This window comes from Balaenoptera borealis (assembly GCF_965194805.1).
Source record: "Balaenoptera borealis genome assembly, contig: HAP1_SCAFFOLD_297, whole genome shotgun sequence".
NCBI classification, from domain to species: Eukaryota; Metazoa; Chordata; class Mammalia; order Artiodactyla; family Balaenopteridae; genus Balaenoptera; species Balaenoptera borealis.
The window spans coordinates 90,509-162,597 of NW_028123885.1; positions in this window are offsets into that span (position 1 = coordinate 90,509).

The window sequence follows — 72,089 nt, forward strand, 5'->3', positions numbered from 1 at the left end:
TGCTACACTGATGGGCGGGATGTAAATTGTCAACAGCCACTCTGGAGAAGTGTACGGTGAGTCCTGAAACGTCTAAAAAGCAAAGCTTAGAGAGCATAGGGCACTTCCACTCATGGGGGTATAAATTGGGAAAATGAAAAATCAGCAAGACACAAGCACCCCAAAGTTTAGGGCTGCTCTGTTGACAAGGACCTCCACTTCATTCCACCTTCAATATCCCAGGAAAGAGAAAAATGGATAAAGAAGTTGTGGTCCTTATGTACAATGGAATATCACTCAGCCGTGAAATCAATGTCATAAGGCTAGTAGCAGCATGATGAGTGGATTTAGGTACGACGACTCTAAGTGAAATAAGTCACACAGAAAAGGACACTTCTCATAAGGTATCACTGATAGAGGGAATGTAAAAACCGTTACACTTGAACTGAATTACAAAACAGAACAGAGTCACACATGCAGAAAACACACTATGGCTGCTTAACGGGAAAGGTGAGGTGGGGTGATACATAAAACAAGGGTTTCAAATTAGCTCAGATACCGTTCCATAAACCCAATATGTAATAGACAAGACCTACTCCTTGCTCAGAGAACTGGACTCAACACGCCCTATTCACCGCACAAGAATATATCTGACTAGTAATAATCTTAAAACCTATGTATTGATATCTCTCTGTTACTGTGTCAAGTGGGTGTAAAGCGGCATAAACACAGCAGTGAAAAGCAGCTAAACCCCATTATAAAAATAAATTACTTTGAAAAACCCATGAAACAAAGACAGTGAAAGAGAGCGAAATTCTTACACAATGCGTTCAGGGGCTGTGATGCAACCTGGATTGACCATATCTAGACCCACAGCTGGATGAGACCTAAGGGTGGACACTGTTGCGGCTGAGAGGTTTGGTGAGGTTGGGTGAGCAAACGCAGACCCTTTAAAGTAATACTGCGTGGTACCCATCGCATGGGTCCCAAATCTCCAGGTTCAAGGGCATCTTCCTACATCGAAAACATGCATGAGATACCCAGAAGATGGTACACCGTGTGATGGGGAAAGGTTTCTAAAACGCACCTCATTTCTCATCTGCTTGTGCCCGGGTTCGCCATTCCAGCCACTTTACTAGCAATCTCCCTCCTTGGAGCATCAGCACCTTTAACCTCCTGTTCCGTACAGGTTGCAATTTGTACTGAGGATGAACGGGAAGACGTGGAACCAATGAAAGACTAGCTCTTGGTGTTGGGACAGGCACAGGTCACTCTATTTTCCCATCAGGAAGAAGAATTAACCACAGGCTCAGCCTGCCCCCCGGAACCAGAACAGGGCCTAGCCATCCTGCGCTTTTGCGGCCAGCTCCATAAAAAGCGAGTTGTAAAATGGAGGTTCAGGGCACTGCAATTCACAAACCTGCAGAGTTATAAATGATAACTCTCATCCACAAATATATTGAGGGAAGGCAAAGAAGAGGATTTGAAATCAAGGCAGAATTGCAGGAAACAGATTTCAGGAGGTAGATTCGAATCGCCTTTAAAGCACATGAAAAGCGGCAAAACGTTGACAATGATGCCCTTGGCCGAAAAGGGCGTATGCGTTTTTTCCTGAATATATTCAGGAAAAAACGCATACGCCCTTTTTGGCCAACCGAGCAACCTGGAAAGGCAAATCAGCGCTACAAAGATGTCTCGCTTCCCATCGGTCAAAAGGGCCATGCTGAAAAAAGTGTCAACACCAGAAATGCAGGACAGGCCATGGAGAAATGGGAGCCTTGCTACACTGATGGGCGGGATGTAAATTGTCAACAGCCACTCTGGAGAAGTGTACGGTGAGTCCTGAAACGTCTAAAAAGCAAAGCTTAGAGAGCATAGGGCACTTCCACTCATGGGGGTATAAATTGGGAAAATGAAAAATCAGCAAGACACAAGCACCCCAAAGTTTAGGGCTGCTCTGTTGACAAGGACCTCCACTTCATTCCACCTTCAATATCCCAGGAAAGAGAAAAATGGATAAAGAAGTTGTGGTCCTTATGTACAATGGAATATCACTCAGCCGTGAAATCAATGTCATAAGGCTAGTAGCAGCATGATGAGTGGATTTAGGTACGACGACTCTAAGTGAAATAAGTCACACAGAAAAGGACACTTCTCATAAGGTATCACTGATAGAGGGAATGTAAAAACCGTTACACTTGAACTGAATTACAAAACAGAACAGAGTCACACATGCAGAAAACACACTATGGCTGCTTAACGGGAAAGGTGAGGTGGGGTGATACATAAAACAAGGGTTTCAAATTAGCTCAGATACCGTTCCATAAACCCAATATGTAATAGACAAGACCTACTCCTTGCTCAGAGAACTGGACTCAACACGCCCTATTCACCGCACAAGAATATATCTGACTAGTAATAATCTTAAAACCTATGTATTGATATCTCTCTGTTACTGTGTCAAGTGGGTAAAAAGCGGCATAAACACAGCAGTGAAAAGCAGCTAAACCCCATTATAAAAATAAATTACTTTGAAAAACCCATGAAACAAAGACAGTGAAAGAGAGCGAAATTCTTACACAATGCGTTCAGGGGCTGTGATGCAACCTGGATTGACCATATCTAGACCCACAGCTGGATGAGACCTAAGGGTGGACACTGTTGCGGCTGAGAGGTTTGGTGAGGTTGGGTGAGCAAACGCAGACCCTTTAAAGTAATACTGCGTGGTACCCATCGCATGGGTCCCAAATCTCCAGGTTCAAGGGCATCTTCCTACATCGAAAACATGCATGAGATACCCAGAAGATGGTACACCGTGTGATGGGGAAAGGTTTCTAAAACGCACCTCATTTCTCATCTGCTTGTGCCCGGGTTCGCCATTCCAGCCACTTTACTAGCAATCTCCCTCCTTGGAGCATCAGCACCTTTAACCTCCTGTTCCGTACAGGTTGCAATTTGTACTGAGGATGAACGGGAAGACGTGGAACCAATGAAAGACTAGCTCTTGGTGTTGGGACAGGCACAGGTCACTCTATTTTCCCATCAGGAAGAAGAATTAACCACAGGCTCAGCCTGCCCCCCGGAACCAGAACAGGGCCTAGCCATCCTGCGCTTTTGCGGCCAGCTCCCTAAAAAGCGAGTTGTAAAATGGAGGTTCAGGGCACTGCAATTCACAAACCTGCAGAGTTATAAATGATAACTCTCATCCACAAATATATTGAGGGAAGGCAAAGAAGAGGATTTGAAATCAAGGCAGAATTGCAGGAAACAGATTTCAGGAGGTAGATTCGAATCGCCTTTAAAGCACATGAAAAGCGGCAAAACGTTGACAATGATGCCCTTGGCCGAAAAGGGCGTATGCGTTTTTTCCTGAATATATTCAGGAAAAAACGCATACGCCCTTTTTGGCCAACCGAGCAACCTGGAAAGGCAAATCAGCGCTACAAAGATGTCTCGCTTCCCATCGGTCAAAAGGGCCATGCTGAAAAAAGTGTCAACACCAGAAATGCAGGACAGGCCATGGAGAAATGGGAGCCTTGCTACACTGATGGGCGGGATGTAAATTGTCAACAGCCACTCTGGAGAAGTGTACGGTGAGTCCTGAAACGTCTAAAAAGCAAAGCTTAGAGAGCATAGGGCACTTCCACTCATGGGGGTATAAATTGGGAAAATGAAAAATCAGCAAGACACAAGCACCCCAAAGTTTAGGGCTGCTCTGTTGACAAGGACCTCCACTTCATTCCACCTTCAATATCCCAGGAAAGAGAAAAATGGATAAAGAAGTTGTGGTCCTTATGTACAATGGAATATCACTCAGCCGTGAAATCAATGTCATAAGGCTAGTAGCAGCATGATGAGTGGATTTAGGTACGACGACTCTAAGTGAAATAAGTCACACAGAAAAGGACACTTCTCATAAGGTATCACTGATAGAGGGAATGTAAAAACCGTTACACTTGAACTGAATTACAAAACAGAACAGAGTCACACATGCAGAAAACACACTATGGCTGCTTAACGGGAAAGGTGAGGTGGGGTGATACATAAAACAAGGGTTTCAAATTAGCTCAGATACCGTTCCATAAACCCAATATGTAATAGACAAGACCTACTCCTTGCTCAGAGAACTGGACTCAACACGCCCTATTCACCGCACAAGAATATATCTGACTAGTAATAATCTTAAAACCTATGTATTGATATCTCTCTGTTACTGTGTCAAGTGGGTGTAAAGCGGCATAAACACAGCAGTGAAAAGCAGCTAAACCCCATTATAAAAATAAATTACTTTGAAAAACCCATGAAACAAAGACAGTGAAAGAGAGCGAAATTCTTACACAATGCGTTCAGGGGCTGTGATGCAACCTGGATTGACCATATCTAGACCCACAGCTGGATGAGACCTAAGGGTGGACACTGTTGCGGCTGAGAGGTTTGGTGAGGTTGGGTGAGCAAACGCAGACCCTTTAAAGTAATACTGCGTGGTACCCATCGCATGGGTCCCAAATCTCCAGGTTCAAGGGCATCTTCCTACATCGAAAACATGCATGAGATACCCAGAAGATGGTACACCGTGTGATGGGGAAAGGTTTCTAAAACGCACCTCATTTCTCATCTGCTTGTGCCCGGGTTCGCCATTCCAGCCACTTTACTAGCAATCTCCCTCCTTGGAGCATCAGCACCTTTAACCTCCTGTTCCGTACAGGTTGCAATTTGTACTGAGGATGAACGGGAAGACGTGGAACCAATGAAAGACTAGCTCTTGGTGTTGGGACAGGCACAGGTCACTCTATTTTCCCATCAGGAAGAAGAATTAACCACAGGCTCAGCCTGCCCCCCGGAACCAGAACAGGGCCTAGCCATCCTGCGCTTTTGCGGCCAGCTCCCTAAAAAGCGAGTTGTAAAATGGAGGTTCAGGGCACTGCAATTCACAAACCTGCAGAGTTATAAATGATAACTCTCATCCACAAATATATTGAGGGAAGGCAAAGAAGAGGATTTGAAATCAAGGCAGAATTGCAGGAAACAGATTTCAGGAGGTAGATTCGAATCGCCTTTAAAGCACATGAAAAGCGGCAAAACGTTGACAATGATGCCCTTGGCCGAAAAGGGCGTATGCGTTTTTTCCTGAATATATTCAGGAAAAAACGCATACGCCCTTTTTGGCCAACCGAGCAACCTGGAAAGGCAAATCAGCGCTACAAAGATGTCTCGCTTCCCATCGGTCAAAAGGGCCATGCTGAAAAAAGTGTCAAAACCAGAAATGCAGGACAGGCCATGGAGAAATGGGAGCCTTGCTACACTGATGGGCGGGATGTAAATTGTCAACAGCCACTCTGGAGAAGTGTACGGTGAGTCCTGAAACGTCTAAAAAGCAAAGCTTAGAGAGCATAGGGCACTTCCACTCATGGGGGTATAAATTGGGAAAATGAAAAATCAGCAAGACACAAGCACCCCAAAGTTTAGGGCTGCTCTGTTGACAAGGACCTCCACTTCATTCCACCTTCAATATCCCAGGAAAGAGAAAAATGGATAAAGAAGTTGTGGTCCTTATGTACAATGGAATATCACTCAGCCGTGAAATCAATGTCATAAGGCTAGTAGCAGCATGATGAGTGGATTTAGGTACGACGACTCTAAGTGAAATAAGTCACACAGAAAAGGACACTTCTCATAAGGTATCACTGATAGAGGGAATGTAAAAACCGTTACACTTGAACTGAATTACAAAACAGAACAGAGTCACACATGCAGAAAACACACTATGGCTGCTTAACGGGAAAGGTGAGGTGGGGTGATACATAAAACAAGGGTTTCAAATTAGCTCAGATACCGTTCCATAAACCCAATATGTAATAGACAAGACCTACTCCTTGCTCAGAGAACTGGACTCAACACGCCCTATTCACCGCACAAGAATATATCTGACTAGTAATAATCTTAAAACCTATGTATTGATATCTCTCTGTTACTGTGTCAAGTGGGTGTAAAGCGGCATAAACACAGCAGTGAAAAGCAGCTAAACCCCATTATAAAAATAAATTACTTTGAAAAACCCATGAAACAAAGACAGTGAAAGAGAGCGAAATTCTTACACAATGCGTTCAGGGGCTGTGATGCAACCTGGATTGACCATATCTAGACCCACAGCTGGATGAGACCTAAGGGTGGACACTGTTGCGGCTGAGAGGTTTGGTGAGGTTGGGTGAGCAAACGCAGACCCTTTAAATAATACTGCGTGGTACCCATCGCATGGGTCCCAAATCTCCAGGTTCAAGGGCATCTTCCTACATCGAAAACATGCATGAGATACCCAGAAGATGGTACACCGTGTGATGGGGAAAGGTTTCTAAAACGCACCTCATTTCTCATCTGCTTGTGCCCGGGTTCGCCATTCCAGCCACTTTACTAGCAATCTCCCTCCTTGGAGCATCAGCACCTTTAACCTCCTGTTCCGTACAGGTTGCAATTTGTACTGAGGATGAACGGGAAGACGTGGAACCAATGAAAGACTAGCTCTTGGTGTTGGGACAGGCACAGGTCACTCTATTTTCCCATCAGGAAGAAGAATTAACCACAGGCTCAGCCTGCCCCCCGGAACCAGAACAGGGCCTAGCCATCCTGCGCTTTTGCGGCCAGCTCCCTAAAAAGCGAGTTGTAAAATGGAGGTTCAGGGCACTGCAATTCACAAACCTGCAGAGTTATAAATGATAACTCTCATCCACAAATATATTGAGGGAAGGCAAAGAAGAGGATTTGAAATCAAGGCAGAATTGCAGGAAACAGATTTCAGGAGGTAGATTCGAATCGCCTTTAAAGCACATGAAAAGCGGCAAAACGTTGACAATGATGCCCTTGGCCGAAAAGGGCGTATGCGTTTTTTCCTGAATATATTCAGGAAAAAACGCATACGCCCTTTTTGGCCAACCGAGCAACCTGGAAAGGCAAATCAGCGCTACAAAGATGTCTCGCTTTCCATCGGTCAAAAGGGCCATGCTGAAAAAAGTGTCAACACCAGAAATGCAGGACAGGCCATGGAGAAATGGGAGCCTTGCTACACTGATGGGCGGGATGTAAATTGTCAACAGCCACTCTGGAGAAGTGTACGGTGAGTCCTGAAACGTCTAAAAAGCAAAGCTTAGAGAGCATAGGGCACTTCCACTCATGGGGGTATAAATTGGGAAAATGAAAAATCAGCAAGACACAAGCACCCCAAAGTTTAGGGCTGCTCTGTTGACAAGGACCTCCACTTCATTCCACCTTCAATATCCCAGGAAAGAGAAAAATGGATAAAGAAGTTGTGGTCCTTATGTACAATGGAATATCACTCAGCCGTGAAATCAATGTCATAAGGCTAGTAGCAGCATGATGAGTGGATTTAGGTACGACGACTCTAAGTGAAATAAGTCACACAGAAAAGGACACTTCTCATAAGGTATCACTGATAGAGGGAATGTAAAAACCGTTACACTTGAACTGAATTACAAAACAGAACAGAGTCACACATGCAGAAAACACACTATGGCTGCTTAACGGGAAAGGTGAGGTGGGGTGATACATAAAACAAGGGTTTCAAATTAGCTCAGATACCGTTCCATAAACCCAATATGTAATAGACAAGACCTACTCCTTGCTCAGAGAACTGGACTCAACACGCCCTATTCACCGCACAAGAATATATCTGACTAGTAATAATCTTAAAACCTATGTATTGATATCTCTCTGTTAGTGTGTCAAGTGGGTAAAAAGCGGCATAAACACAGCAGTGAAAAGCAGCTAAACCCCATTATAAAAATAAATTACTTTGAAACACCCATGAAACAAAGACAGTGAAAGAGAGAGAAATTCTTACACAATGCGTTCAGGGGCTGTGATGCAACCTGGATTGACCATATCTAGACCCACAGCTGGATGAGACCTAAGGGTGGACACTGTTGCGGCTGAGAGGTTTGGTGAGGTTGGGTGAGCAAACGCAGACCCTTTAAAGTAAGACTGCGTGGTACCCATCGCATGGGTCCCAAATCTCCAGGTTCAAGGGCATCTTCCTACATCGAAAACATGCATGAGATACCCAGAAGATGGTACACCGTGTGATGGGGAAAGGTTTCTAAAACGCACCTCATTTCTCATCTGCTTGTGCCCGGGTTCGCCATTCCAGCCACTTTACTAGCAATCTCCCTCCTTGGAGCATCAGCACCTTTAACCTCCTGTTCCGTACAGGTTGCAATTTGTACTGAGGATGAACGGGAAGACGTGGAACCAATGAAAGACTAGCTCTTGGTGTTGGGACAGGCACAGGTCACTCTATTTTCCCATCAGGAAGAAGAATTAACCACAGGCTCAGCCTGCCCCCCGGAACCAGAACAGGGCCTGAAGCCATCCTGCGCTTTTGCGGCCAGCTCCCTAAAAAGCGAGTTGTAAAATGGAGGTTCAGGGCACTGCAATTCACAAACCTGCAGAGTTATAAATGATAACTCTCATCCACAAATATATTGAGGGAAGGCAAAGAAGAGGATTTGAAATCAAGGCAGAACTGCAGGAAACAGATTTCAGGAGGTAGATTCGAATCGCCTTTAAAGCACATGAAAAGCGGCAAAACGTTGACAATGATGCCCTTGGCCGAAAAGGGCGTATGCGTTTTTTCCTGAATATATTCAGGAAAAAACGCATACGCCCTTTTTGGCCAACCAAGCAACCTGGAAAGGCAAATCAGCGCTACAAAGATGTCTCGCTTCCCATCGGTCAAAAGGGCCATGCTGAAAAAAGTGTCAAAACCAGAAATGCAGGACAGGCCATGGAGAACTGGGAGCCTTGCTACACTGATGGGCGGGATGTAAATTGTCAACAGCCACTCTGGAGAAGTGTACGGTGAGTCCTGAAACGTCTAAAAAGCAAAGCTTAGAGAGCATAGGGCACTTCCACTCATGGGGGTATAAATTGGGAAAATTAAAAATCAGCAAGACACAAGCACCCCAAAGTTTAGGGCTGCTCTGTTGACAAGGACCTCCACTTCATTCCACCTTCAATATCCCAGGAAAGAGAAAAATGGATAAAGAAGTTGTGGTCCTTATGTACAATGGAATATCACTCAGCCGTGAAATCAATGTCATAAGGCTAGTAGCAGCATGATGAGTGGATTTAGGTACGACGACTCTAAGTGAAATAAGTCACACAGAAAAGGACACTTCTCATAAGGTATCACTGATAGAGGGAATGTAAAAACCGTTACACTTGAACTGAATTACAAAACAGAACAGAGTCACACATGCAGAAAACACACTATGGCTGCTTAACGGGAAAGGTGAGGTGGGGTGATACATAAAACAAGGGTTTCAAATTAGCTCAGATACCGTTCCATAAACCCAATATGTAATAGACAAGACCTACTCCTTGCTCAGAGAACTGGACTCAACACGCCCTATTCACCGCACAAGAATATATCTGACTAGTAATAATCTTAAAACCTATGTATTGATATCTCTCTGTTAGTGTGTCAAGTGGGTAAAAAGCGGCATAAACACAGCAGTGAAAAGCAGCTAAACCCCATTATAAAAATAAATTACTTTGAAACACCCATGAAACAAAGACAATGAAAGAGAGCGAAATTCTTACACAATGCGTTCAGGGGCTGTGATGCAACCTGGATTGACCATATCTAGACCCACAGCTGGATGAGACCTAAGGGTGGACACTGTTGCGGCTGAGAGGTTTGGTGAGGTTGGGTGAGCAAACGCAGACCCTTTAAAGTAAGACTGCGTGGTACCCATCGCATGGGTCCCAAATCTCCAGGTTCAAGGGCATCTTCCTACATCGAAAACATGCATGAGATACCCAGAAGATGGTACACCGTGTGATGGGGAAAGGTTTCTAAAACGCACCTCATTTCTCATCTGCTTGTGCCCGGGTTCGCCATTCCAGCCACTTTACTAGCAATCTCCCTCCTTGGAGCATCAGCACCTTTAACCTCCTGTTCCGTACAGGTTGCAATTTGTACTGAGGATGAACGGGAAGACGTGGAACCAATGAAAGACTAGCTCTTGGTGTTGGGACAGGCACAGGTCACTCTATTTTCCCATCAGGAAGAAGAATTAACCACAGGCTCAGCCTGCCCCCCGGAACCAGAACAGGGCCTGAAGCCATCCTGCGCTTTTGCGGCCAGCTCCCTAAAAAGCGAGTTGTAAAATGGAGGTTCAGGGCACTGCAATTCACAAACCTGCAGAGTTATAAATGATAACTCTCATCCACAAATATATTGAGGGAAGGCAAAGAAGAGGATTTGAAATCAAGGCAGAACTGCAGGAAACAGATTTCAGGAGGTAGATTCGAATCGCCTTTAAAGCACATGAAAAGCGGCAAAACGTTGACAATGATGCCCTTGGCCGAAAAGGGCGTATGCGTTTTTTCCTGAATATATTCAGGAAAAAACGCATACGCCCTTTTTGGCCAACCGAGCAACCTGGAAAGGCAAATCAGCGCTACAAAGATGTCTCGCTTCCCATCGGTCAAAAGGGCCATGCTGAAAAAAGTGTCAAAACCAGAAATGCAGGACAGGCCATGGAGAACTGGGAGCCTTGCTACACTGATGGGCGGGATGTAAATTGTCAACAGCCACTCTGGAGAAGTGTACGGTGAGTCCTGAAACGTCTAAAAAGCAAAGCTTAGAGAGCATAGGGCACTTCCACTCATGGGGGTATAAATTGGGAAAATGAAAAATCAGCAAGACACAAGCACCCCAAAGTTTAGGGCTGCTCTGTTGACAAGGACCTCCACTTCATTCCACCTTCAATATCCCAGGAAAGAGAAAAATGGATAAAGAAGTTGTGGTCCTTATGTACAATGGAATATCACTCAGCCGTGAAATCAATGTCATAAGGCTAGTAGCAGCATGATGAGTGGATTTAGGTACGACGACTCTAAGTGAAATAAGTCACACAGAAAAGGACACTTCTCATAAGGTATCACTGATAGAGGGAATGTAAAAACCGTTACACTTGAACTGAATTACAAAACAGAACAGAGTCACACATGCAGAAAACACACTATGGCTGCTTAACGGGAAAGGTGAGGTGGGGTGATACATAAAACAAGGGTTTCAAATTAGCTCAGATACCGTTCCATAAACCCAATATGTAATAGACAAGACCTACTCCTTGCTCAGAGAACTGGACTCAACACGCCCTATTCACCGCACAAGAATATATCTGACTAGTAATAATCTTAAAACCTATGTATTGATATCTCTCTGTTACTGTGTCAAGTGGGTGTAAAGCGGCATAAACACAGCAGTGAAAAGCAGCTAAACCCCATTATAAAAATAAATTACTTTGAAAAACCCATGAAACAAAGACAGTGAAAGAGAGCGAAATTCTTACACAATGCGTTCAGGGGCTGTGATGCAACCTGGATTGACCATATCTAGACCCACAGCTGGATGAGACCTAAGGGTGGACACTGTTGCGGCTGAGAGGTTTGGTGAGGTTGGGTGAGCAAACGCAGACCCTTTAAATAATACTGCGTGGTACCCATCGCATGGGTCCCAAATCTCCAGGTTCAAGGGCATCTTCCTACATCGAAAACATGCATGAGATACCCAGAAGATGGTACACCGTGTGATGGGGAAAGGTTTCTAAAACGCACCTCATTTCTCATCTGCTTGTGCCCGGGTTCGCCATTCCAGCCACTTTACTAGCAATCTCCCTCCTTGGAGCATCAGCACCTTTAACCTCCTGTTCCGTACAGGTTGCAATTTGTACTGAGGATGAACGGGAAGACGTGGAACCAATGAAAGACTAGCTCTTGGTGTTGGGACAGGCACAGGTCACTCTATTTTCCCATCAGGAAGAAGAATTAACCACAGGCTCAGCCTGCCCCCCGGAACCAGAACAGGGCCTAGCCATCCTGCGCTTTTGCGGCCAGCTCCCTAAAAAGCGAGTTGTAAAATGGAGGTTCAGGGCACTGCAATTCACAAACCTGCAGAGTTATAAATGATAACTCTCATCCACAAATATATTGAGGGAAGGCAAAGAAGAGGATTTGAAATCAAGGCAGAATTGCAGGAAACAGATTTCAGGAGGTAGATTCGAATCGCCTTTAAAGCACATGAAAAGCGGCAAAACGTTGACAATGATGCCCTTGGCCGAAAAGGGCGTATGCGTTTTTTCCTGAATATATTCAGGAAAAAACGCATACGCCCTTTTTGGCCAACCGAGCAACCTGGAAAGGCAAATCAGCGCTACAAAGATGTCTCGCTTCCCATCGGTCAAAAGGGCCATGCTGAAAAAAGTGTCAAAACCAGAAATGCAGGACAGGCCATGGAGAAATGGGAGCCTTGCTACACTGATGGGCGGGATGTAAATTGTCAACAGCCACTCTGGAGAAGTGTACGGTGAGTCCTGAAACGTCTAAAAAGCAAAGCTTAGAGAGCATAGGGCACTTCCACTCATGGGGGTATAAATTGGGAAAATGAAAAATCAGCAAGACACAAGCACCCCAAAGTTTAGGGCTGCTCTGTTGACAAGGACCTCCACTTCATTCCACCTTCAATATCCCAGGAAAGAGAAAAATGGATAAAGAAGTTGTGGTCCTTATGTACAATGGAATATCACTCAGCCGTGAAATCAATGTCATAAGGCTAGTAGCAGCATGATGAGTGGATTTAGGTACGACGACTCTAAGTGAAATAAGTCACACAGAAAAGGACACTTCTCATAAGGTATCACTGATAGAGGGAATGTAAAAACCGTTACACTTGAACTGAATTACAAAACAGAACAGAGTCACACATGCAGAAAACACACTATGGCTGCTTAACGGGAAAGGTGAGGTGGGGTGATACATAAAACAAGGGTTTCAAATTAGCTCAGATACCGTTCCATAAACCCAATATGTAATAGACAAGACCTACTCCTTGCTCAGAGAACTGGACTCAACACGCCCTATTCACCGCACAAGAATATATCTGACTAGTAATAATCTTAAAACCTATGTATTGATATCTCTCTGTTACTGTGTCAAGTGGGTGTAAAGCGGCATAAACACAGCAGTGAAAAGCAGCTAAACCCCATTATAAAAATAAATTACTTTGAAAAACCCATGAAACAAAGACAGTGAAAGAGAGCGAAATTCTTACACAATGCGTTCAGGGGCTGTGATGCAACCTGGATTGACCATATCTAGACCCACAGCTGGATGAGACCTAAGGGTGGACACTGTTGCGGCTGAGAGGTTTGGTGAGGTTGGGTGAGCAAACGCAGACCCTTTAAATAATACTGCGTGGTACCCATCGCATGGGTCCCAAATCTCCAGGTTCAAGGGCATCTTCCTACATCGAAAACATGCATGAGATACCCAGAAGATGGTACACCGTGTGATGGGGAAAGGTTTCTAAAACGCACCTCATTTCTCATCTGCTTGTGCCCGGGTTCGCCATTCCAGCCACTTTACTAGCAATCTCCCTCCTTGGAGCATCAGCACCTTTAACCTCCTGTTCCGTACAGGTTGCAATTTGTACTGAGGATGAACGGGAAGACGTGGAACCAATGAAAGACTAGCTCTTGGTGTTGGGACAGGCACAGGTCACTCTATTTTCCCATCAGGAAGAAGAATTAACCACAGGCTCAGCCTGCCCCCCGGAACCAGAACAGGGCCTAGCCATCCTGCGCTTTTGCGGCCAGCTCCCTAAAAAGCGAGTTGTAAAATGGAGGTTCAGGGCACTGCAATTCACAAACCTGCAGAGTTATAAATGATAACTCTCATCCACAAATATATTGAGGGAAGGCAAAGAAGAGGATTTGAAATCAAGGCAGAATTGCAGGAAACAGATTTCAGGAGGTAGATTCGAATCGCCTTTAAAGCACATGAAAAGCGGCAAAACGTTGACAATGATGCCCTTGGCCGAAAAGGGCGTATGCGTTTTTTCCTGAATATATTCAGGAAAAAACGCATACGCCCTTTTTGGCCAACCGAGCAACCTGGAAAGGCAAATCAGCGCTACAAAGATGTCTCGCTTCCCATCGGTCAAAAGGGCCATGCTGAAAAAAGTGTCAAAACCAGAAATGCAGGACAGGCCATGGAGAAATGGGAGCCTTGCTACACTGATGGGCGGGATGTAAATTGTCAACAGCCACTCTGGAGAAGTGTACGGTGAGTCCTGAAACGTCTAAAAAGCAAAGCTTAGAGAGCATAGGGCACTTCCACTCATGGGGGTATAAATTGGGAAAATGAAAAATCAGCAAGACACAAGCACCCCAAAGTTTAGGGCTGCTCTGTTGACAAGGACCTCCACTTCATTCCACCTTCAATATCCCAGGAAAGAGAAAAATGGATAAAGAAGTTGTGGTCCTTATGTACAATGGAATATCACTCAGCCGTGAAATCAATGTCATAAGGCTAGTAGCAGCATGATGAGTGGATTTAGGTACGACGACTCTAAGTGAAATAAGTCACACAGAAAAGGACACTTCTCATAAGGTATCACTGATAGAGGGAATGTAAAAACCGTTACACTTGAACTGAATTACAAAACAGAACAGAGTCACACATGCAGAAAACACACTATGGCTGCTTAACGGGAAAGGTGAGGTGGGGTGATACATAAAACAAGGGTTTCAAATTAGCTCAGATACCGTTCCATAAACCCAATATGTAATAGACAAGACCTACTCCTTGCTCAGAGAACTGGACTCAACACGCCCTATTCACCGCACAAGAATATATCTGACTAGTAATAATCTTAAAACCTATGTATTGATATCTCTCTGTTACTGTGTCAAGTGGGTAAAAAGCGGCATAAACACAGCAGTGAAAAGCAGCTAAACCCCATTATAAAAATAAATTACTTTGAAACACCCATGAAACAAAGACAGTGAAAGAGAGCGAAATTCTTACACAATGCGTTCAGGGGCTGTGATGCAACCTGGATTGACCATATCTAGACCCACAGCTGGATGAGACCTAAGGGTGGACACTGTTGCGGCTGAGAGGTTTGGTGAGGTTGGGTGAGCAAACGCAGACCCTTTAAAGTAATACTGCGTGGTACCCATCGCATGGGTCCCAAATCTCCAGGTTCAAGGGCATCTTCCTACATCGAAAACATGCATGAGATACCCAGAAGATGGTACACCGTGTGATGGGGAAAGGTTTCTAAAACGCACCTCATTTCTCATCTGCTTGTGCCCGGGTTCGCCATTCCAGCCACTTTACTAGCAATCTCCCTCCTTGGAGCATCAGCACCTTTAACCTCCTGTTCCGTACAGGTTGCAATTTGTACTGAGGATGAACGGGAAGACGTGGAACCAATGAAAGACTAGCTCTTGGTGTTGGGACAGGCACAGGTCACTCTATTTTCCCATCAGGAAGAAGAATTAACCACAGGCTCAGCCTGCCCCCCGGAACCAGAACAGGGCCTGAAGCCATCCTGCGCTTTTGCGGCCAGCTCCCTAAAAAGCGAGTTGTAAAATGGAGGTTCAGGGCACTGCAATTCACAAACCTGCAGAGTTATAAATGATAACTCTCATCCACAAATATATTGAGGGAAGGCAAAGAAGAGGATTTGAAATCAAGGCAGAACTGCAGGAAACAGATTTCAGGAGGTAGATTCGAATCGCCTTTAAAGCACATGAAAAGCGGCAAAACGTTGACAATGATGCCCTTGGCCGAAAAGGGCGTATGCGTTTTTTCCTGAATATATTCAGGAAAAAACGCATACGCCCTTTTTGGCCAACCAAGCAACCTGGAAAGGCAAATCAGCGCTACAAAGATGTCTCGCTTTCCATCGGTCAAAAGGGCCATGCTGAAAAAAGTGTCAACACCAGAAATGCAGGACAGGCCATGGAGAACTGGGAGCCTTGCTACACTGATGGGCGGGATGTAAATTGTCAACAGCCACTCTGGAGAAGTGTACGGTGAGTCCTGAAACGTCTAAAAAGCAAAGCTTAGAGAGCATAGGGCACTTCCACTCATGGGGGTATAAATTGGGAAAATGAAAAATCAGCAAGACACAAGCACCCCAAAGTTTAGGGCTGCTCTGTTGACAAGGACCTCCACTTCATTCCACCTTCAATATCCCAGGAAAGAGAAAAATGGATAAAGAAGTTGTGGTCCTTATGTACAATGGAATATCACTCAGCCGTGAAATCAATGTCATAAGGCTAGTAGCAGCATGATGAGTGGATTTAGGTACGACGACTCTAAGTGAAATAAGTCACACAGAAAAGGACACTTCTCATAAGGTATCACTGATAGAGGGAATGTAAAAACCGTTACACTTGAACTGAATTACAAAACAGAACAGAGTCACACATGCAGAAAACACACTATGGCTGCTTAACGGGAAAGGTGAGGTGGGGTGATACATAAAACAAGGGTTTCAAATTAGCTCAGATACCGTTCCATAAACCCAATATGTAATAGACAAGACCTACTCCTTGCTCAGAGAACTGGACTCAACACGCCCTATTCACCGCACAAGAATATATCTGACTAGTAATAATCTTAAAACCTATGTATTGATATCTCTCTGTTAGTGTGTCAAGTGGGTAAAAAGCGGCATAAACACAGCAGTGAAAAGCAGCTAAACCCCATTATAAAAATAAATTACTTTGAAACACCCATGAAACAAAGACAGTGAAAGAGAGAGAAATTCTTACACAATGCGTTCAGGGGCTGTGATGCAACCTGGATTGACCATATCTAGACCCACAGCTGGATGAGACCTAAGGGTGGACACTGTTGCGGCTGAGAGGTTTGGTGAGGTTGGGTGAGCAAACGCAGACCCTTTAAAGTAATACTGCGTGGTACCCATCGCATGGGTCCCAAATCTCCAGGTTCAAGGGCATCTTCCTACATCGAAAACATGCATGAGATACCCAGAAGATGGTACACCGTGTGATGGGGAAAGGTTTCTAAAACGCACCTCATTTCTCATCTGCTTGTGCCCGGGTTCGCCATTCCAGCCACTTTACTAGCAATCTCCCTCCTTGGAGCATCAGCACCTTTAACCTCCTGTTCCGTACAGGTTGCAATTTGTACTGAGGATGAACGGGAAGACGTGGAACCAATGAAAGACTAGCTCTTGGTGTTGGGACAGGCACAGGTCACTCTATTTTCCCATCAGGAAGAAGAATTAACCACAGGCTCAGCCTGCCCCCCGGAACCAGAACAGGGCCTGAAGCCATCCTGCGCTTTTGCGGCCAGCTCCCTAAAAAGCGAGTTGTAAAATGGAGGTTCAGGGCACTGCAATTCACAAACCTGCAGAGTTATAAATGATAACTCTCATCCACAAATATATTGAGGGAAGGCAAAGAAGAGGATTTGAAATCAAGGCAGAATTGCAGGAAACAGATTTCAGGAGGTAGATTCGAATCGCCTTTCAAGCACATGAAAAGCGGCAAAACGTTGACAATGATGCCCTTGGCCAAAAAGGGCGTATGCGTTTTTTCCTGAATATATTCAGGAAAAAACGCATACGCCCTTTTTGGCCAACCAAGCAACCTGGAAAGGCAAATCAGCGCTACAAAGATGTCTCGCTTCCCATCGGTCAAAAGGGCCATGCTGAAAAAAGTGTCAACACCAGAAATGCAGGACAGGCCATGGAGAAATGGGAGCCTTGCTACACTGATGGGCGGGATGTAAATTGTCAACAGCCACTCTGGAGAAGTGTACGGTGAGTCCTGAAACGTCTAAAAAGCAAAGCTTAGAGAGCATAGGGCACTTCCACTCATGGGGGTATAAATTGGGAAAATTAAAAATCAGCAAGACACAAGCACCCCAAAGTTTAGGGCTGCTCTGTTGACAAGGACCTCCACTTCATTCCACCTTCAATATCCCAGGAAAGAGAAAAATGGATAAAGAAGTTGTGGTCCTTATGTACAATGGAATATCACTCAGCCGTGAAATCAATGTCATAAGGCTAGTAGCAGCATGATGAGTGGATTTAGGTACGACGACTCTAAGTGAAATAAGTCACACAGAAAAGGACACTTCTCATAAGGTATCACTGATAGAGGGAATGTAAAAACCGTTACACTTGAACTGAATTACAAAACAGAACAGAGTCACACATGCAGAAAACACACTATGGCTGCTTAACGGGAAAGGTGAGGTGGGGTGATACATAAAACAAGGGTTTCAAATTAGCTCAGATACCGTTCCATAAACCCAATATGTAATAGACAAGACCTACTCCTTGCTCAGAGAACTGGACTCAACACGCCCTATTCACCGCACAAGAATATATCTGACTAGTAATAATCTTAAAACCTATGTATTGATATCTCTCTGTTAGTGTGTCAAGTGGGTAAAAAGCGGCATAAACACAGCAGTGAAAAGCAGCTAAACCCCATTATAAAAATAAATTACTTTGAAACACCCATGAAACAAAGACAGTGAAAGAGAGAGAAATTCTTACACAATGCGTTCAGGGGCTGTGATGCAACCTGGATTGACCATATCTAGACCCACAGCTGGATGAGACCTAAGGGTGGACACTGTTGCGGCTGAGAGGTTTGGTGAGGTTGGGTGAGCAAACGCAGACCCTTTAAAGTAATACTGCGTGGTACCCATCGCATGGGTCCCAAATCTCCAGGTTCAAGGGCATCTTCCTACATCGAAAACATGCATGAGATACCCAGAAGATGGTACACCGTGTGATGGGGAAAGGTTTCTAAAACGCACCTCATTTCTCATCTGCTTGTGCCCGGGTTCGCCATTCCAGCCACTTTACTAGCAATCTCCCTCCTTGGAGCATCAGCACCTTTAACCTCCTGTTCCGTACAGGTTGCAATTTGTACTGAGGATGAACGGGAAGACGTGGAACCAATGAAAGACTAGCTCTTGGTGTTGGGACAGGCACAGGTCACTCTATTTTCCCATCAGGAAGAAGAATTAACCACAGGCTCAGCCTGCCCCCCGGAACCAGAACAGGGCCTGAAGCCATCCTGCGCTTTTGCGGCCAGCTCCCTAAAAAGCGAGTTGTAAAATGGAGGTTCAGGGCACTGCAATTCACAAACCTGCAGAGTTATAAATGATAACTCTCATCCACAAATATATTGAGGGAAGGCAAAGAAGAGGATTTGAAATCAAGGCAGAACTGCAGGAAACAGATTTCAGGAGGTAGATTCGAATCGCCTTTAAAGCACATGAAAAGCGGCAAAACGTTGACAATGATGCCCTTGGCCGAAAAGGGCGTATGCGTTTTTTCCTGAATATATTCAGGAAAAAACGCATACGCCCTTTTTGGCCAACCAAGCAACCTGGAAAGGCAAATCAGCGCTACAAAGATGTCTCGCTTCCCATCGGTCAAAAGGGCCATGCTGAAAAAAGTGTCAACACCAGAAATGCAGGACAGGCCATGGAGAACTGGGAGCCTTGCTACACTGATGGGCGGGATGTAAATTGTCAACAGCCACTCTGGAGAAGTGTACGGTGAGTCCTGAAACGTCTAAAAAGCAAAGCTTAGAGAGCATAGGGCACTTCCACTCATGGGGGTATAAATTGGGAAAATTAAAAATCAGCAAGACACAAGCACCCCAAAGTTTAGGGCTGCTCTGTTGACAAGGACCTCCACTTCATTCCACCTTCAATATCCCAGGAAAGAGAAAAATGGATAAAGAAGTTGTGGTCCTTATGTACAATGGAATATCACTCAGCCGTGAAATCAATGTCATAAGGCTAGTAGCAGCATGATGAGTGGATTTAGGTACGACGACTCTAAGTGAAATAAGTCACACAGAAAAGGACACTTCTCATAAGGTATCACTGATAGAGGGAATGTAAAAACCGTTACACTTGAACTGAATTACAAAACAGAACAGAGTCACACATGCAGAAAACACACTATGGCTGCTTAACGGGAAAGGTGAGGTGGGGTGATACATAAAACAAGGGTTTCAAATTAGCTCAGATACCGTTCCATAAACCCAATATGTAATAGACAAGACCTACTCCTTGCTCAGAGAACTGGACTCAACACGCCCTATTCACCGCACAAGAATATATCTGACTAGTAATAATCTTAAAACCTATGTATTGATATCTCTCTGTTAGTGTGTCAAGTGGGTAAAAAGCGGCATAAACACAGCAGTGAAAAGCAGCTAAACCCCATTATAAAAATAAATTACTTTGAAACACCCATGAAACAAAGACAGTGAAAGAGAGAGAAATTCTTACACAATGCGTTCAGGGGCTGTGATGCAACCTGGATTGACCATATCTAGACCCACAGCTGGATGAGACCTAAGGGTGGACACTGTTGCGGCTGAGAGGTTTGGTGAGGTTGGGTGAGCAAACGCAGACCCTTTAAAGTAATACTGCGTGGTACCCATCGCATGGGTCCCAAATCTCCAGGTTCAAGGGCATCTTCCTACATCGAAAACATGCATGAGATACCCAGAAGATGGTACACCGTGTGATGGGGAAAGGTTTCTAAAACGCACCTCATTTCTCATCTGCTTGTGCCCGGGTTCGCCATTCCAGCCACTTTACTAGCAATCTCCCTCCTTGGAGCATCAGCACCTTTAACCTCCTGTTCCGTACAGGTTGCAATTTGTACTGAGGATGAACGGGAAGACGTGGAACCAATGAAAGACTAGCTCTTGGTGTTGGGACAGGCACAGGTCACTCTATTTTCCCATCAGGAAGAAGAATTAACCACAGGCTCAGCCTGCCCCCCGGAACCAGAACAGGGCCTGAAGCCATCCTGCGCTTTTGCGGCCAGCTCCCTAAAAAGCGAGTTGTAAAATGGAGGTTCAGGGCACTGCAATTCACAAACCTGCAGAGTTATAAATGATAACTCTCATCCACAAATATATTGAGGGAAGGCAAAGAAGAGGATTTGAAATCAAGGCAGAATTGCAGGAAACAGATTTCAGGAGGTAGATTCGAATCGCCTTTCAAGCACATGAAAAGCGGCAAAACGTTGACAATGATGCCCTTGGCCGAAAAGGGCGTATGCGTTTTTTCCTGAATATATTCAGGAAAAAACGCATACGCCCTTTTTGGCCAACCGAGCAACCTGGAAAGGCAAATCAGCGCTACAAAGATGTCTCGCTTCCCATCGGTCAAAAGGGCCATGCTGAAAAAAGTGTCAACACCAGAAATGCAGGACAGGCCATGGAGAAATGGGAGCCTTGCTACACTGATGGGCGGGATGTAAATTGTCAACAGCCACTCTGGAGAAGTGTACGGTGAGTCCTGAAACGTCTAAAAAGCAAAGCTTAGAGAGCATAGGGCACTTCCACTCATGGGGGTATAAATTGGGAAAATGAAAAATCAGCAAGACACAAGCACCCCAAAGTTTAGGGCTGCTCTGTTGACAAGGACCTCCACTTCATTCCACCTTCAATATCCCAGGAAAGAGAAAAATGGATAAAGAAGTTGTGGTCCTTATGTACAATGGAATATCACTCAGCCGTGAAATCAATGTCATAAGGCTAGTAGCAGCATGATGAGTGGATTTAGGTACGACGACTCTAAGTGAAATAAGTCACACAGAAAAGGACACTTCTCATAAGGTATCACTGATAGAGGGAATGTAAAAACCGTTACACTTGAACTGAATTACAAAACAGAACAGAGTCACACATGCAGAAAACACACTATGGCTGCTTAACGGGAAAGGTGAGGTGGGGTGATACATAAAACAAGGGTTTCAAATTAGCTCAGATACCGTTCCATAAACCCAATATGTAATAGACAAGACCTACTCCTTGCTCAGAGAACTGGACTCAACACGCCCTATTCACCGCACAAGAATATATCTGACTAGTAATAATCTTAAAACCTATGTATTGATATCTCTCTGTTAGTGTGTCAAGTGGGTAAAAAGCGGCATAAACACAGCAGTGAAAAGCAGCTAAACCCCATTATAAAAATAAATTACTTTGAAACACCCATGAAACAAAGACAGTGAAAGAGAGAGAAATTCTTACACAATGCGTTCAGGGGCTGTGATGCAACCTGGATTGACCATATCTAGACCCACAGCTGGATGAGACCTAAGGGTGGACACTGTTGCGGCTGAGAGGTTTGGTGAGGTTGGGTGAGCAAACGCAGACCCTTTAAAGTAATACTGCGTGGTACCCATCGCATGGGTCCCAAATCTCCAGGTTCAAGGGCATCTTCCTACATCGAAAACATGCATGAGATACCCAGAAGATGGTACACCGTGTGATGGGGAAAGGTTTCTAAAACGCACCTCATTTCTCATCTGCTTGTGCCCGGGTTCGCCATTCCAGCCACTTTACTAGCAATCTCCCTCCTTGGAGCATCAGCACCTTTAACCTCCTGTTCCGTACAGGTTGCAATTTGTACTGAGGATGAACGGGAAGACGTGGAACCAATGAAAGACTAGCTCTTGGTGTTGGGACAGGCACAGGTCACTCTATTTTCCCATCAGGAAGAAGAATTAACCACAGGCTCAGCCTGCCCCCCGGAACCAGAACAGGGCCTGAAGCCATCCTGCGCTTTTGCGGCCAGCTCCCTAAAAAGCGAGTTGTAAAATGGAGGTTCAGGGCACTGCAATTCACAAACCTGCAGAGTTATAAATGATAACTCTCATCCACAAATATATTGAGGGAAGGCAAAGAAGAGGATTTGAAATCAAGGCAGAACTGCAGGAAACAGATTTCAGGAGGTAGATTCGAATCGCCTTTAAAGCACATGAAAAGCGGCAAAACGTTGACAATGATGCCCTTGGCCGAAAAGGGCGTATGCGTTTTTTCCTGAATATATTCAGGAAAAAACGCATACGCCCTTTTTGGCCAACCAAGCAACCTGGAAAGGCAAATCAGCGCTACAAAGATGTCTCGCTTCCCATCGGTCAAAAGGGCCATGCTGAAAAAAGTGTCAACACCAGAAATGCAGGACAGGCCATGGAGAACTGGGAGCCTTGCTACACTGATGGGCGGGATGTAAATTGTCAACAGCCACTCTGGAGAAGTGTACGGTGAGTCCTGAAACGTCTAAAAAGCAAAGCTTAGAGAGCATAGGGCACTTCCACTCATGGGGGTATAAATTGGGAAAATTAAAAATCAGCAAGACACAAGCACCCCAAAGTTTAGGGCTGCTCTGTTGACAAGGACCTCCACTTCATTCCACCTTCAATATCCCAGGAAAGAGAAAAATGGATAAAGAAGTTGTGGTCCTTATGTACAATGGAATATCACTCAGCCGTGAAATCAATGTCATAAGGCTAGTAGCAGCATGATGAGTGGATTTAGGTACGACGACTCTAAGTGAAATAAGTCACACAGAAAAGGACACTTCTCATAAGGTATCACTGATAGAGGGAATGTAAAAACCGTTACACTTGAACTGAATTACAAAACAGAACAGAGTCACACATGCAGAAAACACACTATGGCTGCTTAACGGGAAAGGTGAGGTGGGGTGATACATAAAACAAGGGTTTCAAATTAGCTCAGATACCGTTCCATAAACCCAATATGTAATAGACAAGACCTACTCCTTGCTCAGAGAACTGGACTCAACACGCCCTATTCACCGCACAAGAATATATCTGACTAGTAATAATCTTAAAACCTATGTATTGATATCTCTCTGTTAGTGTGTCAAGTGGGTAAAAAGCGGCATAAACACAGCAGTGAAAAGCAGCTAAACCCCATTATAAAAATAAATTACTTTGAAACACCCATGAAACAAAGACAGTGAAAGAGAGAGAAATTCTTACACAATGCGTTCAGGGGCTGTGATGCAACCTGGATTGACCATATCTAGACCCACAGCTGGATGAGACCTAAGGGTGGACACTGTTGCGGCTGAGAGGTTTGGTGAGGTTGGGTGAGCAAACGCAGACCCTTTAAAGTAATACTGCGTGGTACCCATCGCATGGGTCCCAAATCTCCAGGTTCAAGGGCATCTTCCTACATCGAAAACATGCATGAGATACCCAGAAGATGGTACACCGTGTGATGGGGAAAGGTTTCTAAAACGCACCTCATTTCTCATCTGCTTGTGCCCGGGTTCGCCATTCCAGCCACTTTACTAGCAATCTCCCTCCTTGGAGCATCAGCACCTTTAACCTCCTGTTCCGTACAGGTTGCAATTTGTACTGAGGATGAACGGGAAGACGTGGAACCAATGAAAGACTAGCTCTTGGTGTTGGGACAGGCACAGGTCACTCTATTTTCCCATCAGGAAGAAGAATTAACCACAGGCTCAGCCTGCCCCCCGGAACCAGAACAGGGCCTGAAGCCATCCTGCGCTTTTGCGGCCAGCTCCCTAAAAAGCGAGTTGTAAAATGGAGGTTCAGGGCACTGCAATTCACAAACCTGCAGAGTTATAAATGATAACTCTCATCCACAAATATATTGAGGGAAGGCAAAGAAGAGGATTTGAAATCAAGGCAGAATTGCAGGAAACAGATTTCAGGAGGTAGATTCGAATCGCCTTTCAAGCACATGAAAAGCGGCAAAACGTTGACAATGATGCCCTTGGCCAAAAAGGGCGTATGCGTTTTTTCCTGAATATATTCAGGAAAAAACGCATACGCCCTTTTTGGCCAACCAAGCAACCTGGAAAGGCAAATCAGCGCTACAAAGATGTCTCGCTTCCCATCGGTCAAAAGGGCCATGCTGAAAAAAGTGTCAACACCAGAAATGCAGGACAGGCCATGGAGAAATGGGAGCCTTGCTACACTGATGGGCGGGATGTAAATTGTCAACAGCCACTCTGGAGAAGTGTACGGTGAGTCCTGAAACGTCTAAAAAGCAAAGCTTAGAGAGCATAGGGCACTTCCACTCATGGGGGTATAAATTGGGAAAATGAAAAATCAGCAAGACACAAGCACCCCAAAGTTTAGGGCTGCTCTGTTGACAAGGACCTCCACTTCATTCCACCTTCAATATCCCAGGAAAGAGAAAAATGGATAAAGAAGTTGTGGTCCTTATGTACAATGGAATATCACTCAGCCGTGAAATCAATGTCATAAGGCTAGTAGCAGCATGATGAGTGGATTTAGGTACGACGACTCTAAGTGAAATAAGTCACACAGAAAAGGACACTTCTCATAAGGTATCACTGATAGAGGGAATGTAAAAACCGTTACACTTGAACTGAATTACAAAACAGAACAGAGTCACACATGCAGAAAACACACTATGGCTGCTTAACGGGAAAGGTGAGGTGGGGTGATACATAAAACAAGGGTTTCAAATTAGCTCAGATACCGTTCCATAAACCCAATATGTAATAGACAAGACCTACTCCTTGCTCAGAGAACTGGACTCAACACGCCCTATTCACCGCACAAGAATATATCTGACTAGTAATAATCTTAAAACCTATGTATTGATATCTCTCTGTTACTGTGTCAAGTGGGTGTAAAGCGGCATAAACACAGCAGTGAAAAGCAGCTAAACCCCATTATAAAAATAAATTACTTTGAAAAACCCATGAAACAAAGACAGTGAAAGAGAGCGAAATTCTTACACAATGCGTTCAGGGGCTGTGATGCAACCTGGATTGACCATATCTAGACCCACAGCTGGATGAGACCTAAGGGTGGACACTGTTGCGGCTGAGAGGTTTGGTGAGGTTGGGTGAGCAAACGCAGACCCTTTAAATAATACTGCGTGGTACCCATCGCATGGGTCCCAAATCTCCAGGTTCAAGGGCATCTTCCTACATCGAAAACATGCATGAGATACCCAGAAGATGGTACACCGTGTGATGGGGAAAGGTTTCTAAAACGCACCTCATTTCTCATCTGCTTGTGCCCGGGTTCGCCATTCCAGCCACTTTACTAGCAATCTCCCTCCTTGGAGCATCAGCACCTTTAACCTCCTGTTCCGTACAGGTTGCAATTTGTACTGAGGATGAACGGGAAGACGTGGAACCAATGAAAGACTAGCTCTTGGTGTTGGGACAGGCACAGGTCACTCTATTTTCCCATCAGGAAGAAGAATTAACCACAGGCTCAGCCTGCCCCCCGGAACCAGAACAGGGCCTAGCCATCCTGCGCTTTTGCGGCCAGCTCCCTAAAAAGCGAGTTGTAAAATGGAGGTTCAGGGCACTGCAATTCACAAACCTGCAGAGTTATAAATGATAACTCTCATCCACAAATATATTGAGGGAAGGCAAAGAAGAGGATTTGAAATCAAGGCAGAATTGCAGGAAACAGATTTCAGGAGGTAGATTCGAATCGCCTTTAAAGCACATGAAAAGCGGCAAAACGTTGACAATGATGCCCTTGGCCGAAAAGGGCGTATGCGTTTTTTCCTGAATATATTCAGGAAAAAACGCATACGCCCTTTTTGGCCAACCGAGCAACCTGGAAAGGCAAATCAGCGCTACAAAGATGTCTCGCTTCCCATCGGTCAAAAGGGCCATGCTGAAAAAAGTGTCAACACCAGAAATGCAGGACAGGCCATGGAGAAATGGGAGCCTTGCTACACTGATGGGCGGGATGTAAATTGTCAACAGCCACTCTGGAGAAGTGTACGGTGAGTCCTGAAACGTCTAAAAAGCAAAGCTTAGAGAGCATAGGGCACTTCCACTCATGGGGGTATAAATTGGGAAAATGAAAAATCAGCAAGACACAAGCACCCCAAAGTTTAGGGCTGCTCTGTTGACAAGGACCTCCACTTCATTCCACCTTCAATATCCCAGGAAAGAGAAAAATGGATAAAGAAGTTGTGGTCCTTATGTACAATGGAATATCACTCAGCCGTGAAATCAATGTCATAAGGCTAGTAGCAGCATGATGAGTGGATTTAGGTACGACGACTCTAAGTGAAATAAGTCACACAGAAAAGGACACTTCTCATAAGGTATCACTGATAGAGGGAATGTAAAAACCGTTACACTTGAACTGAATTACAAAACAGAACAGAGTCACACATGCAGAAAACACACTATGGCTGCTTAACGGGAAAGGTGAGGTGGGGTGATACATAAAACAAGGGTTTCAAATTAGCTCAGATACCGTTCCATAAACCCAATATGTAATAGACAAGACCTACTCCTTGCTCAGAGAACTGGACTCAACACGCCCTATTCACCGCACAAGAATATATCTGACTAGTAATAATCTTAAAACCTATGTATTGATATCTCTCTGTTAGTGTGTCAAGTGGGTAAAAAGCGGCATAAACACAGCAGTGAAAAGCAGCTAAACCCCATTATAAAAATAAATTACTTTGAAACACCCATGAAACAAAGACAGTGAAAGAGAGAGAAATTCTTACACAATGCGTTCAGGGGCTGTGATGCAACCTGGATTGACCATATCTAGACCCACAGCTGGATGAGACCTAAGGGTGGACACTGTTGCGGCTGAGAGGTTTGGTGAGGTTGGGTGAGCAAACGCAGACCCTTTAAAGTAATACTGCGTGGTACCCATCGCATGGGTCCCAAATCTCCAGGTTCAAGGGCATCTTCCTACATCGAAAACATGCATGAGATACCCAGAAGATGGTACACCGTGTGATGGGGAAAGGTTTCTAAAACGCACCTCATTTCTCATCTGCTTGTGCCCGGGTTCGCCATTCCAGCCACTTTACTAGCAATCTCCCTCCTTGGAGCATCAGCACCTTTAACCTCCTGTTCCGTACAGGTTGCAATTTGTACTGAGGATGAACGGGAAGACGTGGAACCAATGAAAGACTAGCTCTTGGTGTTGGGACAGGCACAGGTCACTCTATTTTCCCATCAGGAAGAAGAATTAACCACAGGCTCAGCCTGCCCCCCGGAACCAGAACAGGGCCTGAAGCCATCCTGCGCTTTTGCGGCCAGCTCCCTAAAAAGCGAGTTGTAAAATGGAGGTTCAGGGCACTGCAATTCACAAACCTGCAGAGTTATAAATGATAACTCTCATCCACAAATATATTGAGGGAAGGCAAAGAAGAGGATTTGAAATCAAGGCAGAATTGCAGGAAACAGATTTCAGGAGGTAGATTCGAATCGCCTTTCAAGCACATGAAAAGCGGCAAAACGTTGACAATGATGCCCTTGGCCAAAAAGGGCGTATGCGTTTTTTCCTGAATATATTCAGGAAAAAACGCATACGCCCTTTTTGGCCAACCAAGCAACCTGGAAAGGCAAATCAGCGCTACAAAGATGTCTCGCTTCCCATCGGTCAAAAGGGCCATGCTGAAAAAAGTGTCAACACCAGAAATGCAGGACAGGCCATGGAGAAATGGGAGCCTTGCTACACTGATGGGCGGGATGTAAATTGTCAACAGCCACTCTGGAGAAGTGTACGGTGAGTCCTGAAACGTCTAAAAAGCAAAGCTTAGAGAGCATAGGGCACTTCCACTCATGGGGGTATAAATTGGGAAAATGAAAAATCAGCAAGACACAAGCACCCCAAAGTTTAGGGCTGCTCTGTTGACAAGGACCTCCACTTCATTCCACCTTCAATATCCCAGGAAAGAGAAAAATGGATAAAGAAGTTGTGGTCCTTATGTACAATGGAATATCACTCAGCCGTGAAATCAATGTCATAAGGCTAGTAGCAGCATGATGAGTGGATTTAGGTACGACGACTCTAAGTGAAATAAGTCACACAGAAAAGGACACTTCTCATAAGGTATCACTGATAGAGGGAATGTAAAAACCGTTACACTTGAACTGAATTACAAAACAGAACAGAGTCACACATGCAGAAAACACACTATGGCTGCTTAACGGGAAAGGTGAGGTGGGGTGATACATAAAACAAGGGTTTCAAATTAGCTCAGATACCGTTCCATAAACCCAATATGTAATAGACAAGACCTACTCCTTGCTCAGAGAACTGGACTCAACACGCCCTATTCACCGCACAAGAATATATCTGACTAGTAATAATCTTAAAACCTATGTATTGATATCTCTCTGTTACTGTGTCAAGTGGGTGTAAAGCGGCATAAACACAGCAGTGAAAAGCAGCTAAACCCCATTATAAAAATAAATTACTTTGAAAAACCCATGAAACAAAGACAGTGAAAGAGAGCGAAATTCTTACACAATGCGTTCAGGGGCTGTGATGCAACCTGGATTGACCATATCTAGACCCACAGCTGGATGAGACCTAAGGGTGGACACTGTTGCGGCTGAGAGGTTTGGTGAGGTTGGGTGAGCAAACGCAGACCCTTTAAATAATACTGCGTGGTACCCATCGCATGGGTCCCAAATCTCCAGGTTCAAGGGCATCTTCCTACATCGAAAACATGCATGAGATACCCAGAAGATGGTACACCGTGTGATGGGGAAAGGTTTCTAAAACGCACCTCATTTCTCATCTGCTTGTGCCCGGGTTCGCCATTCCAGCCACTTTACTAGCAATCTCCCTCCTTGGAGCATCAGCACCTTTAACCTCCTGTTCCGTACAGGTTGCAATTTGTACTGAGGATGAACGGGAAGACGTGGAACCAATGAAAGACTAGCTCTTGGTGTTGGGACAGGCACAGGTCACTCTATTTTCCCATCAGGAAGAAGAATTAACCACAGGCTCAGCCTGCCCCCCGGAACCAGAACAGGGCCTAGCCATCCTGCGCTTTTGCGGCCAGCTCCCTAAAAAGCGAGTTGTAAAATGGAGGTTCAGGGCACTGCAATTCACAAACCTGCAGAGTTATAAATGATAACTCTCATCCACAAATATATTGAGGGAAGGCAAAGAAGAGGATTTGAAATCAAGGCAGAATTGCAGGAAACAGATTTCAGGAGGTAGATTCGAATCGCCTTTAAAGCACATGAAAAGCGGCAAAACGTTGACAATGATGCCCTTGGCCGAAAAGGGCGTATGCGTTTTTTCCTGAATATATTCAGGAAAAAACGCATACGCCCTTTTTGGCCAACCGAGCAACCTGGAAAGGCAAATCAGCGCTACAAAGATGTCTCGCTTCCCATCGGTCAAAAGGGCCATGCTGAAAAAAGTGTCAACACCAGAAATGCAGGACAGGCCATGGAGAAATGGGAGCCTTGCTACACTGATGGGCGGGATGTAAATTGTCAACAGCCACTCTGGAGAAGTGTACGGTGAGTCCTGAAACGTCTAAAAAGCAAAGCTTAGAGAGCATAGGGCACTTCCACTCATGGGGGTATAAATTGGGAAAATGAAAAATCAGCAAGACACAAGCACCCCAAAGTTTAGGGCTGCTCTGTTGACAAGGACCTCCACTTCATTCCACCTTCAATATCCCAGGAAAGAGAAAAATGGATAAAGAAGTTGTGGTCCTTATGTACAATGGAATATCACTCAGCCGTGAAATCAATGTCATAAGGCTAGTAGCAGCATGATGAGTGGATTTAGGTACGACGACTCTAAGTGAAATAAGTCACACAGAAAAGGACACTTCTCATAAGGTATCACTGATAGAGGGAATGTAAAAACCGTTACACTTGAACTGAATTACAAAACAGAACAGAGTCACACATGCAGAAAACACACTATGGCTGCTTAACGGGAAAGGTGAGGTGGGGTGATACATAAAACAAGGGTTTCAAATTAGCTCAGATACCGTTCCATAAACCCAATATGTAATAGACAAGACCTACTCCTTGCTCAGAGAACTGGACTCAACACGCCCTATTCACCGCACAAGAATATATCTGACTAGTAATAATCTTAAAACCTATGTATTGATATCTCTCTGTTAGTGTGTCAAGTGGGTAAAAAGCGGCATAAACACAGCAGTGAAAAGCAGCTAAACCCCATTATAAAAATAAATTACTTTGAAACACCCATGAAACAAAGACAGTGAAAGAGAGAGAAATTCTTACACAATGCGTTCAGGGGCTGTGATGCAACCTGGATTGACCATATCTAGACCCACAGCTGGATGAGACCTAAGGGTGGACACTGTTGCGGCTGAGAGGTTTGGTGAGGTTGGGTGAGCAAACGCAGACCCTTTAAAGTAATACTGCGTGGTACCCATCGCATGGGTCCCAAATCTCCAGGTTCAAGGGCATCTTCCTACATCGAAAACATGCATGAGATACCCAGAAGATGGTACACCGTGTGATGGGGAAAGGTTTCTAAAACGCACCTCATTTCTCATCTGCTTGTGCCCGGGTTCGCCATTCCAGCCACTTTACTAGCAATCTCCCTCCTTGGAGCATCAGCACCTTTAACCTCCTGTTCCGTACAGGTTGCAATTTGTACTGAGGATGAACGGGAAGACGTGGAACCAATGAAAGACTAGCTCTTGGTGTTGGGACAGGCACAGGTCACTCTATTTTCCCATCAGGAAGAAGAATTAACCACAGGCTCAGCCTGCCCCCCGGAACCAGAACAGGGCCTGAAGCCATCCTGCGCTTTTGCGGCCAGCTCCCTAAAAAGCGAGTTGTAAAATGGAGGTTCAGGGCACTGCAATTCACAAACCTGCAGAGTTATAAATGATAACTCTCATCCACAAATATATTGAGGGAAGGCAAAGAAGAGGATTTGAAATCAAGGCAGAATTGCAGGAAACAGATTTCAGGAGGTAGATTCGAATCGCCTTTCAAGCACATGAAAAGCGGCAAAACGTTGACAATGATGCCCTTGGCCGAAAAGGGCGTATGCGTTTTTTCCTGAATATATTCAGGAAAAAACGCATACGCCCTTTTTGGCCAACCAAGCAACCTGGAAAGGCAAATCAGCGCTACAAAGATGTCTCGCTTCCCATCGGTCAAAAGGGCCATGCTGAAAAAAGTGTCAACACCAGAAATGCAGGACAGGCCATGGAGAAATGGGAGCCTTGCTACACTGATGGGTGGGATGTAAATTGTCAACAGCCACTCTGGAGAAGTGTACGGTGAGTCCTGAAACGTCTAAAAAGCAAAGCTTAGAGAGCATAGGGCACTTCCACTCATGGGGGTATAAATTGGGAAAATGAAAAATCAGCAAGACACAAGCACCCCAAAGTTTAGGGCTGCTCTGTTGACAAGGACCTCCACTTCATTCCACCTTCAATATCCCAGGAAAGAGAAAAATGGATAAAGAAGTTGTGGTCCTTATGTACAATGGAATATCACTCAGCCGTGAAATCAATGTCATAAGGCTAGTAGCAGCATGATGAGTGGATTTAGGTACGACGACTCTAAGTGAAATAAGTCACACAGAAAAGGACACTTCTCATAAGGTATCACTGATAGAGGGAATGTAAAAACCGTTACACTTGAACTGAATTACAAAACAGAACAGAGTCACACATGCAGAAAACACACTATGGCTGCTTAACGGGAAAGGTGAGGTGGGGTGATACATAAAACAAGGGTTTCAAATTAGCTCAGATACCGTTCCATAAACCCAATATGTAATAGACAAGACCTACTCCTTGCTCAGAGAACTGGACTCAACACGCCCTATTCACCGCACAAGAATATATCTGACTAGTAATAATCTTAAAACCTATGTATTGATATCTCTCTGTTAGTGTGTCAAGTGGGTAAAAAGCGGCATAAACACAGCAGTGAAAAGCAGCTAAACCCCATTATAAAAATAAATTACTTTGAAACACCCATGAAACAAAGACAGTGAAAGAGAGAGAAATTCTTACACAATGCGTTCAGGGGCTGTGATGCAACCTGGATTGACCATATCTAGACCCACAGCTGGATGAGACCTAAGGGTGGACACTGTTGCGGCTGAGAGGTTTGGTGAGGTTGGGTGAGCAAACGCAGACCCTTTAAAGTAATACTGCGTGGTACCCATCGCATGGGTCCCAAATCTCCAGGTTCAAGGGCATCTTCCTACATCGAAAACATGCATGAGATACCCAGAAGATGGTACACCGTGTGATGGGGAAAGGTTTCTAAAACGCACCTCATTTCTCATCTGCTTGTGCCCGGGTTCGCCATTCCAGCCACTTTACTAGCAATCTCCCTCCTTGGAGCATCAGCACCTTTAACCTCCTGTTCCGTACAGGTTGCAATTTGTACTGAGGATGAACGGGAAGACGTGGAACCAATGAAAGACTAGCTCTTGGTGTTGGGACAGGCACAGGTCACTCTATTTTCCCATCAGGAAGAAGAATTAACCACAGGCTCAGCCTGCCCCCCGGAACCAGAACAGGGCCTGAAGCCATCCTGCGCTTTTGCGGCCAGCTCCCTAAAAAGCGAGTTGTAAAATGGAGGTTCAGGGCACTGCAATTCACAAACCTGCAGAGTTATAAATGATAACTCTCATCCACAAATATATTGAGGGAAGGCAAAGAAGAGGATTTGAAATCAAGGCAGAATTGCAGGAAACAGATTTCAGGAGGTAGATTCGAATCGCCTTTAAAGCACATGAAAAGCGGCAAAACGTTGACAATGATGCCCTTGGCCAAAAAGGGCGTATGCGTTTTTTCCTGAATATATTCAGGAAAAAACGCATACGCCCTTTTTGGCCAACCAAGCAACCTGGAAAGGCAAATCAGCGCTACAAAGATGTCTCGCTTCCCATCGGTCAAAAGGGCCATGCTGAAAAAAGTGTCAACACCAGAAATGCAGGACAGGCCATGGAGAAATGGGAGCCTTGCTACACTGATGGGCGGGATGTAAATTGTCAACAGCCACTCTGGAGAAGTGTACGGTGAGTCCTGAAACGTCTAAAAAGCAAAGCTTAGAGAGCATAGGGCACTTCCACTCATGGGGGTATAAATTGGGAAAATGAAAAATCAGCAAGACACAAGCACCCCAAAGTTTAGGGCTGCTCTGTTGACAAGGACCTCCACTTCATTCCACCTTCAATATCCCAGGAAAGAGAAAAATGGATAAAGAAGTTGTGGTCCTTATGTACAATGGAATATCACTCAGCCGTGAAATCAATGTCATAAGGCTAGTAGCAGCATGATGAGTGGATTTAGGTACGACGACTCTAAGTGAAATAAGTCACACAGAAAAGGACACTTCTCATAAGGTATCACTGATAGAGGGAATGTAAAAACCGTTACACTTGAACTGAATTACAAAACAGAACAGAGTCACACATGCAGAAAACACACTATGGCTGCTTAACGGGAAAGGTGAGGTGGGGTGATACATAAAACAAGGGTTTCAAATTAGCTCAGATACCGTTCCATAAACCCAATATGTAATAGACAAGACCTACTCCTTGCTCAGAGAACTGGACTCAACACGCCCTATTCACCGCACAAGAATATATCTGACTAGTAATAATCTTAAAACCTATGTATTGATATCTCTCTGTTAGTGTGTCAAGTGGGTAAAAAGCGGCATAAACACAGCAGTGAAAAGCAGCTAAACCCCATTATAAAAATAAATTACTTTGAAACACCCATGAAACAAAGACAGTGAAAGAGAGAGAAATTCTTACACAATGCGTTCAGGGGCTGTGATGCAACCTGGATTGACCATATCTAGACCCACAGCTGGATGAGACCTAAGGGTGGACACTGTTGCGGCTGAGAGGTTTGGTGAGGTTGGGTGAGCAAACGCAGACCCTTTAAAGTAATACTGCGTGGTACCCATCGCATGGGTCCCAAATCTCCAGGTTCAAGGGCATCTTCCTACATCGAAAACATGCATGAGATACCCAGAAGATGGTACACCGTGTGATGGGGAAAGGTTTCTAAAACGCACCTCATTTCTCATCTGCTTGTGCCCGGGTTCGCCATTCCAGCCACTTTACTAGCAATCTCCCTCCTTGGAGCATCAGCACCTTTAACCTCCTGTTCCGTACAGGTTGCAATTTGTACTGAGGATGAACGGGAAGACGTGGAACCAATGAAAGACTAGCTCTTGGTGTTGGGACAGGCACAGGTCACTCTATTTTCCCATCAGGAAGAAGAATTAACCACAGGCTCAGCCTGCCCCCCGGACCCAGAACAGGGCCTGAAGCCATCCTGCGCTTTTGCGGCCAGCTCCCTAAAAAGCGAGTTGTAAAATGGAGGTTCAGGGCACTGCAATTCACAAACCTGCAGAGTTATAAATGATAACTCTCATCCACAAATATATTGAGGGAAGGCAAAGAAGAGGATTTGAAATCAAGGCAGAATTGCAGGAAACAGATTTCAGGAGGTAGATTCGAATCGCCTTTCAAGCACATGAAAAGCGGCAAAACGTTGACAATGATGCCCTTGGCCAAAAAGGGCGTATGCGTTTTTTCCTGAATATATTCAGGAAAAAACGCATACGCCCTTTTTGGCCAACCAAGCAACCTGGAAAGGCAAATCAGCGCTACAAAGATGTCTCGCTTCCCATCGGTCAAAAGGGCCATGCTGAAAAAAGTGTCAACACCAGAAATGCAGGACAGGCCATGGAGAAATGGGAGCCTTGCTACACTGATGGGCGGGATGTAAATTGTCAACAGCCACTCTGGAGAAGTGTACGGTGAGTCCTGAAACGTCTAAAAAGCAAAGCTTAGAGAGCATAGGGCACTTCCACTCATGGGGGTATAAATTGGGAAAATGAAAAATCAGCAAGACACAAGCACCCCAAAGTTTAGGGCTGCTCTGTTGACAAGGACCTCCACTTCATTCCACCTTCAATATCCCAGGAAAGAGAAAAATGGATAAAGAAGTTGTGGTCCTTATGTACAATGGAATATCACTCAGCCGTGAAATCAATGTCATAAGGCTAGTAGCAGCATGATGAGTGGATTTAGGTACGACGACTCTAAGTGAAATAAGTCACACAGAAAAGGACACTTCTCATAAGGTATCACTGATAGAGGGAATGTAAAAACCGTTACACTTGAACTGAATTACAAAACAGAACAGAGTCACACATGCAGAAAACACACTATGGCTGCTTAACGGGAAAGGTGAGGTGGGGTGATACATAAAACAAGGGTTTCAAATTAGCTCAGATACCGTTCCATAAACCCAATATGTAATAGACAAGACCTACTCCTTGCTCAGAGAACTGGACTCAACACGCCCTATTCACCGCACAAGAATATATCTGACTAGTAATAATCTTAAAACCTATGTATTGATATCTCTCTGTTAGTGTGTCAAGTGGGTGTAAAGCGGCATAAACACAGCAGTGAAAAGCAGCTAAACCCCATTATAAAAATAAATTACTTTGAAACACCCATGAAACAAAGACAGTGAAAGAGAGAGAAATTCTTACACAATGCGTTCAGGGGCTGTGATGCAACCTGGATTGACCATATCTAGACCCACAGCTGGATGAGACCTAAGGGTGGACACTGTTGCGGCTGAGAGGTTTGGTGAGGTTGGGTGAGCAAACGCAGACCCTTTAAAGTAATACTGCGTGGTACCCATCGCATGGGTCCCAAATCTCCAGGTTCAAGGGCATCTTCCTACATCGAAAACATGCATGAGATACCCAGAAGATGGTACACCGTGTGATGGGGAAAGGTTTCTAAAACGCACCTCATTTCTCATCTGCTTGTGCCCGGGTTCGCCATTCCAGCCACTTTACTAGCAATCTCCCTCCTTGGAGCATCAGCACCTTTAACCTCCTGTTCCGTACAGGTTGCAATTTGTACTGAGGATGAACGGGAAGACGTGGAACCAATGAAAGACTAGCTCTTGGTGTTGGGACAGGCACAGGTCACTCTATTTTCCCATCAGGAAGAAGAATTAACCACAGGCTCAGCCTGCCCCCCGGAACCAGAACAGGGCCTGAAGCCATCCTGCGCTTTTGCGGCCAGCTCCCTAAAAAGCGAGTTGTAAAATGGAGGTTCAGGGCACTGCAATTCACAAACCTGCAGAGTTATAAATGATAACTCTCATCCACAAATATATTGAGGGAAGGCAAAGAAGAGGATTTGAAATCAAGGCAGAATTGCAGGAAACAGATTTCAGGAGGTAGATTCGAATCGCCTTTCAAGCACATGAAAAGCGGCAAAACGTTGACAATGATGCCCTTGGCCAAAAAGGGCGTATGCGTTTTTTCCTGAATATATTCAGGAAAAAACGCATACGCCCTTTTTGGCCAACCAAGCAACCTGGAAAGGCAAATCAGCGCTACAAAGATGTCTCGCTTCCCATCGGTCAAAAGGGCCATGCTGAAAAAAGTGTCAACACCAGAAATGCAGGACAGGCCATGGAGAAATGGGAGCCTTGCTACACTGATGGGCGGGATGTAAATTGTCAACAGCCACTCTGGAGAAGTGTACGGTGAGTCCTGAAACGTCTAAAAAGCAAAGCTTAGAGAGCATAGGGCACTTCCACTCATGGGGGTATAAATTGGGAAAATGAAAAATCAGCAAGACACAAGCACCCCAAAGTTTAGGGCTGCTCTGTTGACAAGGACCTCCACTTCATTCCACCTTCAATATCCCAGGAAAGAGAAAAATGGATAAAGAAGTTGTGGTCCTTATGTACAATGGAATATCACTCAGCCGTGAAATCAATGTCATAAGGCTAGTAGCAGCATGATGAGTGGATTTAGGTACGACGACTCTAAGTGAAATAAGTCACACAGAAAAGGACACTTCTCATAAGGTATCACTGATAGAGGGAATGTAAAAACCGTTACACTTGAACTGAATTACAAAACAGAACAGAGTCACACATGCAGAAAACACACTATGGCTGCTTAACGGGAAAGGTGAGGTGGGGTGATACATAAAACAAGGGTTTCAAATTAGCTCAGATACCGTTCCATAAACCCAATATGTAATAGACAAGACCTACTCCTTGCTCAGAGAACTGGACTCAACACGCCCTATTCACCGCACAAGAATATATCTGACTAGTAATAATCTTAAAACCTATGTATTGATATCTCTCTGTTAGTGTGTCAAGTGGGTGTAAAGCGGCATAAACACAGCAGTGAAAAGCAGCTAAACCCCATTATAAAAATAAATTACTTTGAAAAACCCATGAAACAAAGACAGTGAAAGAGAGCGAAATTCTTACACAATGCGTTCAGGGGCTGTGATGCAACCTGGATTGACCATATCTAGACCCACAGCTGGATGAGACCTAAGGGTGGACACTGTTGCGGCTGAGAGGTTTGGTGAGGTTGGGTGAGCAAACGCAGACCCTTTAAATAATACTGCGTGGTACCCATCGCATGGGTCCCAAATCTCCAGGTTCAAGGGCATCTTCCTACATCGAAAACATGCATGAGATACCCAGAAGATGGTACACCGTGTGATGGGGAAAGGTTTCTAAAACGCACCTCATTTCTCATCTGCTTGTGCCCGGGTTCGCCATTCCAGCCACTTTACTAGCAATCTCCCTCCTTGGAGCATCAGCACCTTTAACCTCCTGTTCCGTACAGGTTGCAATTTGTACTGAGGATGAACGGGAAGACGTGGAACCAATGAAAGACTAGCTCTTGGTGTTGGGACAGGCACAGGTCACTCTATTTTCCCATCAGGAAGAAGAATTAACCACAGGCTCAGCCTGCCCCCCGGAACCAGAACAGGGCCTAGCCATCCTGCGCTTTTGCGGCCAGCTCCCTAAAAAGCGAGTTGTAAAATGGAGGTTCAGGGCACTGCAATTCACAAACCTGCAGAGTTATAAATGATAACTCTCATCCACAAATATATTGAGGGAAGGCAAAGAAGAGGATTTGAAATCAAGGCAGAATTGCAGGAAACAGATTTCAGGAGGTAGATTCGAATCGCCTTTAAAGCACATGAAAAGCGGCAAAACGTTGACAATGATGCCCTTGGCCGAAAAGGGCGTATGCGTTTTTTCCTGAATATATTCAGGAAAAAACGCATACGCCCTTTTTGGCCAACCGAGCAACCTGGAAAGGCAAATCAGCGCTACAAAGATGTCTCGCTTCCCATCGGTCAAAAGGGCCATGCTGAAAAAAGTGTCAACACCAGAAATGCAGGACAGGCCATGGAGAAATGGGAGCCTTGCTACACTGATGGGCGGGATGTAAATTGTCAACAGCCACTCTGGAGAAGTGTACGGTGAGTCCTGAAACGTCTAAAAAGCAAAGCTTAGAGAGCATAGGGCACTTCCACTCATGGGGGTATAAATTGGGAAAATGAAAAATCAGCAAGACACAAGCACCCCAAAGTTTAGGGCTGCTCTGTTGACAAGGACCTCCACTTCATTCCACCTTCAATATCCCAGGAAAGAGAAAAATGGATAAAGAAGTTGTGGTCCTTATGTACAATGGAATATCACTCAGCCGTGAAATCAATGTCATAAGGCTAGTAGCAGCATGATGAGTGGATTTAGGTATGACGACTCTAAGTGAAATAAGTCACACAGAAAAGGACACTTCTCATAAGGTATCACTGATAGAGGGAATGTAAAAACCGTTACACTTGAACTGAATTACAAAACAGAACAGAGTCACACATGCAGAAAACACACTATGGCTGCTTAACGGGAAAGGTGAGGTGGGGTGATACATAAAACAAGGGTTTCAAATTAGCTCAGATACCGTTCCATAAACCCAATATGTAATAGACAAGACCTACTCCTTGCTCAGAGAACTGGACTCAACACGCCCTATTCACCGCACAAGAATATATCTGACTAGTAATAATCTTAAAACCTATGTATTGATATCTCTCTGTTACTGTGTCAAGTGGGTGTAAAGCGGCATAAACACAGCAGTGAAAAGCAGCTAAACCCCATTATAAAAATAAATTACTTTGAAAAACCCATGAAACAAAGACAGTGAAAGAGAGCGAAATTCTTACACAATGCGTTCAGGGGCTGTGATGCAACCTGGATTGACCATATCTAGACCCACAGCTGGATGAGACCTAAGGGTGGACACTGTTGCGGCTGAGAGGTTTGGTGAGGTTGGGTGAGCAAACGCAGACCCTTTAAATAATACTGCGTGGTACCCATCGCATGGGTCCCAAATCTCCAGGTTCAAGGGCATCTTCCTACATCGAAAACATGCATGAGATACCCAGAAGATGGTACACCGTGTGATGGGGAAAGGTTTCTAAAACGCACCTCATTTCTCATCTGCTTGTGCCCGGGTTCGCCATTCCAGCCACTTTACTAGCAATCTCCCTCCTTGGAGCATCAGCACCTTTAACCTCCTGTTCCGTACAGGTTGCAATTTGTACTGAGGATGAACGGGAAGACGTGGAACCAATGAAAGACTAGCTCTTGGTGTTGGGACAGGCACAGGTCACTCTATTTTCCCATCAGGAAGAAGAATTAACCACAGGCTCAGCCTGCCCCCCGGAACCAGAACAGGGCCTAGCCATCCTGCGCTTTTGCGGCCAGCTCCCTAAAAAGCGAGTTGTAAAATGGAGGTTCAGGGCACTGCAATTCACAAACCTGCAGAGTTATAAATGATAACTCTCATCCACAAATATATTGAGGGAAGGCAAAGAAGAGGATTTGAAATCAAGGCAGAATTGCAGGAAACAGATTTCAGGAGGTAGATTCGAATCGCCTTTAAAGCACATGAAAAGCGGCAAAACGTTGACAATGATGCCCTTGGCCGAAAAGGGCGTATGCGTTTTTTCCTGAATATATTCAGGAAAAAACGCATACGCCCTTTTTGGCCAACCGAGCAACCTGGAAAGGCAAATCAGCGCTACAAAGATGTCTCGCTTCCCATCGGTCAAAAGGGCCATGCTGAAAAAAGTGTCAAAACCAGAAATGCAGGACAGGCCATGGAGAAATGGGAGCCTTGCTACACTGATGGGCGGGATGTAAATTGTCAACAGCCACTCTGGAGAAGTGTACGGTGAGTCCTGAAACGTCTAAAAAGCAAAGCTTAGAGAGCATAGGGCACTTCCACTCATGGGGGTATAAATTGGGAAAATGAAAAATCAGCAAGACACAAGCACCCCAAAGTTTAGGGCTGCTCTGTTGACAAGGACCTCCACTTCATTCCACCTTCAATATCCCAGGAAAGAGAAAAATGGATAAAGAAGTTGTGGTCCTTATGTACAATGGAATATCACTCAGCCGTGAAATCAATGTCATAAGGCTAGTAGCAGCATGATGAGTGGATTTAGGTACGACGACTCTAAGTGAAATAAGTCACACAGAAAAGGACACTTCTCATAAGGTATCACTGATAGAGGGAATGTAAAAACCGTTACACTTGAACTGAATTACAAAACAGAACAGAGTCACACATGCAGAAAACACACTATGGCTGCTTAACGGGAAAGGTGAGGTGGGGTGATACATAAAACAAGGGTTTCAAATTAGCTCAGATACCGTTCCATAAACCCAATATGTAATAGACAAGACCTACTCCTTGCTCAGAGAACTGGACTCAACACGCCCTATTCACCGCACAAGAATATATCTGACTAGTAATAATCTTAAAACCTATGTATTGATATCTCTCTGTTACTGTGTCAAGTGGGTGTAAAGCGGCATAAACACAGCAGTGAAAAGCAGCTAAACCCCATTATAAAAATAAATTACTTTGAAAAACCCATGAAACAAAGACAGTGAAAGAGAGCGAAATTCTTACACAATGCGTTCAGGGGCTGTGATGCAACCTGGATTGACCATATCTAGACCCACAGCTGGATGAGACCTAAGGGTGGACACTGTTGCGGCTGAGAGGTTTGGTGAGGTTGGGTGAGCAAACGCAGACCCTTTAAATAATACTGCGTGGTACCCATCGCATGGGTCCCAAATCTCCAGGTTCAAGGGCATCTTCCTACATCGAAAACATGCATGAGATACCCAGAAGATGGTACACCGTGTGATGGGGAAAGGTTTCTAAAACGCACCTCATTTCTCATCTGCTTGTGCCCGGGTTCGCCATTCCAGCCACTTTACTAGCAATCTCCCTCCTTGGAGCATCAGCACCTTTAACCTCCTGTTCCGTACAGGTTGCAATTTGTACTGAGGATGAACGGGAAGACGTGGAACCAATGAAAGACTAGCTCTTGGTGTTGGGACAGGCACAGGTCACTCTATTTTCCCATCAGGAAGAAGAATTAACCACAGGCTCAGCCTGCCCCCCGGAACCAGAACAGGGCCTAGCCATCCTGCGCTTTTGCGGCCAGCTCCCTAAAAAGCGAGTTGTAAAATGGAGGTTCAGGGCACTGCAATTCACAAACCTGCAGAGTTATAAATGATAACTCTCATCCACAAATATATTGAGGGAAGGCAAAGAAGAGGATTTGAAATCAAGGCAGAATTGCAGGAAACAGATTTCAGGAGGTAGATTCGAATCGCCTTTAAAGCACATGAAAAGCGGCAAAACGTTGACAATGATGCCCTTGGCCGAAAAGGGCGTATGCGTTTTTTCCTGAATATATTCAGGAAAAAACGCATACGCCCTTTTTGGCCAACCGAGCAACCTGGAAAGGCAAATCAGCGCTACAAAGATGTCTCGCTTCCCATCGGTCAAAAGGGCCATGCTGAAAAAAGTGTCAACACCAGAAATGCAGGACAGGCCATGGAGAAATGGGAGCCTTGCTACACTGATGGGCGGGATGTAAATTGTCAACAGCCACTCTGGAGAAGTGTACGGTGAGTCCTGAAACGTCTAAAAAGCAAAGCTTAGAGAGCATAGGGCACTTCCACTCATGGGGGTATAAATTGGGAAAATGAAAAATCAGCAAGACACAAGCACCCCAAAGTTTAGGGCTGCTCTGTTGACAAGGACCTCCACTTCATTCCACCTTCAATATCCCAGGAAAGAGAAAAATGGATAAAGAAGTTGTGGTCCTTATGTACAATGGAATATCACTCAGCCGTGAAATCAATGTCATAAGGCTAGTAGCAGCATGATGAGTGGATTTAGGTACGACGACTCTAAGTGAAATAAGTCACACAGAAAAGGACACTTCTCATAAGGTATCACTGATAGAGGGAATGTAAAAACCGTTACACTTGAACTGAATTACAAAACAGAACAGAGTCACACATGCAGAAAACACACTATGGCTGCTTAACGGGAAAGGTGAGGTGGGGTGATACATAAAACAAGGGTTTCAAATTAGCTCAGATACCGTTCCATAAACCCAATATGTAATAGACAAGACCTACTCCTTGCTCAGAGAACTGGACTCAACACGCCCTATTCACCGCACAAGAATATATCTGACTAGTAATAATCTTAAAACCTATGTATTGATATCTCTCTGTTAGTGTGTCAAGTGGGTAAAAAGCGGCATAAACACAGCAGTGAAAAGCAGCTAAACCCCATTATAAAAATAAATTACTTTGAAACACCCATGAAACAAAGACAGTGAAAGAGAGAGAAATTCTTACACAATGCGTTCAGGGGCTGTGATGCAACCTGGATTGACCATATCTAGACCCACAGCTGGATGAGACCTAAGGGGGGACACTGTTGCGGCTGAGAGGTTTGGTGAGGTTGGGTGAGCAAACGCAGACCCTTTAAAGTAATACTGCGTGGTACCCATCGCATGGGTCCCAAATCTCCAGGTTCAAGGGCATCTTCCTACATCGAAAACATGCATGAGATACCCAGAAGATGGTACACCGTGTGATGGGGAAAGGTTTCTAAAACGCACCTCATTTCTCATCTGCTTGTGCCCGGGTTCGCCATTCCAGCCACTTTACTAGCAATCTCCCTCCTTGGAGCATCAGCACCTTTAACCTCCTGTTCCGTACAGGTTGCAATTTGTACTGAGGATGAACGGGAAGACGTGGAACCAATGAAAGACTAGCTCTTGGTGTTGGGACAGGCACAGGTCACTCTATTTTCCCATCAGGAAGAAGAATTAACCACAGGCTCAGCCTGCCCCCCGGAACCAGAACAGGGCCTGAAGCCATCCTGCGCTTTTGCGGCCAGCTCCCTAAAAAGCGAGTTGTAAAATGGAGGTTCAGGGCACTGCAATTCACAAACCTGCAGAGTTATAAATGATAACTCTCATCCACAAATATATTGAGGGAAGGCAAAGAAGAGGATTTGAAATCAAGGCAGAATTGCAGGAAACAGATTTCAGGAGGTAGATTCGAATCGCCTTTAAAGCACATGAAAAGCGGCAAAACGTTGACAATGATGCCCTTGGCCAAAAAGGGCGTATGCGTTTTTTCCTGAATATATTCAGGAAAAAACGCATACGCCCTTTTTGGCCAACCAAGCAACCTGGAAAGGCAAATCAGCGCTACAAAGATGTCTCGCTTCCCATCGGTCAAAAGGGCCATGCTGAAAAAAGTGTCAACACCAGAAATGCAGGACAGGCCATGGAGAAATGGGAGCCTTGCTACACTGATGGGCGGGATGTAAATTGTCAACAGCCACTCTGGAGAAGTGTACGGTGAGTCCTGAAACGTCTAAAAAGCAAAGCTTAGAGAGCATAGGGCACTTCCACTCATGGGGGTATAAATTGGGAAAATGAAAAATCAGCAAGACACAAGCACCCCAAAGTTTAGGGCTGCTCTGTTGACAAGGACCTCCACTTCATTCCACCTTCAATATCCCAGGAAAGAGAAAAATGGATAAAGAAGTTGTGGTCCTTATGTACAATGGAATATCACTCAGCCGTGAAATCAATGTCATAAGGCTAGTAGCAGCATGATGAGTGGATTTAGGTACGACGACTCTAAGTGAAATAAGTCACACAGAAAAGGACACTTCTCATAAGGTATCACTGATAGAGGGAATGTAAAAACCGTTACACTTGAACTGAATTACAAAACAGAACAGAGTCACACATGCAGAAAACACACTATGGCTGCTTAACGGGAAAGGTGAGGTGGGGTGATACATAAAACAAGGGTTTCAAATTAGCTCAGATACCGTTCCATAAACCCAATATGTAATAGACAAGACCTACTCCTTGCTCAGAGAACTGGACTCAACACGCCCTATTCACCGCACAAGAATATATCTGACTAGTAATAATCTTAAAACCTATGTATTGATATCTCTCTGTTAGTGTGTCAAGTGGGTAAAAAGCGGCATAAACACAGCAGTGAAAAGCAGCTAAACCCCATTATAAAAATAAATTACTTTGAAACACCCATGAAACAAAGACAGTGAAAGAGAGAGAAATTCTTACACAATGCGTTCAGGGGCTGTGATGCAACCTGGATTGACCATATCTAGACCCACAGCTGGATGAGACCTAAGGGGGGACACTGTTGCGGCTGAGAGGTTTGGTGAGGTTGGGTGAGCAAACGCAGACCCTTTAAAGTAATACTGCGTGGTACCCATCGCATGGGTCCCAAATCTCCAGGTTCAAGGGCATCTTCCTACATCGAAAACATGCATGAGATACCCAGAAGATGGTACACCGTGTGATGGGGAAAGGTTTCTAAAACGCACCTCATTTCTCATCTGCTTGTGCCCGGGTTCGCCATTCCAGCCACTTTACTAGCAATCTCCCTCCTTGGAGCATCAGCACCTTTAACCTCCTGTTCCGTACAGGTTGCAATTTGTACTGAGGATGAACGGGAAGACGTGGAACCAATGAAAGACTAGCTCTTGGTGTTGGGACAGGCACAGGTCACTCTATTTTCCCATCAGGAAGAAGAATTAACCACAGGCTCAGCCTGCCCCCCGGACCCAGAACAGGGCCTGAAGCCATCCTGCGCTTTTGCGGCCAGCTCCCTAAAAAGCGAGTTGTAAAATGGAGGTTCAGGGCACTGCAATTCACAAACCTGCAGAGTTATAAATGATAACTCTCATCCACAAATATATTGAGGGAAGGCAAAGAAGAGGATTTGAAATCAAGGCAGAATTGCAGGAAACAGATTTCAGGAGGTAGATTCGAATCGCCTTTCAAGCACATGAAAAGCGGCAAAACGTTGACAATGATGCCCTTGGCCAAAAAGGGCGTATGCGTTTTTTCCTGAATATATTCAGGAAAAAACGCATACGCCCTTTTTGGCCAACCAAGCAACCTGGAAAGGCAAATCAGCGCTACAAAGATGTCTCGCTTCCCATCGGTCAAAAGGGCCATGCTGAAAAAAGTGTCAACACCAGAAATGCAGGACAGGCCATGGAGAAATGGGAGCCTTGCTACACTGATGGGCGGGATGTAAATTGTCAACAGCCACTCTGGAGAAGTGTACGGTGAGTCCTGAAACGTCTAAAAAGCAAAGCTTAGAGAGCATAGGGCACTTCCACTCATGGGGGTATAAATTGGGAAAATGAAAAATCAGCAAGACACAAGCACCCCAAAGTTTAGGGCTGCTCTGTTGACAAGGACCTCCACTTCATTCCACCTTCAATATCCCAGGAAAGAGAAAAATGGATAAAGAAGTTGTGGTCCTTATGTACAATGGAATATCACTCAGCCGTGAAATCAATGTCATAAGGCTAGTAGCAGCATGATGAGTGGATTTAGGTACGACGACTCTAAGTGAAATAAGTCACACAGAAAAGGACACTTCTCATAAGGTATCACTGATAGAGGGAATGTAAAAACCGTTACACTTGAACTGAATTACAAAACAGAACAGAGTCACACATGCAGAAAACACACTATGGCTGCTTAACGGGAAAGGTGAGGTGGGGTGATACATAAAACAAGGGTTTCAAATTAGCTCAGATACCGTTCCATAAACCCAATATGTAATAGACAAGACCTACTCCTTGCTCAGAGAACTGGACTCAACACGCCCTATTCACCGCACAAGAATATATCTGACTAGTAATAATCTTAAAACCTATGTATTGATATCTCTCTGTTAGTGTGTCAAGTGGGTGTAAAGCGGCATAAACACAGCAGTGAAAAGCAGCTAAACCCCATTATAAAAATAAATTACTTTGAAACACCCATGAAACAAAGACAGTGAAAGAGAGAGAAATTCTTACACAATGCGTTCAGGGGCTGTGATGCAACCTGGATTGACCATATCTAGACCCACAGCTGGATGAGACCTAAGGGTGGACACTGTTGCGGCTGAGAGGTTTGGTGAGGTTGGGTGAGCAAACGCAGACCCTTTAAAGTAATACTGCGTGGTACCCATCGCATGGGTCCCAAATCTCCAGGTTCAAGGGCATCTTCCTACATCGAAAACATGCATGAGATACCCAGAAGATGGTACACCGTGTGATGGGGAAAGGTTTCTAAAACGCACCTCATTTCTCATCTGCTTGTGCCCGGGTTCGCCATTCCAGCCACTTTACTAGCAATCTCCCTCCTTGGAGCATCAGCACCTTTAACCTCCTGTTCCGTACAGGTTGCAATTTGTACTGAGGATGAACGGGAAGACGTGGAACCAATGAAAGACTAGCTCTTGGTGTTGGGACAGGCACAGGTCACTCTATTTTCCCATCAGGAAGAAGAATTAACCACAGGCTCAGCCTGCCCCCCGGACCCAGAACAGGGCCTGAAGCCATCCTGCGCTTTTGCGGCCAGCTCCCTAAAAAGCGAGTTGTAAAATGGAGGTTCAGGGCACTGCAATTCACAAACCTGCAGAGTTATAAATGATAACTCTCATCCACAAATATATTGAGGGAAGGCAAAGAAGAGGATTTGAAATCAAGGCAGAATTGCAGGAAACAGATTTCAGGAGGTAGATTCGAATCGCCTTTCAAGCACATGAAAAGCGGCAAAACGTTGACAATGATGCCCTTGGCCAAAAAGGGCGTATGCGTTTTTTCCTGAATATATTCAGGAAAAAACGCATACGCCCTTTTTGGCCAACCAAGCAACCTGGAAAGGCAAATCAGCGCTACAAAGATGTCTCGCTTCCCATCGGTCAAAAGGGCCATGCTGAAAAAAGTGTCAACACCAGAAATGCAGGACAGGCCATGGAGAAATGGGAGCCTTGCTACACTGATGGGCGGGATGTAAATTGTCAACAGCCACTCTGGAGAAGTGTACGGTGAGTCCTGAAACGTCTAAAAAGCAAAGCTTAGAGAGCATAGGGCACTTCCACTCATGGGGGTATAAATTGGGAAAATGAAAAATCAGCAAGACACAAGCACCCCAAAGTTTAGGGCTGCTCTGTTGACAAGGACCTCCACTTCATTCCACCTTCAATATCCCAGGAAAGAGAAAAATGGATAAAGAAGTTGTGGTCCTTATGTACAATGGAATATCACTCAGCCGTGAAATCAATGTCATAAGGCTAGTAGCAGCATGATGAGTGGATTTAGGTACGACGACTCTAAGTGAAATAAGTCACACAGAAAAGGACACTTCTCATAAGGTATCACTGATAGAGGGAATGTAAAAACCGTTACACTTGAACTGAATTACAAAACAGAACAGAGTCACACATGCAGAAAACACACTATGGCTGCTTAACGGGAAAGGTGAGGTGGGGTGATACATAAAACAAGGGTTTCAAATTAGCTCAGATACCGTTCCATAAACCCAATATGTAATAGACAAGACCTACTCCTTGCTCAGAGAACTGGACTCAACACGCCCTATTCACCGCACAAGAATATATCTGACTAGTAATAATCTTAAAACCTATGTATTGATATCTCTCTGTTACTGTGTCAAGTGGGTGTAAAGCGGCATAAACACAGCAGTGAAAAGCAGCTAAACCCCATTATAAAAATAAATTACTTTGAAACACCCATGAAACAAAGACAGTGAAAGAGAGCGAAATTCTTACACAATGCGTTCAGGGGCTGTGATGCAACCTGGATTGACCATATCTAGACCCACAGCTGGATGAGACCTAAGGGTGGACACTGTTGCGGCTGAGAGGTTTGGTGAGGTTGGGTGAGCAAACGCAGACCCTTTAAATAATACTGCGTGGTACCCATCGCATGGGTCCCAAATCTCCAGGTTCAAGGGCATCTTCCTACATCGAAAACATGCATGAGATACCCAGAAGATGGTACACCGTGTGATGGGGAAAGGTTTCTAAAACGCACCTCATTTCTCATCTGCTTGTGCCCGGGTTCGCCATTCCAGCCACTTTACTAGCAATCTCCCTCCTTGGAGCATCAGCACCTTTAACCTCCTGTTCCGTACAGGTTGCAATTTGTACTGAGGATGAACGGGAAGACGTGGAACCAATGAAAGACTAGCTCTTGGTGTTGGGACAGGCACAGGTCACTCTATTTTCCCATCAGGAAGAAGAATTAACCACAGGCTCAGCCTGCCCCCCGGAACCAGAACAGGGCCTAGCCATCCTGCGCTTTTGCGGCCAGCTCCCTAAAAAGCGAGTTGTAAAATGGAGGTTCAGGGCACTGCAATTCACAAACCTGCAGAGTTATAAATGATAACTCTCATCCACAAATATATTGAGGGAAGGCAAAGAAGAGGATTTGAAATCAAGGCAGAATTGCAGGAAACAGATTTCAGGAGGTAGATTCGAATCGCCTTTCAAGCACATGAAAAGCGGCAAAACGTTGACAATGATGCCCTTGGCCGAAAAGGGCGTATGCGTTTTTTCCTGAATATATTCAGGAAAAAACGCATACGCCCTTTTTGGCCAACCGAGCAACCTGGAAAGGCAAATCAGCGCTACAAAGATGTCTCGCTTCCCATCGGTCAAAAGGGCCATGCTGAAAAAAGTGTCAACACCAGAAATGCAGGACAGGCCATGGAGAAATGGGAGCCTTGCTACACTGATGGGCGGGATGTAAATTGTCAACAGCCACTCTGGAGAAGTGTACGGTGAGTCCTGAAACGTCTAAAAAGCAAAGCTTAGAGAGCATAGGGCACTTCCACTCATGGGGGTATAAATTGGGAAAATGAAAAATCAGCAAGACACAAGCACCCCAAAGTTTAGGGCTGCTCTGTTGACAAGGACCTCCACTTCATTCCACCTTCAATATCCCAGGAAAGAGAAAAATGGATAAAGAAGTTGTGGTCCTTATGTACAATGGAATATCACTCAGCCGTGAAATCAATGTCATAAGGCTAGTAGCAGCATGATGAGTGGATTTAGGTACGACGACTCTAAGTGAAATAAGTCACACAGAAAAGGACACTTCTCATAAGGTATCACTGATAGAGGGAATGTAAAAACCGTTACACTTGAACTGAATTACAAAACAGAACAGAGTCACACATGCAGAAAACACACTATGGCTGCTTAACGGGAAAGGTGAGGTGGGGTGATACATAAAACAAGGGTTTCAAATTAGCTCAGATACCGTTCCATAAACCCAATATGTAATAGACAAGACCTACTCCTTGCTCAGAGAACTGGACTCAACACGCCCTATTCACCGCACAAGAATATATCTGACTAGTAATAATCTTAAAACCTATGTATTGATATCTCTCTGTTACTGTGTCAAGTGGGTGTAAAGCGGCATAAACACAGCAGTGAAAAGCAGCTAAACCCCATTATAAAAATAAATTACTTTGAAACACCCATGAAACAAAGACAGTGAAAGAGAGCGAAATTCTTACACAATGCGTTCAGGGGCTGTGATGCAACCTGGATTGACCATATCTAGACCCACAGCTGGATGAGACCTAAGGGTGGACACTGTTGCGGCTGAGAGGTTTGGTGAGGTTGGGTGAGCAAACGCAGACCCTTTAAATAATACTGCGTGGTACCCATCGCATGGGTCCCAAATCTCCAGGTTCAAGGGCATCTTCCTACATCGAAAACATGCATGAGATACCCAGAAGATGGTACACCGTGTGATGGGGAAAGGTTTCTAAAACGCACCTCATTTCTCATCTGCTTGTGCCCGGGTTCGCCATTCCAGCCACTTTACTAGCAATCTCCCTCCTTGGAGCATCAGCACCTTTAACCTCCTGTTCCGTACAGGTTGCAATTTGTACTGAGGATGAACGGGAAGACGTGGAACCAATGAAAGACTAGCTCTTGGTGTTGGGACAGGCACAGGTCACTCTATTTTCCCATCAGGAAGAAGAATTAACCACAGGCTCAGCCTGCCCCCCGGAACCAGAACAGGGCCTAGCCATCCTGCGCTTTTGCGGCCAGCTCCCTAAAAAGCGAGTTGTAAAATGGAGGTTCAGGGCACTGCAATTCACAAACCTGCAGAGTTATAAATGATAACTCTCATCCACAAATATATTGAGGGAAGGCAAAGAAGAGGATTTGAAATCAAGGCAGAATTGCAGGAAACAGATTTCAGGAGGTAGATTCGAATCGCCTTTCAAGCACATGAAAAGCGGCAAAACGTTGACAATGATGCCCTTGGCCGAAAAGGGCGTATGCGTTTTTTCCTGAATATATTCAGGAAAAAACGCATACGCCCTTTTTGGCCAACCGAGCAACCTGGAAAGGCAAATCAGCGCTACAAAGATGTCTCGCTTCCCATCGGTCAAAAGGGCCATGCTGAAAAAAGTGTCAAAACCAGAAATGCAGGACAGGCCATGGAGAAATGGGAGCCTTGCTACACTGATGGGCGGGATGTAAATTGTCAACAGCCACTCTGGAGAAGTGTACGGTGAGTCCTGAAACGTCTAAAAAGCAAAGCTTAGAGAGCATAGGGCACTTCCACTCATGGGGGTATAAATTGGGAAAATGAAAAATCAGCAAGACACAAGCACCCCAAAGTTTAGGGCTGCTCTGTTGACAAGGACCTCCACTTCATTCCACCTTCAATATCCCAGGAAAGAGAAAAATGGATAAAGAAGTTGTGGTCCTTATGTACAATGGAATATCACTCAGCCGTGAAATCAATGTCATAAGGCTAGTAGCAGCATGATGAGTGGATTTAGGTACGACGACTCTAAGTGAAATAAGTCACACAGAAAAGGACACTTCTCATAAGGTATCACTGATAGAGGGAATGTAAAAACCGTTACACTTGAACTGAATTACAAAACAGAACAGAGTCACACATGCAGAAAACACACTATGGCTGCTTAACGGGAAAGGTGAGGTGGGGTGATACATAAAACAAGGGTTTCAAATTAGCTCAGATACCGTTCCATAAACCCAATATGTAATAGACAAGACCTACTCCTTGCTCAGAGAACTGGACTCAACACGCCCTATTCACCGCACAAGAATATATCTGACTAGTAATAATCTTAAAACCTATGTATTGATATCTCTCTGTTACTGTGTCAAGTGGGTGTAAAGCGGCATAAACACAGCAGTGAAAAGCAGCTAAACCCCATTATAAAAATAAATTACTTTGAAAAACCCATGAAACAAAGACAGTGAAAGAGAGCGAAATTCTTACACAATGCGTTCAGGGGCTGTGATGCAACCTGGATTGACCATATCTAGACCCACAGCTGGATGAGACCTAAGGGTGGACACTGTTGCGGCTGAGAGGTTTGGTGAGGTTGGGTGAGCAAACGCAGACCCTTTAAATAATACTGCGTGGTACCCATCGCATGGGTCCCAAATCTCCAGGTTCAAGGGCATCTTCCTACATCGAAAACATGCATGAGATACCCAGAAGATGGTACACCGTGTGATGGGGAAAGGTTTCTAAAACGCACCTCATTTCTCATCTGCTTGTGCCCGGGTTCGCCATTCCAGCCACTTTACTAGCAATCTCCCTCCTTGGAGCATCAGCACCTTTAACCTCCTGTTCCGTACAGGTTGCAATTTGTACTGAGGATGAACGGGAAGACGTGGAACCAATGAAAGACTAGCTCTTGGTGTTGGGACAGGCACAGGTCACTCTATTTTCCCATCAGGAAGAAGAATTAACCACAGGCTCAGCCTGCCCCCCGGAACCAGAACAGGGCCTAGCCATCCTGCGCTTTTGCGGCCAGCTCCCTAAAAAGCGAGTTGTAAAATGGAGGTTCAGGGCACTGCAATTCACAAACCTGCAGAGTTATAAATGATAACTCTCATCCACAAATATATTGAGGGAAGGCAAAGAAGAGGATTTGAAATCAAGGCAGAATTGCAGGAAACAGATTTCAGGAGGTAGATTCGAATCGCCTTTAAAGCACATGAAAAGCGGCAAAACGTTGACAATGATGCCCTTGGCCGAAAAGGGCGTATGCGTTTTTTCCTGAATATATTCAGGAAAAAACGCATACGCCCTTTTTGGCCAACCGAGCAACCTGGAAAGGCAAATCAGCGCTACAAAGATGTCTCGCTTTCCATCGGTCAAAAGGGCCATGCTGAAAAAAGTGTCAACACCAGAAATGCAGGACAGGCCATGGAGAAATGGGAGCCTTGCTACACTGATGGGCGGGATGTAAATTGTCAACAGCCACTCTGGAGAAGTGTACGGTGAGTCCTGAAACGTCTAAAAAGCAAAGCTTAGAGAGCATAGGGCACTTCCACTCATGGGGGTATAAATTGGGAAAATGAAAAATCAGCAAGACACAAGCACCCCAAAGTTTAGGGCTGCTCTGTTGACAAGGACCTCCACTTCATTCCACCTTCAATATCCCAGGAAAGAGAAAAATGGATAAAGAAGTTGTGGTCCTTATGTACAATGGAATATCACTCAGCCGTGAAATCAATGTCATAAGGCTAGTAGCAGCATGATGAGTGGATTTAGGTACGACGACTCTAAGTGAAATAAGTCACACAGAAAAGGACACTTCTCATAAGGTATCACTGATAGAGGGAATGTAAAAACCGTTACACTTGAACTGAATTACAAAACAGAACAGAGTCACACATGCAGAAAACACACTATGGCTGCTTAACGGGAAAGGTGAGGTGGGGTGATACATAAAACAAGGGTTTCAAATTAGCTCAGATACCGTTCCATAAACCCAATATGTAATAGACAAGACCTACTCCTTGCTCAGAGAACTGGACTCAACACGCCCTATTCACCGCACAAGAATATATCTGACTAGTAATAATCTTAAAACCTATGTATTGATATCTCTCTGTTACTGTGTCAAGTGGGTGTAAAGCGGCATAAACACAGCAGTGAAAAGCAGCTAAACCCCATTATAAAAATAAATTACTTTGAAAAACCCATGAAACAAAGACAGTGAAAGAGAGCGAAATTCTTACACAATGCGTTCAGGGGCTGTGATGCAACCTGGATTGACCATATCTAGACCCACAGCTGGATGAGACCTAAGGGTGGACACTGTTGCGGCTGAGAGGTTTGGTGAGGTTGGGTGAGCAAACGCAGACCCTTTAAATAATACTGCGTGGTACCCATCGCATGGGTCCCAAATCTCCAGGTTCAAGGGCATCTTCCTACATCGAAAACATGCATGAGATACCCAGAAGATGGTACACCGTGTGATGGGGAAAGGTTTCTAAAACGCACCTCATTTCTCATCTGCTTGTGCCCGGGTTCGCCATTCCAGCCACTTTACTAGCAATCTCCCTCCTTGGAGCATCAGCACCTTTAACCTCCTGTTCCGTACAGGTTGCAATTTGTACTGAGGATGAACGGGAAGACGTGGAACCAATGAAAGACTAGCTCTTGGTGTTGGGACAGGCACAGGTCACTCTATTTTCCCATCAGGAAGAAGAATTAACCACAGGCTCAGCCTGCCCCCCGGAACCAGAACAGGGCCTAGCCATCCTGCGCTTTTGCGGCCAGCTCCCTAAAAAGCGAGTTGTAAAATGGAGGTTCAGGGCACTGCAATTCACAAACCTGCAGAGTTATAAATGATAACTCTCATCCACAAATATATTGAGGGAAGGCAAAGAAGAGGATTTGAAATCAAGGCAGAATTGCAGGAAACAGATTTCAGGAGGTAGATTCGAATCGCCTTTAAAGCACATGAAAAGCGGCAAAACGTTGACAATGATGCCCTTGGCCGAAAAGGGCGTATGCGTTTTTTCCTGAATATATTCAGGAAAAAACGCATACGCCCTTTTTGGCCAACCGAGCAACCTGGAAAGGCAAATCAGCGCTACAAAGATGTCTCGCTTCCCATCGGTCAAAAGGGCCATGCTGAAAAAAGTGTCAAAACCAGAAATGCAGGACAGGCCATGGAGAAATGGGAGCCTTGCTACACTGATGGGCGGGATGTAAATTGTCAACAGCCACTCTGGAGAAGTGTACGGTGAGTCCTGAAACGTCTAAAAAGCAAAGCTTAGAGAGCATAGGGCACTTCCACTCATGGGGGTATAAATTGGGAAAATGAAAAATCAGCAAGACACAAGCACCCCAAAGTTTAGGGCTGCTCTGTTGACAAGGACCTCCACTTCATTCCACCTTCAATATCCCAGGAAAGAGAAAAATGGATAAAGAAGTTGTGGTCCTTATGTACAATGGAATATCACTCAGCCGTGAAATCAATGTCATAAGGCTAGTAGCAGCATGATGAGTGGATTTAGGTACGACGACTCTAAGTGAAATAAGTCACACAGAAAAGGACACTTCTCATAAGGTATCACTGATAGAGGGAATGTAAAAACCGTTACACTTGAACTGAATTACAAAACAGAACAGAGTCACACATGCAGAAAACACACTATGGCTGCTTAACGGGAAAGGTGAGGTGGGGTGATACATAAAACAAGGGTTTCAAATTAGCTCAGATACCGTTCCATAAACCCAATATGTAATAGACAAGACCTACTCCTTGCTCAGAGAACTGGACTCAACACGCCCTATTCACCGCACAAGAATATATCTGACTAGTAATAATCTTAAAACCTATGTATTGATATCTCTCTGTTACTGTGTCAAGTGGGTGTAAAGCGGCATAAACACAGCAGTGAAAAGCAGCTAAACCCCATTATAAAAATAAATTACTTTGAAAAACCCATGAAACAAAGACAGTGAAAGAGAGCGAAATTCTTACACAATGCGTTCAGGGGCTGTGATGCAACCTGGATTGACCATATCTAGACCCACAGCTGGATGAGACCTAAGGGTGGACACTGTTGCGGCTGAGAGGTTTGGTGAGGTTGGGTGAGCAAACGCAGACCCTTTAAATAATACTGCGTGGTACCCATCGCATGGGTCCCAAATCTCCAGGTTCAAGGGCATCTTCCTACATCGAAAACATGCATGAGATACCCAGAAGATGGTACACCGTGTGATGGGGAAAGGTTTCTAAAACGCACCTCATTTCTCATCTGCTTGTGCCCGGGTTCGCCATTCCAGCCACTTTACTAGCAATCTCCCTCCTTGGAGCATCAGCACCTTTAACCTCCTGTTCCGTACAGGTTGCAATTTGTACTGAGGATGAACGGGAAGACGTGGAACCAATGAAAGACTAGCTCTTGGTGTTGGGACAGGCACAGGTCACTCTATTTTCCCATCAGGAAGAAGAATTAACCACAGGCTCAGCCTGCCCCCCGGAACCAGAACAGGGCCTAGCCATCCTGCGCTTTTGCGGCCAGCTCCATAAAAAGCGAGTTGTAAAATGGAGGTTCAGGGCACTGCAATTCACAAACCTGCAGAGTTATAAATGATAACTCTCATCCACAAATATATTGAGGGAAGGCAAAGAAGAGGATTTGAAATCAAGGCAGAATTGCAGGAAACAGATTTCAGGAGGTAGATTCGAATCGCCTTTAAAGCACATGAAAAGCGGCAAAACGTTGACAATGATGCCCTTGGCCGAAAAGGGCGTATGCGTTTTTTCCTGAATATATTCAGGAAAAAACGCATACGCCCTTTTTGGCCAACCGAGCAACCTGGAAAGGCAAATCAGCGCTACAAAGATGTCTCGCTTTCCATCGGTCAAAAGGGCCATGCTGAAAAAAGTGTCAACACCAGAAATGCAGGACAGGCCATGGAGAAATGGGAGCCTTGCTACACTGATGGGCGGGATGTAAATTGTCAACAGCCACTCTGGAGAAGTGTACGGTGAGTCCTGAAACGTCTAAAAAGCAAAGCTTAGAGAGCATAGGGCACTTCCACTCATGGGGGTATAAATTGGGAAAATGAAAAATCAGCAAGACACAAGCACCCCAAAGTTTAGGGCTGCTCTGTTGACAAGGACCTCCACTTCATTCCACCTTCAATATCCCAGGAAAGAGAAAAATGGATAAAGAAGTTGTGGTCCTTATGTACAATGGAATATCACTCAGCCGTGAAATCAATGTCATAAGGCTAGTAGCAGCATGATGAGTGGATTTAGGTACGACGACTCTAAGTGAAATAAGTCACACAGAAAAGGACACTTCTCATAAGGTATCACTGATAGAGGGAATGTAAAAACCGTTACACTTGAACTGAATTACAAAACAGAACAGAGTCACACATGCAGAAAACACACTATGGCTGCTTAACGGGAAAGGTGAGGTGGGGTGATACATAAAACAAGGGTTTCAAATTAGCTCAGATACCGTTCCATAAACCCAATATGTAATAGACAAGACCTACTCCTTGCTCAGAGAACTGGACTCAACACGCCCTATTCACCGCACAAGAATATATCTGACTAGTAATAATCTTAAAACCTATGTATTGATATCTCTCTGTTAGTGTGTCAAGTGGGTAAAAAGCGGCATAAACACAGCAGTGAAAAGCAGCTAAACCCCATTATAAAAATAAATTACTTTGAAAAACCCATGAAACAAAGACAATGAAAGAGAGCGAAATTCTTACACAATGCGTTCAGGGGCTGTGATGCAACCTGGATTGACCATATCTAGACCCACAGCTGGATGAGACCTAAGGGTGGACACTGTTGCGGCTGAGAGGTTTGGTGAGGTTGGGTGAGCAAACGCAGACCCTTTAAAGTAATACTGCGTGGTACCCATCGCATGGGTCCCAAATCTCCAGGTTCAAGGGCATCTTCCTACATCGAAAACATGCATGAGATACCCAGAAGATGGTACACCGTGTGATGGGGAAAGGTTTCTAAAACGCACCTCATTTCTCATCTGCTTGTGCCCGGGTTCGCCATTCCAGCCACTTTACTAGCAATCTCCCTCCTTGGAGCATCAGCACCTTTAACCTCCTGTTCCGTACAGGTTGCAATTTGTACTGAGGATGAACGGGAAGACGTGGAACCAATGAAAGACTAGCTCTTGGTGTTGGGACAGGCACAGGTCACTCTATTTTCCCATCAGGAAGAAGAATTAACCACAGGCTCAGCCTGCCCCCCGGAACCAGAACAGGGCCTGAAGCCATCCTGCGCTTTTGCGGCCAGCTCCCTAAAAAGCGAGTTGTAAAATGGAGGATCAGGGCACTGCAATTCACAAACCTGCAGAGTTATAAATGATAACTCTCATCCACAAATATATTGAGGGAAGGCAAAGAAGAGGATTTGAAATCAAGGCAGAACTGCAGGAAACAGATTTCAGGAGGTAGATTCGAATCGCCTTTAAAGCACATGAAAAGCGGCAAAACGTTGACAATGATGCCCTTGGCCAAAAAGGGCGTATGCGTTTTTTCCTGAATATATTCAGGAAAAAACGCATACGCCCTTTTTGGCCAACCAAGCAACCTGGAAAGGCAAATCAGCACTACAATGATGTCTCGCTTCCCATCGGTCAAAAGGGCCATGCTGAAAAAAGTGTCAAAACCAGAAATGCAGGACAGGCCATGGAGAACTGGGAGCCTTGCTACACTGATGGGCGGGATGTAAATTGTCAACAGCCACTCTGGAGAAGTGTACGGTGAGTCCTGAAACGTCTAAAAAGCAAAGCTTAGAGAGCATAGGGCACTTCCACTCATGGGGGTATAAATTGGGAAAATGAAAAATCAGCAAGACACAAGCACCCCAAAGTTTAGGGCTGCTCTGTTGACAAGGACCTCCACTTCATTCCACCTTCAATATCCCAGGAAAGAGAAAAATGGATAAAGAAGTTGTGGTCCTTATGTACAATGGAATATCACTCAGCCGTGAAATCAATGTCATAAGGCTAGTAGCAGCATGATGAGTGGATTTAGGTACGACGACTCTAAGTGAAATAAGTCACACAGAAAAGGACACTTCTCATAAGGTATCACTGATAGAGGGAATGTAAAAACCGTTACACTTGAACTGAATTACAAAACAGAACAGAGTCACACATGCAGAAAACACACTATGGCTGCTTAACGGGAAAGGTGAGGTGGGGTGATACATAAAACAAGGGTTTCAAATTAGCTCAGATACCGTTCCATAAACCCAATATGTAATAGACAAGACCTACTCCTTGCTCAGAGAACTGGACTCAACACGCCCTATTCACCGCACAAGAATATATCTGACTAGTAATAATCTTAAAACCTATGTATTGATATCTCTCTGTTAGTGTGTCAAGTGGGTAAAAAGCGGCATAAACACAGCAGTGAAAAGCAGCTAAACCCCATTATAAAAATAAATTACTTTGAAACACCCATGAAACAAAGACAGTGAAAGAGAGAGAAATTCTTACACAATGCGTTCAGGGGCTGTGATGCAACCTGGATTGACCATATCTAGACCCACAGCTGGATGAGACCTAAGGGTGGACACTGTTGCGGCTGAGAGGTTTGGTGAGGTTGGGTGAGCAAACGCAGACCCTTTAAAGTAATACTGCGTGGTACCCATCGCATGGGTCCCAAATCTCCAGGTTCAAGGGCATCTTCCAACATCGAAAACATGCATGAGATACCCAGAAGATGGTACACCGTGTGATGGGGAAAGGTTTCTAAAACGCACCTCATTTCTCATCTGCTTGTGCCCGGGTTCGCCATTCCAGCCACTTTACTAGCAATCTCCCTCCTTGGAGCATCAGCACCTTTAACCTCCTGTTCCGTACAGGTTGCAATTTGTACTGAGGATGAACGGGAAGACGTGGAACCAATGAAAGACTAGCTCTTGGTGTTGGGACAGGCACAGGTCACTCTATTTTCCCATCAGGAAGAAGAATTAACCACAGGCTCAGCCTGCCCCCCGGACCCAGAACAGGGCCTGAAGCCATCCTGCGCTTTTGCGGCCAGCTCCCTAAAAAGCGAGTTGTAAAATGGAGGTTCAGGGCACTGCAATTCACAAACCTGCAGAGTTATAAATGATAACTCTCATCCACAAATATATTGAGGGAAGGCAAAGAAGAGGATTTGAAATCAAGGCAGAATTGCAGGAAACAGATTTCAGGAGGTAGATTCGAATCGCCTTTAAAGCACATGAAAAGCGGCAAAACGTTGACAATGATGCCCTTGGCCGAAAAGGGCGTATGCGTTTTTTCCTGAATATATTCAGGAAAAAACGCATACGCCCTTTTTGGCCAACCGAGCAACCTGGAAAGGCAAATCAGCGCTACAAAGATGTCTCGCTTTCCATCGGTCAAAAGGGCCATGCTGAAAAAAGTGTCAACACCAGAAATGCAGGACAGGCCATGGAGAAATGGGAGCCTTGCTACACTGATGGGCGGGATGTAAATTGTCAACAGCCACTCTGGAGAAGTGTACGGTGAGTCCTGAAACGTCTAAAAAGCAAAGCTTAGAGAGCATAGGGCACTTCCACTCATGGGGGTATAAATTGGGAAAATGAAAAATCAGCAAGACACAAGCACCCCAAAGTTTAGGGCTGCTCTGTTGACAAGGACCTCCACTTCATTCCACCTTCAATATCCCAGGAAAGAGAAAAATGGATAAAGAAGTTGTGGTCCTTATGTACAATGGAATATCACTCAGCCGTGAAATCAATGTCATAAGGCTAGTAGCAGCATGATGAGTGGATTTAGGTACGACGACTCTAAGTGAAATAAGTCACACAGAAAAGGACACTTCTCATAAGGTATCACTGATAGAGGGAATGTAAAAACCGTTACACTTGAACTGAATTACAAAACAGAACAGAGTCACACATGCAGAAAACACACTATGGCTGCTTAACGGGAAAGGTGAGGTGGGGTGATACATAAAACAAGGGTTTCAAATTAGCTCAGATACCGTTCCATAAACCCAATATGTAATAGACAAGACCTACTCCTTGCTCAGAGAACTGGACTCAACACGCCCTATTCACCGCACAAGAATATATCTGACTAGTAATAATCTTAAAACCTATGTATTGATATCTCTCTGTTAGTGTGTCAAGTGGGTAAAAAGCGGCATAAACACAGCAGTGAAAAGCAGCTAAACCCCATTATAAAAATAAATTACTTTGAAACACCCATGAAACAAAGACAGTGAAAGAGAGAGAAATTCTTACACAATGCGTTCAGGGGCTGTGATGCAACCTGGATTGACCATATCTAGACCCACAGCTGGATGAGACCTAAGGGTGGACACTGTTGCGGCTGAGAGGTTTGGTGAGGTTGGGTGAGCAAACGCAGACCCTTTAAAGTAATACTGCGTGGTACCCATCGCATGGGTCCCAAATCTCCAGGTTCAAGGGCATCTTCCTACATCGAAAACATGCATGAGATACCCAGAAGATGGTACACCGTGTGATGGGGAAAGGTTTCTAAAACGCACCTCATTTCTCATCTGCTTGTGCCCGGGTTCGCCATTCCAGCCACTTTACTAGCAATCTCCCTCCTTGGAGCATCAGCACCTTTAACCTCCTGTTCCGTACAGGTTGCAATTTGTACTGAGGATGAACGGGAAGACGTGGAACCAATGAAAGACTAGCTCTTGGTGTTGGGACAGGCACAGGTCACTCTATTTTCCCATCAGGAAGAAGAATTAACCACAGGCTCAGCCTGCCCCCCGGAACCAGAACAGGGCCTGAAGCCATCCTGCGCTTTTGCGGCCAGCTCCCTAAAAAGCGAGTTGTAAAATGGAGGATCAGGGCACTGCAATTCACAAACCTGCAGAGTTATAAATGATAACTCTCATCCACAAATATATTGAGGGAAGGCAAAGAAGAGGATTTGAAATCAAGGCAGAACTGCAGGAAACAGATTTCAGGAGGTAGATTCGAATCGCCTTTAAAGCACATGAAAAGCGGCAAAACGTTGACAATGATGCCCTTGGCCAAAAAGGGCGTATGCGTTTTTTCCTGAATATATTCAGGAAAAAACGCATACGCCCTTTTTGGCCAACCAAGCAACCTGGAAAGGCAAATCAGCACTACAATGATGTCTCGCTTCCCATCGGTCAAAAGGGCCATGCTGAAAAAAGTGTCAAAACCAGAAATGCAGGACAGGCCATGGAGAACTGGGAGCCTTGCTACACTGATGGGCGGGATGTAAATTGTCAACAGCCACTCTGGAGAAGTGTACGGTGAGTCCTGAAACGTCTAAAAAGCAAAGCTTAGAGAGCATAGGGCACTTCCACTCATGGGGGTATAAATTGGGAAAATGAAAAATCAGCAAGACACAAGCACCCCAAAGTTTAGGGCTGCTCTGTTGACAAGGACCTCCACTTCATTCCACCTTCAATATCCCAGGAAAGAGAAAAATGGATAAAGAAGTTGTGGTCCTTATGTACAATGGAATATCACTCAGCCGTGAAATCAATGTCATAAGGCTAGTAGCAGCATGATGAGTGGATTTAGGTACGACGACTCTAAGTGAAATAAGTCACACAGAAAAGGACACTTCTCATAAGGTATCACTGATAGAGGGAATGTAAAAACCGTTACACTTGAACTGAATTACAAAACAGAACAGAGTCACACATGCAGAAAACACACTATGGCTGCTTAACGGGAAAGGTGAGGTGGGGTGATACATAAAACAAGGGTTTCAAATTAGCTCAGATACCGTTCCATAAACCCAATATGTAATAGACAAGACCTACTCCTTGCTCAGAGAACTGGACTCAACACGCCCTATTCACCGCACAAGAATATATCTGACTAGTAATAATCTTAAAACCTATGTATTGATATCTCTCTGTTAGTGTGTCAAGTGGGTAAAAAGCGGCATAAACACAGCAGTGAAAAGCAGCTAAACCCCATTATAAAAATAAATTACTTTGAAACACCCATGAAACAAAGACAGTGAAAGAGAGAGAAATTCTTACACAATGCGTTCAGGGGCTGTGATGCAACCTGGATTGACCATATCTAGACCCACAGCTGGATGAGACCTAAGGGTGGACACTGTTGCGGCTGAGAGGTTTGGTGAGGTTGGGTGAGCAAACGCAGACCCTTTAAAGTAATACTGCGTGGTACCCATCGCATGGGTCCCAAATCTCCAGGTTCAAGGGCATCTTCCAACATCGAAAACATGCATGAGATACCCAGAAGATGGTACACCGTGTGATGGGGAAAGGTTTCTAAAACGCACCTCATTTCTCATCTGCTTGTGCCCGGGTTCGCCATTCCAGCCACTTTACTAGCAATCTCCCTCCTTGGAGCATCAGCACCTTTAACCTCCTGTTCCGTACAGGTTGCAATTTGTACTGAGGATGAACGGGAAGACGTGGAACCAATGAAAGACTAGCTCTTGGTGTTGGGACAGGCACAGGTCACTCTATTTTCCCATCAGGAAGAAGAATTAACCACAGGCTCAGCCTGCCCCCCGGACCCAGAACAGGGCCTGAAGCCATCCTGCGCTTTTGCGGCCAGCTCCCTAAAAAGCGAGTTGTAAAATGGAGGTTCAGGGCACTGCAATTCACAAACCTGCAGAGTTATAAATGATAACTCTCATCCACAAATATATTGAGGGAAGGCAAAGAAGAGGATTTGAAATCAAGGCAGAATTGCAGGAAACAGATTTCAGGAGGTAGATTCGAATCGCCTTTCAAGCACATGAAAAGCGGCAAAACGTTGACAATGATGCCCTTGGCCAAAAAGGGCGTATGCGTTTTTTCCTGAATATATTCAGGAAAAAACGCATACGCCCTTTTTGGCCAACCAAGCAACCTGGAAAGGCAAATCAGCGCTACAAAGATGTCTCGCTTCCCATCGGTCAAAAGGGCCATGCTGAAAAAAGTGTCAACACCAGAAATGCAGGACAGGCCATGGAGAAATGGGAGCCTTGCTACACTGATGGGCGGGATGTAAATTGTCAACAGCCACTCTGGAGAAGTGTACGGTGAGTCCTGAAACGTCTAAAAAGCAAAGCTTAGAGAGCATAGGGCACTTCCACTCATGGGGGTATAAATTGGGAAAATGAAAAATCAGCAAGACACAAGCACCCCAAAGTTTAGGGCTGCTCTGTTGACAAGGACCTCCACTTCATTCCACCTTCAATATCCCAGGAAAGAGAAAAATGGATAAAGAAGTTGTGGTCCTTATGTACAATGGAATATCACTCAGCCGTGAAATCAATGTCATAAGGCTAGTAGCAGCATGATGAGTGGATTTAGGTACGACGACTCTAAGTGAAATAAGTCACACAGAAAAGGACACTTCTCATAAGGTATCACTGATAGAGGGAATGTAAAAACCGTTACACTTGAACTGAATTACAAAACAGAACAGAGTCACACATGCAGAAAACACACTATGGCTGCTTAACGGGAAAGGTGAGGTGGGGTGATACATAAAACAAGGGTTTCAAATTAGCTCAGATACCGTTCCATAAACCCAATATGTAATAGACAAGACCTACTCCTTGCTCAGAGAACTGGACTCAACACGCCCTATTCACCGCACAAGAATATATCTGACTAGTAATAATCTTAAAACCTATGTATTGATATCTCTCTGTTAGTGTGTCAAGTGGGTGTAAAGCGGCATAAACACAGCAGTGAAAAGCAGCTAAACCCCATTATAAAAATAAATTACTTTGAAAAACCCATGAAACAAAGACAGTGAAAGAGAGCGAAATTCTTACACAATGCGTTCAGGGGCTGTGATGCAACCTGGATTGACCATATCTAGACCCACAGCTGGATGAGACCTAAGGGTGGACACTGTTGCGGCTGAGAGGTTTGGTGAGGTTGGGTGAGCAAACGCAGACCCTTTAAATAATACTGCGTGGTACCCATCGCATGGGTCCCAAATCTCCAGGTTCAAGGGCATCTTCCTACATCGAAAACATGCATGAGATACCCAGAAGATGGTACACCGTGTGATGGGGAAAGGTTTCTAAAACGCACCTCATTTCTCATCTGCTTGTGCCCGGGTTCGCCATTCCAGCCACTTTACTAGCAATCTCCCTCCTTGGAGCATCAGCACCTTTAACCTCCTGTTCCGTACAGGTTGCAATTTGTACTGAGGATGAACGGGAAGACGTGGAACCAATGAAAGACTAGCTCTTGGTGTTGGGACAGGCACAGGTCACTCTATTTTCCCATCAGGAAGAAGAATTAACCACAGGCTCAGCCTGCCCCCCGGAACCAGAACAGGGCCTGAAGCCATCCTGCGCTTTTGCGGCCAGCTCCCTAAAAAGCGAGTTGTAAAATGGAGGTTCAGGGCACTGCAATTCACAAACCTGCAGAGTTATAAATGATAACTCTCATCCACAAATATATTGAGGGAAGGCAAAGAAGAGGATTTGAAATCAAGGCAGAATTGCAGGAAACAGATTTCAGGAGGTAGATTCGAATCGCCTTTAAAGCACATGAAAAGCGGCAAAACGTTGACAATGATGCCCTTGGCCAAAAAGGGCGTATGCGTTTTTTCCTGAATATATTCAGGAAAAAACGCATACGCCCTTTTTGGCCAACCAAGCAACCTGGAAAGGCAAATCAGCGCTACAAAGATGTCTCGCTTCCCATCGGTCAAAAGGGCCATGCTGAAAAAAGTGTCAACACCAGAAATGCAGGACAGGCCATGGAGAAATGGGAGCCTTGCTACACTGATGGGCGGGATGTAAATTGTCAACAGCCACTCTGGAGAAGTGTACGGTGAGTCCTGAAACGTCTAAAAAGCAAAGCTTAGAGAGCATAGGGCACTTCCACTCATGGGGGTATAAATTGGGAAAATGAAAAATCAGCAAGACACAAGCACCCCAAAGTTTAGGGCTGCTCTGTTGACAAGGACCTCCACTTCATTCCACCTTCAATATCCCAGGAAAGAGAAAAATGGATAAAGAAGTTGTGGTCCTTATGTACAATGGAATATCACTCAGCCGTGAAATCAATGTCATAAGGCTAGTAGCAGCATGATGAGTGGATTTAGGTACGACGACTCTAAGTGAAATAAGTCACACAGAAAAGGACACTTCTCATAAGGTATCACTGATAGAGGGAATGTAAAAACCGTTACACTTGAACTGAATTACAAAACAGAACAGAGTCACACATGCAGAAAACACACTATGGCTGCTTAACGGGAAAGGTGAGGTGGGGTGATACATAAAACAAGGGTTTCAAATTAGCTCAGATACCGTTCCATAAACCCAATATGTAATAGACAAGACCTACTCCTTGCTCAGAGAACTGGACTCAACACGCCCTATTCACCGCACAAGAATATATCTGACTAGTAATAATCTTAAAACCTATGTATTGATATCTCTCTGTTAGTGTGTCAAGTGGGTAAAAAGCGGCATAAACACAGCAGTGAAAAGCAGCTAAACCGCATTATAAAAATAAATTACTTTGAAACACCCATGAAACAAAGACAGTGAAAGAGAGAGAAATTCTTACACAATGCGTTCAGGGGCTGTGATGCAACCTGGATTGACCATATCTAGACCCACAGCTGGATGAGACCTAAGGGTGGACACTGTTGCGGCTGAGAGGTTTGGTGAGGTTGGGTGAGCAAACGCAGACCCTTTAAAGTAATACTGCGTGGTACCCATCGCATGGGTCCCAAATCTCCAGGTTCAAGGGCATCTTCCTACATCGAAAACATGCATGAGATACCCAGAAGATGGTACACCGTGTGATGGGGAAAGGTTTCTAAAACGCACCTCATTTCTCATCTGCTTGTGCCCGGGTTCGCCATTCCAGCCACTTTACTAGCAATCTCCCTCCTTGGAGCATCAGCACCTTTAACCTCCTGTTCCGTACAGGTTGCAATTTGTACTGAGGATGAACGGGAAGACGTGGAACCAATGAAAGACTAGCTCTTGGTGTTGGGACAGGCACAGGTCACTCTATTTTCCCATCAGGAAGAAGAATTAACCACAGGCTCAGCCTGCCCCCCGGAACCAGAACAGGGCCTGAAGCCATCCTGCGCTTTTGCGGCCAGCTCCCTAAAAAGCGAGTTGTAAAATGGAGGTTCAGGGCACTGCAATTCACAAACCTGCAGAGTTATAAATGATAACTCTCATCCACAAATATATTGAGGGAAGGCAAAGAAGAGGATTTGAAATCAAGGCAGAATTGCAGGAAACAGATTTCAGGAGGTAGATTCGAATCGCCTTTAAAGCACATGAAAAGCGGCAAAACGTTGACAATGATGCCCTTGGCCGAAAAGGGCGTATGCGTTTTTTCCTGAATATATTCAGGAAAAAACGCATACGCCCTTTTTGGCCAACCAAGCAACCTGGAAAGGCAAATCAGCGCTACAAAGATGTCTCGCTTCCCATCGGTCAAAAGGGCCATGCTGAAAAAAGTGTCAAAACCAGAAATGCAGGACAGGCCATGGAGAAATGGGAGCCTTGCTACACTGATGGGCGGGATGTAAATTGTCAACAGCCACTCTGGAGAAGTGTACGGTGAGTCCTGAAACGTCTAAAAAGCAAAGCTTAGAGAGCATAGGGCACTTCCACTCATGGGGGTATAAATTGGGAAAATGAAAAATCAGCAAGACACAAGCACCCCAAAGTTTAGGGCTGCTCTGTTGACAAGGACCTCCACTTCATTCCACCTTCAATATCCCAGGAAAGAGAAAAATGGATAAAGAAGTTGTGGTCCTTATGTACAATGGAATATCACTCAGCCGTGAAATCAATGTCATAAGGCTAGTAGCAGCATGATGAGTGGATTTAGGTACGACGACTCTAAGTGAAATAAGTCACACAGAAAAGGACACTTCTCATAAGGTATCACTGATAGAGGGAATGTAAAAACCGTTACACTTGAACTGAATTACAAAACAGAACAGAGTCACACATGCAGAAAACACACTATGGCTGCTTAACGGGAAAGGTGAGGTGGGGTGATACATAAAACAAGGGTTTCAAATTAGCTCAGATACCGTTCCATAAACCCAATATGTAATAGACAAGACCTACTCCTTGCTCAGAGAACTGGACTCAACACGCCCTATTCACCGCACAAGAATATATCTGACTAGTAATAATCTTAAAACCTATGTATTGATATCTCTCTGTTAGTGTGTCAAGTGGGTGTAAAGCGGCATAAACACAGCAGTGAAAAGCAGCTAAACCCCATTATAAAAATAAATTACTTTGAAACACCCATGAAACAAAGACAGTGAAAGAGAGAGAAATTCTTACACAATGCGTTCAGGGGCTGTGATGCAACCTGGATTGACCATATCTAGACCCACAGCTGGATGAGACCTAAGGGTGGACACTGTTGCGGCTGAGAGGTTTGGTGAGGTTGGGTGAGCAAACGCAGACCCTTTAAAGTAATACTGCGTGGTACCCATCGCATGGGTCCCAAATCTCCAGGTTCAAGGGCATCTTCCTACATCGAAAACATGCATGAGATACCCAGAAGATGGTACACCGTGTGATGGGGAAAGGTTTCTAAAACGCACCTCATTTCTCATCTGCTTGTGCCCGGGTTCGCCATTCCAGCCACTTTACTAGCAATCTCCCTCCTTGGAGCATCAGCACCTTTAACCTCCTGTTCCGTACAGGTTGCAATTTGTACTGAGGATGAACGGGAAGACGTGGAACCAATGAAAGACTAGCTCTTGGTGTTGGGACAGGCACAGGTCACTCTATTTTCCCATCAGGAAGAAGAATTAACCACAGGCTCAGCCTGCCCCCCGGAACCAGAACAGGGCCTGAAGCCATCCTGCGCTTTTGCGGCCAGCTCCCTAAAAAGCGAGTTGTAAAATGGAGGTTCAGGGCACTGCAATTCACAAACCTGCAGAGTTATAAATGATAACTCTCATCCACAAATATATTGAGGGAAGGCAAAGAAGAGGATTTGAAATCAAGGCAGAATTGCAGGAAACAGATTTCAGGAGGTAGATTCGAATCGCCTTTCAAGCACATGAAAAGCGGCAAAACGTTGACAATGATGCCCTTGGCCAAAAAGGGCGTATGCGTTTTTTCCTGAATATATTCAGGAAAAAACGCATACGCCCTTTTTGGCCAACCAAGCAACCTGGAAAGGCAAATCAGCGCTACAAAGATGTCTCGCTTCCCATCGGTCAAAAGGGCCATGCTGAAAAAAGTGTCAAAACCAGAAATGCAGGACAGGCCATGGAGAAATGGGAGCCTTGCTACACTGATGGGCGGGATGTAAATTGTCAACAGCCACTCTGGAGAAGTGTACGGTGAGTCCTGAAACGTCTAAAAAGCAAAGCTTAGAGAGCATAGGGCACTTCCACTCATGGGGGTATAAATTGGGAAAATGAAAAATCAGCAAGACACAAGCACCCCAAAGTTTAGGGCTGCTCTGTTGACAAGGACCTCCACTTCATTCCACCTTCAATATCCCAGGAAAGAGAAAAATGGATAAAGAAGTTGTGGTCCTTATGTACAATGGAATATCACTCAGCCGTGAAATCAATGTCATAAGGCTAGTAGCAGCATGATGAGTGGATTTAGGTACGACGACTCTAAGTGAAATAAGTCACACAGAAAAGGACACTTCTCATAAGGTATCACTGATAGAGGGAATGTAAAAACCGTTACACTTGAACTGAATTACAAAACAGAACAGAGTCACACATGCAGAAAACACACTATGGCTGCTTAACGGGAAAGGTGAGGTGGGGTGATACATAAAACAAGGGTTTCAAATTAGCTCAGATACCGTTCCATAAACCCAATATGTAATAGACAAGACCTACTCCTTGCTCAGAGAACTGGACTCAACACGCCCTATTCACCGCACAAGAATATATCTGACTAGTAATAATCTTAAAACCTATGTATTGATATCTCTCTGTTACTGTGTCAAGTGGGTGTAAAGCGGCATAAACACAGCAGTGAAAAGCAGCTAAACCCCATTATAAAAATAAATTACTTTGAAAAACCCATGAAACAAAGACAGTGAAAGAGAGCGAAATTCTTACACAATGCGTTCAGGGGCTGTGATGCAACCTGGATTGACCATATCTAGACCCACAGCTGGATGAGACCTAAGGGTGGACACTGTTGCGGCTGAGAGGTTTGGTGAGGTTGGGTGAGCAAACGCAGACCCTTTAAATAATACTGCGTGGTACCCATCGCATGGGTCCCAAATCTCCAGGTTCAAGGGCATCTTCCTACATCGAAAACATGCATGAGATACCCAGAAGATGGTACACCGTGTGATGGGGAAAGGTTTCTAAAACGCACCTCATTTCTCATCTGCTTGTGCCCGGGTTCGCCATTCCAGCCACTTTACTAGCAATCTCCCTCCTTGGAGCATCAGCACCTTTAACCTCCTGTTCCGTACAGGTTGCAATTTGTACTGAGGATGAACGGGAAGACGTGGAACCAATGAAAGACTAGCTCTTGGTGTTGGGACAGGCACAGGTCACTCTATTTTCCCATCAGGAAGAAGAATTAACCACAGGCTCAGCCTGCCCCCCGGAACCAGAACAGGGCCTAGCCATCCTGCGCTTTTGCGGCCAGCTCCCTAAAAAGCGAGTTGTAAAATGGAGGTTCAGGGCACTGCAATTCACAAACCTGCAGAGTTATAAATGATAACTCTCATCCACAAATATATTGAGGGAAGGCAAAGAAGAGGATTTGAAATCAAGGCAGAATTGCAGGAAACAGATTTCAGGAGGTAGATTCGAATCGCCTTTAAAGCACATGAAAAGCGGCAAAACGTTGACAATGATGCCCTTGGCCGAAAAGGGCGTATGCGTTTTTTCCTGAATATATTCAGGAAAAAACGCATACGCCCTTTTTGGCCAACCGAGCAACCTGGAAAGGCAAATCAGCGCTACAAAGATGTCTCGCTTTCCATCGGTCAAAAGGGCCATGCTGAAAAAAGTGTCAACACCAGAAATGCAGGACAGGCCATGGAGAAATGGGAGCCTTGCTACACTGATGGGCGGGATGTAAATTGTCAACAGCCACTCTGGAGAAGTGTACGGTGAGTCCTGAAACGTCTAAAAAGCAAAGCTTAGAGAGCATAGGGCACTTCCACTCATGGGGGTATAAATTGGGAAAATGAAAAATCAGCAAGACACAAGCACCCCAAAGTTTAGGGCTGCTCTGTTGACAAGGACCTCCACTTCATTCCACCTTCAATATCCCAGGAAAGAGAAAAATGGATAAAGAAGTTGTGGTCCTTATGTACAATGGAATATCACTCAGCCGTGAAATCAATGTCATAAGGCTAGTAGCAGCATGATGAGTGGATTTAGGTACGACGACTCTAAGTGAAATAAGTCACACAGAAAAGGACACTTCTCATAAGGTATCACTGATAGAGGGAATGTAAAAACCGTTACACTTGAACTGAATTACAAAACAGAACAGAGTCACACATGCAGAAAACACACTATGGCTGCTTAACGGGAAAGGTGAGGTGGGGTGATACATAAAACAAGGGTTTCAAATTAGCTCAGATACCGTTCCATAAACCCAATATGTAATAGACAAGACCTACTCCTTGCTCAGAGAACTGGACTCAACACGCCCTATTCACCGCACAAGAATATATCTGACTAGTAATAATCTTAAAACCTATGTATTGATATCTCTCTGTTACTGTGTCAAGTGGGTGTAAAGCGGCATAAACACAGCAGTGAAAAGCAGCTAAACCCCATTATAAAAATAAATTACTTTGAAAAACCCATGAAACAAAGACAGTGAAAGAGAGCGAAATTCTTACACAATGCGTTCAGGGGCTGTGATGCAACCTGGATTGACCATATCTAGACCCACAGCTGGATGAGACCTAAGGGTGGACACTGTTGCGGCTGAGAGGTTTGGTGAGGTTGGGTGAGCAAACGCAGACCCTTTAAAGTAATACTGCGTGGTACCCATCGCATGGGTCCCAAATCTCCAGGTTCAAGGGCATCTTCCTACATCGAAAACATGCATGAGATACCCAGAAGATGGTACACCGTGTGATGGGGAAAGGTTTCTAAAACGCACCTCATTTCTCATCTGCTTGTGCCCGGGTTCGCCATTCCAGCCACTTTACTAGCAATCTCCCTCCTTGGAGCATCAGCACCTTTAACCTCCTGTTCCGTACAGGTTGCAATTTGTACTGAGGATGAACGGGAAGACGTGGAACCAATGAAAGACTAGCTCTTGGTGTTGGGACAGGCACAGGTCACTCTATTTTCCCATCAGGAAGAAGAATTAACCACAGGCTCAGCCTGCCCCCCGGAACCAGAACAGGGCCTAGCCATCCTGCGCTTTTGCGGCCAGCTCCCTAAAAAGCGAGTTGTAAAATGGAGGTTCAGGGCACTGCAATTCACAAACCTGCAGAGTTATAAATGATAACTCTCATCCACAAATATATTGAGGGAAGGCAAAGAAGAGGATTTGAAATCAAGGCAGAATTGCAGGAAACAGATTTCAGGAGGTAGATTCGAATCGCCTTTAAAGCACATGAAAAGCGGCAAAACGTTGACAATGATGCCCTTGGCCGAAAAGGGCGTATGCGTTTTTTCCTGAATATATTCAGGAAAAAACGCATACGCCCTTTTTGGCCAACCGAGCAACCTGGAAAGGCAAATCAGCGCTACAAAGATGTCTCGCTTCCCATCGGTCAAAAGGGCCATGCTGAAAAAAGTGTCAAAACCAGAAATGCAGGACAGG